The 71360-nt window shown below is 33.0% G+C and overlaps 7 protein-coding genes and 1 long non-coding RNA gene across 16 annotated transcripts; 2 read left to right on the forward strand and 6 right to left on the reverse strand.

Moving 5' to 3' along the window:
* Window positions 1-10181: 10181 nt before the first annotated feature.
* Window positions 10182-14310, reverse strand: LOC108456905 (BTB/POZ domain-containing protein At3g50780). The gene is made up of 2 exons (XM_017755644.2): window positions 12758-14310; window positions 10182-11405 (listed from the first exon to the last, which is right to left on the reverse strand). Exons 1-2 carry the CDS (start codon window positions 13391-13393, stop codon window positions 10431-10433), a joined length of 1611 nt encoding a protein of 536 aa, XP_017611133.1. The 5' UTR covers window positions 13394-14310; the 3' UTR covers window positions 10182-10430.
* A 4541-nt stretch (window positions 14311-18851) lies between these two features.
* Window positions 18852-20276, forward strand: LOC108485072 (uncharacterized). 2 transcript variants are annotated; one of them, XM_017788939.2, is made up of 3 exons: window positions 18852-19138; window positions 19223-19552; window positions 19976-20276. In XM_017788939.2, the coding sequence occupies exons 1-3, from the start codon at window positions 19048-19050 to the stop codon at window positions 19987-19989; spliced, it is 435 nt and encodes a 144-aa protein (XP_017644428.1). In that variant the 5' UTR covers window positions 18852-19047; the 3' UTR covers window positions 19990-20276. The 2 variants fall into 2 exon arrangements, with proteins under 2 accessions (XP_017644428.1, XP_017644423.1); XM_017788934.2 differs by having other exon boundaries at window positions 18873-19138; window positions 20001-20276.
* Window positions 20277-20823: 547 nt separating this feature from the next.
* On the reverse strand, window positions 20824-22300 carry LOC128289408 (histone-lysine N-methyltransferase SUVR5-like). Its single transcript, XM_053025254.1, has 5 exons — window positions 22290-22300; window positions 21743-22042; window positions 21523-21660; window positions 21127-21214; window positions 20824-20931 (listed from the first exon to the last, which is right to left on the reverse strand). The coding sequence occupies exons 1-5, from the start codon at window positions 22298-22300 to the stop codon at window positions 20824-20826; spliced, it is 645 nt and encodes a 214-aa protein (XP_052881214.1).
* A 6092-nt stretch (window positions 22301-28392) lies between these two features.
* Window positions 28393-38582, reverse strand: LOC108452162 (histone-lysine N-methyltransferase SUVR5-like). 6 transcript variants are annotated; one of them, XM_017749941.2, is made up of 12 exons: window positions 38253-38582; window positions 35999-36592; window positions 35351-35653; window positions 35140-35250; window positions 34450-34560; window positions 31162-34050; window positions 30659-30820; window positions 30200-30316; window positions 30027-30130; window positions 29796-29933; window positions 29399-29486; window positions 28393-29185 (listed from the first exon to the last, which is right to left on the reverse strand). In XM_017749941.2, exons 2-12 carry the CDS (start codon window positions 36482-36484, stop codon window positions 29078-29080), a joined length of 4617 nt encoding a protein of 1538 aa, XP_017605430.1. In that variant the 5' UTR covers window positions 36485-36592; window positions 38253-38582; the 3' UTR covers window positions 28393-29077. The 6 variants fall into 6 exon arrangements, with proteins under 6 accessions (XP_017605430.1, XP_052879517.1, XP_052879508.1 ...); XM_053023557.1 differs by lacking the exon at window positions 38253-38582 and adding an exon at window positions 37972-38236 and having other exon boundaries at window positions 35999-36554; XM_053023548.1 differs by lacking the exon at window positions 38253-38582 and adding an exon at window positions 37913-38236.
* A 2370-nt stretch (window positions 38583-40952) lies between these two features.
* LOC108466589 (histone-lysine N-methyltransferase SUVR5-like) lies at window positions 40953-50913 on the reverse strand. 2 transcript variants are annotated; one of them, XM_017766976.2, is made up of 12 exons: window positions 50361-50913; window positions 48562-49079; window positions 47905-48207; window positions 47698-47808; window positions 46896-47006; window positions 43606-46488; window positions 43115-43276; window positions 42655-42771; window positions 42486-42586; window positions 42269-42406; window positions 41857-41944; window positions 40953-41626 (listed from the first exon to the last, which is right to left on the reverse strand). In XM_017766976.2, exons 2-12 carry the CDS (start codon window positions 49045-49047, stop codon window positions 41519-41521), a joined length of 4608 nt encoding a protein of 1535 aa, XP_017622465.1. In that variant the 5' UTR covers window positions 49048-49079; window positions 50361-50913; the 3' UTR covers window positions 40953-41518. The 2 variants fall into 2 exon arrangements, with proteins under 2 accessions (XP_017622465.1, XP_017622473.1); XM_017766984.2 differs by lacking the exon at window positions 50361-50913 and adding an exon at window positions 50037-50338.
* A 13518-nt stretch (window positions 50914-64431) lies between these two features.
* Window positions 64432-68515, forward strand: LOC108471230 (uncharacterized). Of its 2 annotated transcripts, XM_053023565.1 has the most exons (13): window positions 64434-64724; window positions 64852-65006; window positions 65123-65201; window positions 65587-65659; window positions 65914-66006; window positions 66117-66239; window positions 66324-66710; window positions 66851-67251; window positions 67334-67433; window positions 67515-67574; window positions 67667-67753; window positions 67821-67949; window positions 68021-68515. In XM_053023565.1, the coding sequence occupies exons 3-13, from the start codon at window positions 65125-65127 to the stop codon at window positions 68321-68323; spliced, it is 1833 nt and encodes a 610-aa protein (XP_052879525.1). In that variant the 5' UTR covers window positions 64434-64724; window positions 64852-65006; window positions 65123-65124; the 3' UTR covers window positions 68324-68515. The 2 variants fall into 2 exon arrangements, with proteins under 2 accessions (XP_017628351.1, XP_052879525.1); XM_017772862.2 differs by lacking the exon at window positions 64852-65006 and having other exon boundaries at window positions 64432-64724.
* A 636-nt stretch (window positions 68516-69151) lies between these two features.
* LOC108480989 (STS14 protein-like) lies at window positions 69152-70121 on the reverse strand. The gene has a single exon (XM_017784149.2). It carries the CDS (start codon window positions 69846-69848, stop codon window positions 69321-69323), a length of 528 nt encoding a protein of 175 aa, XP_017639638.1. The 5' UTR covers window positions 69849-70121; the 3' UTR covers window positions 69152-69320.
* A 493-nt stretch (window positions 70122-70614) lies between these two features.
* LOC128285480 (uncharacterized) lies at window positions 70615-71210 on the reverse strand. The gene is made up of 2 exons (XR_008275938.1): window positions 71079-71210; window positions 70615-70709 (listed from the first exon to the last, which is right to left on the reverse strand). It is a non-coding gene; the product is annotated as an uncharacterized LOC128285480 (long non-coding RNA).
* Between the last annotated feature and the right edge of the window lie 150 nt (window positions 71211-71360).

Raw genomic sequence — 71360 nt, forward strand, 5'->3', positions numbered from 1 at the left:
AAAATAAAGTAATTAGAAAATAATACTATGTACAAAATATATACATACACATAAAAATATACACTATTAATAATAATAATAATAAATATAGTAATAATATTATTAACAAAAAAATTAACAAATATAACATAATAAAAATATTGAAATAAAGTAATTGAAAATAGTACCATGTATAAATATATATATATACATATATAATAAAACGTACACTAATATTATATATAATAATAATACTAGAAATAGTAATAACTAGTAATAATAATACATTAAAAAATAATAATATGTTAATAACCAGAATATTAGTAATAACAATAATAATAATAGAAATCATAGTATTAATAATATTAGGAAAGATACTAACAATATTAAAAAAAACGAAAATAAAATAAGTAAACAAACAAAATGAAAAAGGACTAAAATTGAATTAAAATCAAAGTTTTGGGCGAATTTAAAATAAGAGATAAACAAGAGGATCCATTTGGAGGCGCGTGCAACTGCAGAGGGTCAAATAAGCAATTTACCCGAATACTTAAAATGACGTCGTTGAAGAGAGGACCAAATCGCAAAGCATAATAAATTACAAGGCCAATTTAGAATAAATAATAACCTGATTGCAAGGTATTGAAAAAGCGGAAGGACCGCGCGCGCAATTAACCCCTAAGAGAAAAAACGCACGGATGCTGAACGGGTAGGGTCGGGTCGACCCGACCCAGGGCAAAACGACGTCGTTTTGTGCCCTGGGTTTTAAGGCCAAAACGGTGCCGTTTTCGATTCCTATAAATACCCTAAAAATAAAAAAAATTCATTTGAAGCCCAAATCAGAAAAAAAGAGGGAGAGAGAGAGAGCTGAGCTATTTTCGGTGGGGAGCCCGCCACGTCAGGTCACATCGACCGTCGCCTTGCCGCCGGGCCGGCCATCAGAGACTGGTGGTAAAAAATCGAAAGGTACGATTTTTCTTCCCTTTTTTGTTATTATTTTTTTTAGAAAATATATATCTGTTAAATATATGTTTATAGATTTAAAGAATAGGTTCAAAAATAGGAAGGCAATAAAATAAATCACCTAGGCTTTCGGTTTAGGTCTTTGTTTTTTAGTTCTCCGATTTATGACTGTTCCTCTACTTTGACACCACTATCGTCCCTTATTCTTGCTTCTGTTTTTCTTATCTTAGATTTGCTCTGGTATTCTGGAAAATTGCTAGCTCCTCTCCTTTCTTTTTTATTGAAAAACCTCCCCGTTTTTACAAAAATTACTTGGCTCTTATAGCCTATATTTTTTACAAATTGTTTCCTTTTTCTGCTATTTCTGTCTCTTCTCTTTACCGTCTTGCAGGTGTAGAGGGTGGTTGATGTGATGGGGCAGTGCTGCAGTAGGCAGGTGGTTGGTGGCCAGTGGAGTGGTTGGGGCAGAAACAAGTGGGGGAGGCAAGTGGCTAGGGTTTCGAGATTGGGCTAGCTTAGGTGGGCTTGGGTAGGTTTAGTTTGGGTTAGTTTTGGGTATTTGGGCTTTGGGTCTGGTTGTAAAAGGGTTAAAGGGGTAATTGGGTTTAGGTTGTAAATAGGCCAACTGGGTTTAAGTTATAAATGGGTTTTGTGGGTAATGTATGTGGGTTTAGGGGGTTAGTGGGTTTAGTAATTGGGCTTGCAAATTGGGCTTGTATTCGGGCCCAGGCAATTTGGGCTTCTACATTTATGGTAGAACGGTATTTGAGCCTAGTTTCAAAAACATCAAGCGGATTTTAATTTGAAATTCTGTAGCTCAAGATATAAATAATTTAGTGACAATGAATCAAGTAGACAGCTTTGAATGAACATATAAGTAAATAGTGAAAACATATATAAATGTTTAGCTAGCATAGGTTACATTAAAAATGGTTCACACGGCCAAGGCCAATTTGGGCCGAGTGGGCCACTCGGGCAGATCACATGGGCGTGTGAGCCCATTTTCATCGAAATGTTTCTAAGGTTGCACGAGTCGCCCAAGTCAACTGTGAACCTACTGTAAGGTCGGTAAGTGCTACTTAGATCCCTAAATGTGTGAAATTGATTGAATGATATATGTACTGAGCATGTTAATATCTGAACTAAATATATGTACTGAAATTGCATAATAGCATATCATCTATTGTATGTTGTATTGCATTGGGTTGGGGGTTGTTATTCGAAGGAAGTGTACTGAAAGGCTTTAAGCCTAATTTACTGGCAGCTCAGTTGCAAACTACTATTTTGTGCCACATTCGGTACTACTTTGAGTGTAAGGATGGGTGGGTTAATTATATCCCCACATGGAGAGTAGGGTTGGATGGAGATGGTGTGTAGAGGTTGGACGGGTAGGATTTTACTATTGCATAACTGTTACTGCTATTGATACTGTGATGGGCTAAGGCCCTACTGCATTTTTTACATTGTACTGAGATGGGCTAAGGCCCAAACTGTTATTGATACTGAAAAGGGCTTAGGCCCAAGACTGTCAACTGTGCACTGTAAATACTGATTGTTTGTTTGTTTCTGCGGGATTACACACTGAGTTTACGTAAACTCACCATTTTTGTTTAATGTGCACAGATAATCCCCAGACTTAGACGGATTGGTGCGACGGAGGACTCAGCGGTGACCACAGTAATTTTTGGACTTCATGGTTTTCAATTTACAATTTATAATTTGATTATTATTGATTATTTGGGTTGTAATTTAAGGACCCTCTAGGACTTTGGTTTTAAATTTGGGTTTTTATTTATTTTACTTTATGGATTTATACATGCTGGTTGTAGGAAATTTGGTTTCCAAATAGTTGTAGCGATGTAAAAATTTTGCTTCCGGTCGCTAATGGTGGCGATTTAATGAAAACTTGAAAATTAAAGTTTAATTTTGAAATAAAGTAGGAGTCGCCACCGATCCTTTTTCCTAAGTGTGATCGGACACCTATTAGATTTCTTTTTTTTTTAAAACAAAAAGAAGGCCGAGTTTATGTCTACGTCAAAAGCCAGAGAAAAATTAAGGTTCGGGAGTCGGTTACGCGCGAGGAAGGTATTAGCACCCTCGCGACGCCCAAAATTGGTATCTTGTTAAACATGTGTTGTCTTGATTTTCAAAAATACGAGTTCAATGTAAGATTTAGTCGTGATCCGGTTAAAACACGAGAATTTTTAATAACTTTTTTGGATTTTTTAGAAGGAAATACCGTTTTAACACGAGTCAATTGATGTTCACCCAACATAGCGATGAAATCGATGACTTAATGTTAAACCGATACGTTGCCTTGCTTATTGAAATTAATTAGAAAAAGATTTTCGTTTAAACGTAAAGCAAATTGATATGAAATAAAAATAAATAAAAGACAGATCTAGAAGTGCATTGAAACAAATATAAGTGTGACAATAATATTATAAACAATAAAGATGTAATGTAATACTAAAATTAAATATGAAATGGAAACAATGAATGTATATACGTAATAATGACGTTAAGAAAATGTACGTAAAACAGGATGAAAAAGGTTTACATAATAATACTAATATGCATACATAATACATATATATATATAACATATTAAAATGATCATATACAATATACATATATAATGATATATACTAATAATACTAGTACAAATAGTAACAATAAAAGATATATGTACACTAAATAACATATAATAATATTAAGACCGTAAGTGACAATATGGAAAATAATAAGTATAGTAATAACTATAAGGATATATGAAAATAATACTATGTAGAAAGTATGTATATACCGTATAATAAACCAATATTAATAATGAATAAAATAGGGTAAAATAGATATAATAATAACATGTACATAATACAATAAAAGTGTATATACGTATGTGGTAAAGTGTTAGAAAATGTACATGACATATATAAAATAAGGTGTTTAAAATACATGCATAATATAGATATTAAAAATATATACATAAGATAGTACAAGAACATTAAAACGTATATATACATGACATACATAATATGGTAAAAAAATCTATGTAATATAGTATTGAAAATATATACATGACATGTATAAAGATATAATATTAAAAGATGCGATATCGTATATATATATATATATATATATATATATAATAAAAAACATGCATATGTATTATAGTACTAAAATATTTACATAGTATATGCCTATTAGAAATAATAATGTATATAAAAAAACTATTCATACGCTATATAGATACATACATATATACAAATAATGATTAGTTTATAAATATATAATGGTAATAGAATTATACATAAAATAGTATAAAAGATAAATAACTAATAATATTAAAATATAAACATAACAATACATGTACATTGTACTCATAATATAGTTATAAAAGTATATATGTATATGCACAATATAAAAATTTTAAAATATGCCTAATATATCAAAAGAATATATACAAGTATATAATATAGTCTTAGGAAGAATGCATATAAAAGAAAAAAACTATTAATAACGACATATAATATATATACATATTAAAAATAATTATAATGAAATACTAATAAATACAAACAATAATAATAATAACAATAATAATAGATAAATAATATTAAAATTAAAGTAGAATAATGAGAAAAGACGAAAAGGGACGAAATTGAATTTAAAAACTAAATTTCGGGGCCAATTTACAAGAAAATAATGAGGAAGGGATTTATTAGAGAGCGCATGAAAATGAGGGGGGCCAAAAGGGCAATTGGCCCAGAGTATTTAAAACGATGCGCATGGCCAGGGACTAAATTGAAAAGCTCAACAGAATCCAGGGCCAAATTAAAAGCATGAAGGACTTAATTGCAAAACGTTTAAAAAGTGGAGGGGTCACCTAGCCTCCCGGTTATACTCGATCACATCACGACCGCCAACTGAGATCACCTAAACTTCGACCCCGGATCGTATCAAGCATTATTAGCCTGAAATTTTATTTTTCCACGATGGGTTTCCAAAGTGATGGTCCTATCCTGCCATGACATATAAAATGTATGTGTGTTGAGGCGTGTTATTACATCCCAACCCCTCAAAACTACTTAAAAACTTCTGTGGTTTCAGTCGAAAACCCTAAACACTTTCAAAATACCTTAAATCCTAAAATAACTCTAATCCTACAAAAATAAAAAGCCCTAACATTGGAGAGAGAAAAGGAAAGTGCCTAGCAAGACGTGCTTTCACTTTCTCTTTCTTAAAAATGGTCTATTTCTCTAATTAAACTTTAAAATAATCTTAAAAGTCTAATTTTTTTAAAAATAGCTTAATTTAACCTTTTTAAATATGTATATTTTTGGTTTTGAGGTCAACATTTTGATGTGACTATTTTCTATTTTCTTTAAAATATATAAATACACCTTGGGTTTCGTGTGTATAATTAAATTTTTTAACTTAAAAATTGATCTATTTAAATAAAAAAGAAAATTACTAATATGCATATGCTCAAATCGCCAAATGTTTAAAAAAAACTATGTGAAAATATTTGAAAATTTTAATGAAAAAGTTTGGCAAAATAAATATTTGGAAAAGTAGATGGATTGAATTAAAATTATCAAATTATAATAAAGAGATTAAAGTACTGATTTATACATTGAAAAGGACCAAATTTTTATTACTAAATTTTATAGATGTTGAATTTATATTGAAAATTTGTTTGGTAAAATAAAAATATAAGTACCAAATATAATATATTGTTTGATAAAAATAAATATTGATTTTAAAATTTTTTATTTTTTAAATTTTAATCTTATTAATATAATAATTTATATTATTTTAGATTGTTTTAGATGGAAGATAAAAATACTAATTTAAATATCTTAATTTTTTAAAAAACGATAATTTATTTTAATTTTTAATAAAATAAAATCAATTGGATATTTTCTACATTAGCTACCTACCTATTTATTTTATTCAACATTTTTAAAAAATTATATTAAACAAAAAATTAAAATGATTATCAAACACATTTAAAATATTAAATATTAAAATTTTCATTTTCAATAAAATGATTATGAAAATTTTCAATAATTTATCAAACACACTCTTCCCTTACAATTTAAAGCTGAGAAAAAATTATTTATATTCTTAGTTATCTTTGTTAACCTACACTTGTGCTTGAATTTCAGTCCCTACACTACAAAAAAATAATATAATTTTAGTCCCTACACTACAAAAAATTATATATATATAAAGTATATAGTTTTGTCTCATCATGTATTTTTGTATAATCATGGTATCATTTATATTTTATTTTACAGTTTTGTCATTTTCAAAGTTGATAAAATCTTATGTTAGAAGTTAAATTACATTTTGCCCTCTTTTATTAAAAAAATAGACTAATCGATCCTTATACATTAAATCAAAGGACAAATTAATCATTTTTGTTAAAATTATCTATTTGAATTGTTAAAATTTATCGTGGCTAACGGAATAGTCAGATAATAACACGTAGCATGCTACGTGTATCTACGGTGATATACATAACTAATTTTTAATAAAAAAATTAATTTATTCTTTAATTTAATGTAAATAAAAATAGATAGGACAAAACACAATTTTTCCTCTAAATTTCCAGCTAATGTATTTGAATTATATGTACTGGAAGAGTATTTCATTTTCAACCAGCAAATACTGTCAGCAAACATTTTCATTACATGATGATTCTTTGATTGGTCGGTTGATTGGTGGAAATGACACAAGACAAAAGCCATTGTTTTACCTACAATGAAATTTACTGGCATCTGTCATTCTTAATGCTATTGCAGACTGTGCAATACTTATCTATCCAACACATATTTGGATTTGAATTAAGTGTTACATCAACACCAACTATATGAAAAAAGAAAAAGAAAACAAACAAAGGGTTGGGTTCTTTGGTTACTTGAAATCTAATGCAAAGCAACAAGTACACTTTACCTAATATGTTGCTTTTCCTTCGAATGAAAAAACAGATCTTTTACCAATGGCTTTCTGCTGCAACCATCACTTCCATTTTATTTGAAATAATGAATAAAAAATGGACTTTTTGATATGATATTTCAGCTGCTAAATTATTATTTAAAAGCTGCAGAGATTCAAAAAACGTTATTACTGTCACACAAACAAGACAAAAGTGTAGCAAAGTAGTGTCACTTTCAGCTTATGTTCTTTTTAATTTTTTTGGATGCTTTTATTATGGAGTTTTTTTAGTCAATATTTGTTTCGATTTATTGAATGTTTTTGAAGCAAAACCAGAAAAAAAGAACACACAAAAGTGAGTCACTGACTATGTTTTCTTTGTTGATGTAAGGGCATTTAGCTGAGGCTTTGTACATGAAAGAAAGTGTTTAAAATCGACCCTTCACGGAAAATGGGACCAATGTGATTGAAAGTGAAAATACTAATAGAATCTATCATAATTCTTAAATGACTGCTAATCATTTTGTTTTGGTTTTTACCTTACATTCAATGTCTGATAGGTGGTCAGCAGACTCTTTGAATGCCACCTTATGACTTGGGATATTTGATAAAGGCTCAAACCTTTTACCAGACAATTCAATGGGTCTTGATTAGGGTTTGTATATATATCTAATGGAGCTCCTTATATTATGGGTCAATTTATATTCTGTCCTCCTTATTAAAAGATGAATAAATTAGTTATTGTATATTAGATTAAAAATAAATTAGTATTTCTTATTAAAAATTTCATTTATTTTTATTATTAAAAACTGAAATAACGTATGACGTATGCCTTATTCTGATATATATGGACTAATTTTTAATGGTAAAAATAGATAGGCTTTTAACAAAACCAGTTTACTTTTTAATCTAATATATAAGAATTAATTTACTCATATTTTGAGTAGAGAATACAAAATACAGTCTAACTTAAAATATAAAAATCTTCATGATACTTTGGGGCAATACTTTTTTTTTTGTCAGAATTTATGACTATCTCTCTTAACAATATCGTCTTTAAAATTAGTTAACATGTCCACTTGACAGTATAATATTTTCTGTCATTAAACTTTGTGCCAATGCTTTTAATTTCATTTATGATTTAGAAAAAAACAATAAATAAATAAGGTCCCTCCACAAAAGGGGTGCATTAAACTTTTAGTACAAAACGGTCAATGCAAATTGCAGAAAAGCTAGGCATTCGATGCTAAACAAAAGGACCTGTGTCCACTGGCCCCCCATTGTTTTTTGGGCTTGGGGCACATTTTTGACAGAGTTTTGAAATTGGGGTCATAACTTTGTATAGGCTTAGGCTGCAACAGTAGTACTTTTGCTAGACTAAATCCAGCCCGTGTGAGTGGTGCCCTACCCTTTGCTTGCCAGCTATATGTGTAGTTAAGGAGATGTATTTTATTATTTTTACTAAAAATAATAAATTTATCCTTGTACTTTACATCAATGAGCAAAATGATTCTCCTTTTAAAATTCCACCCATTTTCATAGTTAAAAATTGATTCATATGTAATTATTATTACATTAGTTACATCAATTTTAATGATAAAATAGATAAATTTTAAAAAAATATTACTTAATAATTTAATTTATAAAAATTAATTTATCAATTTTTAAAAAGAAAATAAAAATATAATAAGATAGCAATCATACTTTTACCAAACATTGACACAATTTTACTATTTCAATACAGTGTAAGTAGTAAATATGAAAGAAAGTAGGCTTGAAGTACAATATATAATCTTAAATGGAAAGAGTTAAAAGACCTGTTTTTCTTTTCTAAAAAGGAAATTTGCTTTTCTCCTTTCTTATCATGAAAGAGTTCAGAACTTATTAAATTGCAACTTTCCATATTCATGTTCATGTTATTAAGTTTATATGTAGATGGTTATATTAAGAGTTGTTTTTTGTTCCGTTTAATTATAAATAGGAGAATAATATATTTTAGTGTATTCGAACTCACGTCGCATTGATAACAATACCTATAACAGTCAATATAAAACTCAATCGACACATTATTAAATGTGAGTATATATATATTTTTATATATATATATTTTAAATATTATATTCGAATATGTGTAAAATATAATATTAAAAAATAAGAGTAAGAATCACATGACGAATGAGTAGATTCAAAGATTAGGCTATTAAAAGAAACAGTTGTATTAATTGCATGCATGACTTATGCTAGACTTGCTAGCTTCAGTAAAATGATTGGCAACCAAGAAAATGACAGAAAGTTTGGGAATTAAATTGTCATTTGAAGTTTCAACTTAACAATAATATTTATGGGTTTGAATTTTTTTATACAAATTAGTCTCTAATTATTTTCATATTGAATCTGAACTAGACAATTATTTCTATATTATTGTATGCATAACTTATGATGGACTGGACTTCTAGCTTCAGTAAAATGATTGGCAACCAAGAAAAAGTTCTAAGGGTTAGATTACTGTTTAGATCTTGAATTTGGCAATAACTCTCGTATTAAAGCTTAATTTTTATTTAAGTTAGTCCCTAAATTGACAATTATTCTCATATTGAGTTTTGAATTTGACAATTGTTGCCACATTAAGACCTAAACTTTAAGGTTTTCAAGAAAATATCAAAAACTAAGTTGTACTAAAAAAATTCAAACCCCAATATGAAAACAATTATTAAGTTCAAGAATTAATTTAGACAAAAAATAAAAAAATTCAACCCCAATGTGGGAATAATTGTCAAGTTCAGACCCCAAAATGTGATTTAACCCAAAGTTCAAAGATAATACATATCATACACATTTGATTGCTTACCTATATATATTACAGCTAGCAGCAAAAATATGATGGGGTATGTTGAAAGTTGAAACCAAGTTACTGCTGCCTAGTGATATTTAGTTTGGCAAGCAGGAAGCATGGAAGCATAAAAGCATGTGGTGTGGGACAGTAAAAGAGGAATGATTTAGGGCATTCAATGATACACATTCACTACCATATGAACTGCACCGACAAATTAATGATATGCAAAGTCGAACAGTATATATATGTATATATATAAATATATGTATATCACTGTTGGACTATAGTATGTTCAACACTTTGCAGGCTCACAATGAACACTGTGATCACATGATGTTCAATCACAATAAACACTTGCAATGAAGACTTGGATTCTACATAGAGATGTAAATAAACTAAATAAAGCGATTCATTCGCAGCTACACAAACCATATATGAAACCAGATGGAGCGAAACTCTAATATTAATTTTAATTTCTTTATGAAAATTGCCATATCAAAACAATCAAAGCACATGTTTCATACATTCCATATATGAATTCTAGCACAAACATCAAACATGAAACAGTTATATCACACCATATTGAAGGAGACTTGCCACTGTCAACTCTTGGTACTTACCGGAGCGTGTCTTTGGTTCAGTATATCATTATTTTTCAGTTGAAGCAAGCTCCCCTAAACAGAAAAGGTTATTGCTATTAATTTACGTAGGGTTAGTCTTGCTGCTTTGATGCCATTGAGCTATCAGAGTGGGGTACGTTGCCTTGGGCGTCTGAGTAAGGTCTAATGAAAGTTCTTCGCCACCATACCTCGAAAGCCCTTTGAAGATTGGGGCAGTTGTCGCCAGCCTTGAGAAAACTGCCTAACCAAGTAAGCAGAATACTTTGCTGATCCTCTAGAGGCAAAGTGAGAATCGTCCTACCGATGCCTTCCTCCACAACTTTCCTATCAAATGACCTGCAACCATGTTGCAACCAGTTGTAGTCATTGATCAATGGTTGCAACCAGGTTTGTAACAATAACTGACGAGTGTCCTTCGCTGGTAGCAACTCCCCTTTTCCGATTCCAACAAATAACCGAGCTGTAATGCAACTAACATGGTGTCGAGACACAATGGGAAGCTTCGAATGTAATGTTGCTAATTCTTGCTGGCTGGCCCACATTAGTGCAAATTCATCTGCCGATTGCCTGTCAGCCAAAATCTCAAGCAACCATGAGAGATTATCTGCCTCCAAAGCTATTTGTTTCACCACAGGTTCTCTGCTGTCCACAGATTTATCACTTCGTTCTAGTTCAACTGCTTGCTTGAACAGAGATAAAAGTGAATCCAAGCAACTTCTGGACAATGTATAAACTGTTTCATTGCAGACGTCGGCTGGACCAGCATAGCTCGGGAGGCTATTATTCTCTCTAAGAAGCTTCAATACTACAGATTTCATTTCACGTCGTCCTCTCTCCTCATTGCTTTTAAGAACAAGTTCCATTATGTGTGAAATAGTGTCATTAGGGGGATTAGAGACATTAGAGGAGATGCGTTTTAATACTGGTGTGACCCCGATACCTTCACCCTGGAGTCGCAAAACTGAAGAGACCACCTTGTCTTCTTCCTCTTCGCCAACCCAAGGAACTGCTTCTAAATATTCCAAGCATGACTGTATGCATGAGTTAAAGCCAAGTAGTTCAGCAACCTGCAAAGAAGTTCATAACACGCGTAAGGGAAGTTTTGTCAAAGGACAAATTTTAATATGCACTATCTGGTTTCACAAAAAGAGACATTTAACAATAAATTCTACAAATTGTTGGATGTCAATCAACATCACAGTGAACTTTGAATAAACAAAGATCGCATGGCATAAACTAGTGAATATCATTCATGGATCGAAATATAATAGACCATGAATCTTAAGCGAGCTTGAAATACAACATGCAGGTCACATGATATTCTTAATTTTAGCAAGGATAAACTAGGTAAAAGTACCATGGAAGCCCCCATACTAGGACTCGGATTGTATTTTGCCCCATTCACTTAAAAAATGCGCAAATTAGTCCATATACATTAGATCAAAGAGCAAACTGGTCCTTTCTATTAAAAATTTCATCAATTTCTACGGTTAAAAACTAGTGTAGCTAACGAAATAACCAAACAATTACATGTGATGTGCCACATGTACCTCATGCAGACATACAAGGACTAATTTTTAATAGTAGAAATGGATGGAATTTCTTAACAGGACCAATTTGCTCTCTAATCTAACGTATAAGGACTAATTTGCCCATTTTTTGAGTAAAAAAGGCAAAATGCAATCCGTATCCTAGCACAAAGGCCTCCATGATACTTTTACCGAATAAGCTACATCAAGCAAGCAGAGAAACAGAATGGTATAGGCAGTTGTTAATGAGGTCAATTCATAATCCTACATAACCCCTATCTCCAAGTTCTCCAAGTCGAAACCATCGCTTCACAAGGAATGGTAACATCCATATCAGCCAATAGACATACTAAAGTATGCTTGGAGATTATGAAGAATATAAGTAAATCCTACACATATTTATAACATTCTCAATGGTTAAGTACTTATATTCTGCTTTTCAAGCATAAGAAATAATTTATGATCTGCCAATATACAGTATGGCACAGCATAAACATAATTATCAGTTGTAATGCTAATTGCTCTACAAGTCCGTGTATGTTAAAGAAAATAATAGCATATTGACTTCGAACATGGCAAGCATGAATACTAAGTACATAGATTATATTGGTAAAAGTTCAAAAGTAATATATGGTCTCAAAATAACAAACGGGGCTTTCAGTGTGCAGATATGCCGTCAATTTGAGCTTGCGATCAACACCGTCTTTTCACTAGAATTTAAGAAGTTCAAAGAGATATGACACAGTTGAGTACCAACTATTATGATTATTATTATTTGTGAAGATAAGACCGGTATTAGAAATGGTGTTTTTAGCATGTATGTGTATGCGCAATATAAAAGGATTCAGCCCCTAAAAATAGAAGGGCCATAGCACGAATATGCAAATTACCTTGAGAATGCGAAGCACGCGTGAAACACTTTGTTTGATTAACCGCTGCTTCATTTCTTTGCAATACATCAACCCCACGGTTTCGACATAACTTTCAACATCCTCGCAGTCATCGATTTCAAGACAAGACAAACCAGGCTCTTGTCCAGAAAGTTTATCAGTAAAAAAACAGCTATGCTCCATTAGAACTATCTTGTGGACACTCAATTTCACACAAAACCCTTGCTTCCCAAGTAGAATCACCTTCATATCACTTGTTCCCGGTTCACCATACTCGATTGCCACATTCCTAGGCACATGTTCTACCTTAGGCCTCGGCACCCTCTCCGGAACTACTGGTGCACTAATACCATGATTAACTGGAGTAAAAGTTCTTTGATCACCATAAGTACCTGCTGGCTTTATTGGTGTAGTCATCGGCTTCTTCTCGGTTACCGGGACTTGCTTCTTATGAACAGTAACCTGAGGGGGCGGCGAGGAGGGTTTGGGCTTGTTTAAAGGCTTTTGTGATTTAAGAGTCTTTTGAAACCCAACAGGAGACGGACAACACCAAAAACCTTCAGGGGTCACTGCAATTGGAACATTTCTAATCTTGGTTTGACCCTGTTCTACCTTAGGAAGTCTAATTTCAGCCATTTCCAACACCAACTCAATGCATTATTTTAAGAAAAAACAAGGCATAAACTCCCTAAAGTTAAGTTCCTAAAGATTTCTATACAAAAAAGGCTATATGAACTTACCTAAAACATGCATTTAACAGTAATCTACAATAGTAAAGAACCTAAAAATTTCTTCATCAAACAACAACAAATCACAGGGTAAGAAAGATAGGAAAAAAAAAAAAAAGAAGCCAAAATCTTTAGAAATTCTCCTATTCCTAGCTGTAGAAAAAAAAAGGTACCTTTTTTATACCCAACAAAGAGAATATCGAAAACTTCAAAACACTAAAGCCAGAGCAAAAGAAAGACTGCTATTAATGTTTTAACCTGGTATTTGCTATCTCCTTTGAAAACCCATCTTCAATATCTTATTTTCTAAGCCCACAGGTGCCTAAAATGATTGATTGAGAGCTATGGTGTTAAGCATCAAGGGAACCATTCAACTCAAGACTTAGGCCAGGGCAGAATAATGAGTAAAGTGTCATATTTTATATTTTGTATATAAGAAATAGAAAGCAAACAAAACCCCACAACAGCTAAAGCAAAAAAAGAAAAAATCAAATATTGAAAAAGGGGAATTTTAAAAAATCAAATATTGAAAAAGGGGAATTTTACCACTGTTTCTGTCTCAACTAAGCTTTAGATAACTGTTGTTTTTTACCTTGCAAGTCTGAATATTCTTTCTTTTGTACTAAAAAAAAAAAAAACACCACTTGCTAAATCCTCTATTTAATCAAAAGAAGTTTTCATTTTTTAATGGTCTCTCATCATTTTAAAAAAAAAAAGATTTTCTACTCCCATTAAATTTTTTTTTAAAAAATGCCAAACCCCATAAATTTTTGGGTTCTTATCTGTCTTTGAGGTGTTGTTGCTTTTATGGGACGCTGCTGGATTTTCGATGCAGAAGAAGTGAGCATCGTTTTCATTAATACTGATGGGGTGTGAGTCAAATGACTAATTAAAAAGGTGATTTATTTAGGGATAAAGTCCCTGAACTTGTCAATTTTTTCAATTTAGTCTTTAATTTTTATTGTCCGCATGCATTTTTTTCTTAATTTTGTTCATGTATTACTTTGATATTGCATCACGTCATCACATAAAAATTATATAATCTTTTAAAAAAGTCGAGTGATAATGTGATACAATTTTAGAATATTACATCATCATAGAAATCAAAATTGAAAAAATTGTTTAATTAAGTAACTAATATGGACCAAAAAAGTTCAAAGACCAAATTTTAAAAAAAAAAATTGCTAAGATTAAGGATTAAATGTTGACTAATTTAAAGGTAGGGTTTGAATCAAATGACTAATTGAAACGTGTTTTATTTAGGGATAAAACGACATTTAGTCTCTAAATTTATCAGCTTTTTTTAACTTAGTCCTTGACTTTTTTTCTCCACATGTAACTTTTCCCAGTTTTGTTTATGTATAAGTATGTCATTCTGATATTATATTATGTTATCACATAAAAAATTATATATATTTTTTTAAATTTCAAGTGATAATAAGGCACAATCTCAAAATGTCACATTATCACAAGTACCAAAATTGAAAAAAAAATTACTAAGTTCAGGTACTAAATTAAAAATAATTCCAAGTTCAAAAGCTAAATTTTGACTTATCCCATTTGTTTATATGAATCTAGCTAAATTTTGGATGTGATTCAACAAATGTTGATATTAGTTAATAAATTGATATGCCTGTGATTTTAAGACATTACTTAAATCTCATCTTTTACCTTACTATGAGATTTTCTCGTGATAAAATTGATATTTCACAAAAGATTTTCAATATCAGGTACTCGTATATTGGATCGTGATTAAATTCGTAGTAAAATTTAATTAAACCCCTAAATAAAAGTAACACTTTTTTATTTACAAATTTTGAATTTCTAATTTTATTCGTTGAGGGACATTAAGCTCTATGCTTAACAAACTGGTCTGATTAACTTTAGTTGAGTAAATTGACCAAATTGAACCGATTTTGATTCGGTCGATTTTTTCAATTAACCAACTTTGGGTTATTATGTTGGATTTATATGGTTATGTATTTATTATACATCATAAAATATAAATATATTTAAAATAATTTAAAATAATATAAAATAAGTTAATGTTTTTGGTCAGTTTAGTTTGTGGATTGATTTTTTCAAATTTTCGGTTAAAATCGCAAATTGCTTTCCCCTATTAAGAGTTGGTGAAGGGCATTTTGAGGAGGCAAAAAAATCAAATTAAGGGATTGAGAGTGTTTTTCTATTTTTGGTGTCGGGCAGTTATATTGGATCATAATTAAATCTGGCAAGTTAGAAAAGACCACTAAATGAAAGAGGCATTTTTTTTTTTAAAAAAACCTGTCATAATTTTATTTAAAAGATATCGAGAGAAAATAAAATGAATAGTGAGAGCTAAATCTAGCAATTTTTTAATGAGGTAGGAAACATCAGAAATGTTTAAAATTATTATTTCTGGTAACTTTTATGACCACAACAGTAATTTGGACAAATTTATGACATTTTAAAACAAGGGAGCTAAAAACATAAGGGATAAGTTCAATATTTGGGCCTTGAGCTTAGTATTTTTTAATTTGATCCCTACATTTTCTTTGCCTATTTTAATCTCTGAATTGGGTACTTTTTTTAAAAAAATTAGTCTCTATAATGATGTGACACATTAATATTATACTACATCGTCGTTTAATTTTTTTAAAAAAAAAGAATATTTTTATGTAATGATGTAACATAATATTAAAATATCACGTCATTACATAAATCAAAATTAAGAAAAATTACAAAATATCAAGATTATAAAACTAAAAATTGATAAAAAAGTCAACTTTAGAGACTAAAGATGGGTTTAGATGAACAGTGCGTTTATTTACTGTTAATGTAAAAACAACAGTGACGGTGAGATTAAATACTTTAACAATATTATAGCGTAAGACAAAAAGTAAGCTAAATATATCCCACTGCCCGTCCAAATTCGTCCTGAATATTATTTTATTCAAACATTAATAAAAGATGTTATGAACTTGAAATATTCAAATTAAATTGTATATAAAAAAATCATATTGAGAAATTATGTTAGATTCTAATCAAACAACTCAAATATATTATTTAATTAAACCATTTATTCTTAATTCATTTATTTCCTCAAAGTTATTAGATATTCCATCATGTCATTGGTCCCTTCAAATTTACCCTTTTGTTTTCTAATTTGCCATAAATTCAGATCTTAATAAAAGCTTCTCAATGGACCCATCTGTAAATAATAATAATAAAGAAGGAAACATCTTGATTTATGGGAACATGAAAATATACTTACTTTATCAAAAGGAGGAAGCTTTTGCATGTGGCCATTTTATATACAATATGATGAAATTAGTTAATGCTTTTCAAAGTCTTTTCTCTTTGGGTAAAACAATATTTAGTCCCTAAATCTAATTTTTTTCAATTTAGTCCTTAAATTTGTCTACATTAGTCTTAGAATTTCACAAAATTTTCTCAATTTTTAGTCCATGTGATGACGTGACACTTTGATATTGCGTCATGTCATCACTCAAAAAACTATATATTTTTAAAAAGATTAAAATATGCCAAAGTTATTGTACTTTTCAAAATTTTAGAATTTAATCCCTGTACTTTTTGTTTCAGGAACTTAGTCCATCTATTTTTTATAATTCAAAGTTGTTAAATTTTTTTATTAACTTGTTGGTGTGACATTTTAAAATTTTTAAAAAATACTCACTTCATAGCCATGTTATTAAAAAAATGAGGTTGTAATGAACTTGAATAACAAAAAAATTAATAATGCTAACAATTGAACCTATATTTTGAAATCTGAAAAGCAGAAAGATTAAATTCTTGAAAATAAAAGTGCAAGGACTGAATTCTAATTTTTCAAAAAATATAGAGACTTAAAAATATTTTAACTTCTTTTAAAAATGTAGGTATCTTAAAATGCCACATCATTACGAGGACTAAAATTAAGAAAAAATCGTCAAGTTTAGGAACTAAAATGAAAAAAGACAATCAGAGATCAAATTGAAAAATTTGATAAATTCAGGGACTAAATATTATTTTTATTTTTACTTTGGTTCTAAGTTCAAACATTGGTCTGTATTTTACTCTTTAAGAAAAGGTTCTGCTGGAATGCAATAATGGAGTGTTTCAGCAATGATGGAAAAGAAGAATAAAAGAATCATTTGCAAAGATGGGCATGGCTAGTTGTAAAATTTTGGCCCACCTTTACCGCTCATATGATCATGCCTTCTCATAAGGTGTGCCATCATCATTTGCTTCCCCATAAATTTTATTAAATTCGAGTGGTAAAGAATTAAATGTCTTTAAAATAAAATTTCAGGTTTAAGTAGAAAATAATAATTTTAGGAGATCTTACTTCTAATTTAGAAGTTAAAATATTTTTAACTCCGAATTTAATTAAGATTCAATATAAATATAGAGTCATTTGAGACTCAAGAATAAGTCAAATTTCTAGTTTTTTATTTGGGTTACTAGAACTTTTATGACTTGAATTTGATAATTAAGTTTGTTTGAGTATTTCTATTTTTGTTGGTTTTGGTGTTTAATTTTTATAATCAAGTCTATTTTGGTCACTAAACTTAACAAATTTACAATAATTTTATTATACGATATTCTAATATTGTGTCTTATCATCACTTGAAATGATCAACATAAACCTAATTACCAAGTTCAAGGATTAAAAGTATATTACCCATTTTTTTCTTCTTCTTTTCTTTTATTTTTCCTGAATTTTTTTTGTCACTATAACTCCATAAATAAGTTTGTAACTCAAGTTTTTCTTTCCTTTTCTTTTCACTATATTCATACATATTTTGCAAAAGAAAAAACTGTTTTTTTTTTGTCCTTTATGTAATTTGGACATTGGAATCTTATCTATAACATGTTTTGGGCTCACTTGAAGTACTGTTGTTTTACCCTCATTACTTGTGGATAACGTATGAAGTAGACTCAACTAAGTTGGCTGCTATATGTCTTAGCTTTGTTTTTTCAACTTTTGTCACCCCCAAATCCAACCCCTTGCCTATGTGGTCAATGGTCACTTTCCTTGTTTCTTTATTTTAGACTCCATTTTAGCATTGTAATTTGAAATTTGTGAGATTTATTGGGTAGTTAATTCATCTTGTCAAGAATAAGAATATTGTAAATATTGTGAGTAACTAATCGGATTACATTTTATCTCTTTTATTATACTTTATGTCAAAGATTAAATTAATCTTTTTATCTCTACTATTAAAAATTAAAATATCGTCCGTCAAACAATTGATATTTAGTCTTCTAAATATATTTTCCCTTGATGAAAAATTCTGTATCTCGTATTGTAGCGAAAGCTAGCATGATTTTTTTCTCAAAAGCGCCCACCCATCAACAGAAACCAACAATTTTTAATTGTTAGAACCTTAAAAATTAAGATTATCAAACATATTTACATTTTGGTAGATGAAAGAAGATTTGCAATTTTATGAAAGTTAGTGCATTGATGATGGAAGAAATATATATGCCAGAAAGGGTTGACCTATATCATAGCTTTTATTAATAATATACCCATATATCATAATAATTAAATTAGTTTTCCATGTTCAACCTAAGAAAATGGCAAAACCCAGAAATCTTTTCACCTGCTGCTCTCTGCTAATGGCAATCATGTTTGGTTTTTCATCATCAGTTCAATTAAATGACCCTGGTATACTTCCTGTTTTATTGTTTTCGTTTTTATGTTTTAATAATATTGGGTTTTTGTTTTAATATCTGATAATTTCTCCCATAGTTTGGTACTTCTGGTTTTCCCTCTATGCTTGTGCTTGTATTGTCAATCTACTAAACTGGAGAACCTCAGCAAAAGGGTATATCAAACATGTTGCACAAGTGGCACTGTGTCTTGGAGTATTGTTGTTTATTAAGGTTGTGGTTGAAGGTTATGTAAGAAAGATAGCTGGATTGTGGTCATTAGATTTGGCTGAGAGAGTTGTTAGGGAGAAAACAGGGAGTTTGTTGGCTATAATCTCCATGGTTTTGCATTTGGTATGTTTATCAGAACCAGTGGATGTTAAGCAAAGAAAGAAGAGGAAAATTGTCGGAAGAGGTGTTGTTGCATATGGTGAGTGACACTAGAACCACTTTTGTTTTCTACTTGTTTAAATCACTTTTTGAGCTTCAACTAAATATTTTGGTGCCTAATTCTTTTCTTCCGAGTTAAACATGGTAATATTTTTAATATTGGAGTTTGAACTTTTTTTTATTTACGATTGAATTAGGTAATTGTTTTCACATTGAGGGCTTAGACTTCTTTTAATTTAAGGACAATTGTTTTCATATTGGAGACTAAACTTTAAGGTTTTCGGGAAATTTAAAGGATTAACTTGAAAAAAAAAGTTTAAGCATTAATGTAGGAATAATTGTCTAGTTCAAGGTCTAACTTAGATAAAAAAAAAATAGATCCAGATGTGAAAAAACCTGCGAAGTTGAGGTCCAAAAAGTGATTTAACCTTTTTCCATTTACTTTCATTTCATGTACTTTCAGCTTTCAAGGCTTAATTCTTGAACAGGAATGGCAGGCTTAGTGGCATTCAGTTATGGGCTTCCTTTTGTGTTCTTTGTGATTCAAAAAGGGGAAATGAGGTTCTAAACATCAGATTTGGTGGATTCTGTTTGTTTCTGGAGTTTAATGATATCCATGTTTCAGTTTGTTGTTTCTCAAGAAAATTTGCTTATGACTCACTTGAGGGAACTACATATGACAGTTTTGTTTGTTTTACTATATGTATGGATGTCATGATTGAGTATTTAAGTAACTTAATGAAGATAAAGCACTGTAGGAAGAATTGTTCAAAATTTATACAACAGAGAGCAAACTACAGAGATTAGAGAATGTCACAAAAGGCAAACTACCAGAAAGAGGCAATTCATGCATTAAAAAGAAGACAAAAAACTGCTTTCTAACATACCTAGACCAAGCTATCAACCTAAGAACTGCGATGGACCATAAAAAGGAAAAAAATTCGACAGCTAACTCGAGATAGAAGAAAAGGAAATAGGGGAGAGGGGAGAGGGGAGAGGGGAGAGTTTAGAAAGAGATCCAGTAAATACATTGCATGCTTTCATCCCATTTCGAAAGAACTACCATAGAACCAATCTGGTTCAGTTGAAAATTCTGTACAGCAAGTTGCATGTTCTGTATGGAGCCTGTTGAACTCCAACTGATAGTGATTTGGCAGTTTATAGTCGCCCTAGTGCAAGAACCACCGGATAAAATGAAGAGCTGTTAGAATGCCAGATTTGATGGAGGTAAAACTCCTATTATGTTAGAGCTTGGTATCCGTAAAGAAAAATCTTAGATGTCATTGAGATCCCATAGTGCTCACTGAGGGTTTAGTAAAGGCGGCCCCTACATGTAGAAGCTCCATATTGACATGGATATCCTTGTCCAGGCAGCAGTTCATATCGATAGTCAAAAGTCAGCTCTTCACCTACAGATATCTGCAAAATAGTGAAATAGGAGGGGAAAGAAATGTCAAAGACATGCCTATTTAAAACCTTCTTTACCCAATTAAACTTTTCTTTTATAACCATCTAAACCACACATCTTATTCCACAAACCATTTTCAACAATAGATCATCCAAGGTTCCATATATGCAACAGATTTGTACTCAATATTTTTGAGAAGTACTTACATCTTGACTGGCATAGAGACCAATGTGAGCTCGGTGACAATCCATGCTGTCCACAAGAACTTGATGATTCACAAGATTTGGCGAGCAGCTAAGAAGAATTCAAGGACAGAACACGAAGCATGAGCGCATCAATAGAAACTTGGGATTTCAAAAGTAGAGATATAGTATCATTCTCTGAACACATCAAGTTGAACTGAGCCACTTAGCTAAACTAATTCCTTCAGAAATGTCATAAATGCTAAAGTCATTATTACACATAAATAGAAAATGGTGAACATAATTAAAATCTCTGGATCTTCAGTCACACAATTTTTATGGCGAAGTTACAACTTGGAAATGCCAGAATGGGAAAACATTTCAGTATGCGATAGCGGATGCATACAAGTGTATCCTCACCTATGATTGATGAACCGGGAAATATTTCCGTATTTGGATGCATCAATAAAATATCGTGCTTGTCCTTCAATTAACAGGCTCATATCATTTATTTGAGAACCAACGTTAAACATATAGTTGCAACCATCTCTACCATACCTGATATTAGATCAGACAGCCTATTCAGCATGAAGCATATAAGCACAAGGTAAAAGCAGATCTCTGTAAATGAAATTGAAACCTGGTAAGCCTCTTGTTTGCCTCTTGCTCGCCTAAGATCTCCCCAAAATATTCACTCACAAATGTGCCACTCAGAATTGGTTCACCAGCCCTGAAGATCAACATGAGCAATGTCAGAGGACACCACTCTAGAATGCAACAAAAAGTTGAAATAATTACCTTATTCCCGGTTTTGAAGACTTCCAGTTTTACACGTACACCTTTTTGCAAAACCCTATTCGGGCATGCTATATTGCAGCTACACTTACGGTTGCATTCATAGACAAGGTAGCCCTCCTCCGCAGTTTCACAAAGGTTTAATCTCAAGACATAAACCAGAATCGAGGAGCACAGGAAGACACCAACAAGGTTACGTATCAGTATATATCTACTTGTGGAAAGCGCATGTATTTCTATAATGTTCCATTTTTTTTTAATTATTGATATTTAATTTGTATGACCATGAGAAAATTTTATTATTTAATTAAGTTTTAATTTAAAGGAGATTATGTAAGTAATTTATTTGTTAATTTTCATAATTAATAGTAGAGTTTTGACAAAATACTTACTTGGTAGCCATATAATTAACCTAATCCTACTATTATTCTAACTAGAAGTTACTTCACCTGCAAGAAATAAATTCATCCAATTGCTATATATATATAAACTTCTTCACTGTAATTAACTACATATTCTTTTTGCTTATTTATTTGTTTTTTTTTCTTTTTTTGATGGCCTCTTATGATTTTAGCAGAGATATTTTATTTGAAATCTTCTCGAGGGCTGAATTGAAAACAATGAAAAAGTGTAGGGTTCTTTCGAAAGAATGCAAGGATCTCACTTACGAATCTAGTTTTATGCGGCTACATTCTGAAAGGACATCAACAATGGTAGGATATTTACTTCAGTCTTCGAGAGTACCGACTCAGTACTTGGTGTCAATAGCCGATTCAGTAAAACCAACTGCGTATTCTCCGTATGTGAGTTATTTTTTACACCACCGTTTTAGGGTTGTAGCAGCGGCCAATGAAGGTTTGGTTTTATGTAGCCTAAGCAAATTTGGAGGTGACTCGTTTTATGTTTATAAACCAACTAGTAATGAAGGAGGGGAAATCCTTCCGCCTCCAAATCCTCGATTTCGGAGGACAAAGATAAGCATGTTGGTGCTGCGATCGAACCCTTTACGGTTCAAAATTGTCCGACTCTCCGACAGCAAGGACGACGCTGTAGATCTCGATTCGAAATATTCCGACGAAGAAGATAATTTCAGTGCATTATCCAATGAAAAATCATGGCATTGCGAGATATTTGATTCCAAGAGTTGGGAATGGAAACAATCAGACGATTTAAAATTAACCTGCCACTACTCGTTCATGAACACTCAAGATGTTTCTGTGTGCGGTTGCCTCCATTGGCTTATGTTCAACGACCAACAAGACAAGTACACCATATTATCTTTCGACGGAGACAAAGAGGAATGGACAATGACTTCACTGCCGGACTCACTTGGTCGAAAAACTCATCGGGATGATCAAATCGCCCATGTGTCATGCGAAGGGAAACTCGGGTTGATCAACCATAGTTATGAAACTAAGATGCTAGATGTTTGGATTTTAAACCATGAAAAGATTTGGATTAAAAAACACACCATAAATTTGAAAAGCTTTCACGAAAAGGTCCTTCCTTCTCCTTCTCCATTTCTTTCCTTTTCCTTTTACAATGCTGACACTCTGTTTATGATGGATTTGGGGTGCAAGTATTCCGTGTGGGTGTATTATTATAATTTCAAGACTGGTGAGTTGAAGGAGATATATGCTGGTAAATTCATTGATTCGGCATATTTTATTCAAGCAGATTCTGAACCTGTTCAGCTAAAGCCCCAGCAATACATATATTAATCTCTTACTGTTTAGTTCTAAAAGTTTAAAGATGTATGTATATCTTATTATATTGTTATTTATATATGAATGTAGTAATAAATTTTTTGAAGTATGCCTCCATTAATACTCTAAGAAAGCCACACAACGATTTGCACACTATTTTGGGGTTTCTTCATAATATAAAAATACTGAAGCCTCTATCTATCTATCCACCTGACAAATACTGAAAAATCAAACACCTCAATGGCACTGCTCTAGGAGGAAAAAGAAGTCAAAATATAAACAAGATAGCAATCCTGCATGCAAGCACAGAAAAAATTAAATGGAAGCAACAATGTAGACATCTTTCATGCTTCATCCATTTATAGACTAACAGAAAAAAACTACAAAAAAAATAAATTCCTTATTCAACCACAAAGCATGCAGAACGATACTAACACTATTTCCGGGCCTAGCTTATATGATTACCTATGTTTGCTCAAACTGGGGTCTGGTGCTAATATTAATATTTAACATGTCAGTTTCCAGGAACTGAAGAGAGCTGAATACAGCTATCAAGAGTCCAAAAGGATGTGAAATCTAGTTGTTCAAGCTATGGCACTAAGATGTAAAAGTTTTAAGATATGACAACTTAAGCACACAAATCACGGGTCCTTTTGCTGCACCAAAACTAGTCGACAAGGTTCCAGAAAGTTTTCTTGTGAATACGTGATTTTGAGATTTATCCCGCTCCTTTATATGTAATTTAAGAGATATTGTAAGCAACATTAAGATATGATAACTAAAAATTAAGTTAAAATTATTATTATTTTTTTGGTGAAAAGGAATGATACTCAAACTTATTACAAAAATTAACTTGTTCCCCTTAACAGGGAGACCTTATACAAGTACACATCATATGAACTAATGTGAGTAAGTTTAACCAATCTATCCGCATCCTAATTTTTCTCTCTAAAAATGTGACAAATATGCCGGTAATTAAAGCACTCCAACAAATTGATGAATTCTTTGGAATACTAATGCAGAATTATAACCTTTTGGCGTCTTCCTGAATAGCTTGTACCCCACAAGATTATCAAATAGGATTAAAACTCTATCATAACCTTGATCAACTAAGAGAGCCAATTCGCTCAAAATGTCTCATAGCTCAGCATCGAAAATAGAGCAATTACCCAAATATCTATTGTAGCCCAGAATCCACTCCCTATCATGAGAATTTTTCATATTAGTTCTTTCAGATTCCACAAATCTTCCCTAAGTTTCTTGTATGCACTCTTCAAAAAAAAAAACAACCATTCTCCTTAAATAAATTCAACATTGAATCATGCATTATTGGTCTAAATTAATCTTTATAAATCATCATAAATATATTAAAAGGTATCAAATTATAATTTATGATGTATCATAAGTCAAAGATTTACAACTTAAAGTTTTAGTTTTATGTAATTATAAAAGAAAAAGTAAATCAAATCATATTAATTATTATTAATGTTGATTTAGAAAGATTTGGCTTTATTTAAGTTCTTTAATAAATGCATATAATTTATTTTGGCTCTTATCAACCAACTAAAAAATTGAGCTAAATTGATTTAAAAAAATAAATTTATATAAAAATGAAATATATTACACATGATTTTTTAATTATTGATATTTAATTTGTATTATCATGAGAAAATTTTATTATATAAGTTTTAAAGTAGATTATGTAAGTAATTTATTTGTTAATTTTCATAAATAATGGTAAAATTTTGATAAAATACTTACTTAGTAGTCAAGTAATTAAAGATGAAGATTTTATAATTAACCTCGTCCTACTATTATTCGAACTAGAAGTTACTTTCCGCGCAAGAAATAAATTCATCCAATTACTATAGATATATATAAACATCTTAACTGTAATTAACTACATATTCTTTTTGCTTTTTTCTTTATCCCAATAGATTGATGGCGTCTTATGATTTTAGCGACGAGATTTTATTTGAAATCTTCTCGAGGGCTGAATTGAAAACAATGAAAAAGTGTAGGGTTCTTTCGAAAGAATGGAAGGATCTCACTTACCAATCTAGTTTTATGCGGCTACATTCTGAAAGGACATCAACAATGGTGGGATATTTAGTTCAACGTTCGAGAATATTTGATCCATTACCACCGGAGTTGGTGTCAATAGTGAGACCCAACCTACTTGGATTGTAGCAGCGGTCAATGGAGGTTTGGTTTTATGTAGCCTAAGCAAATTTGGAGGTAACTCGTTTTATATTTGTAAACCAACTACTCAACAATGGGAAGTCATCCCGTCTCCAAAACCTCAATTTTGGAAGACAAATATAAGCATGTTGGTGCTCGGATAGAACCCTTTACGGTTCAAAATTGTCCGACTCTCCGACAGCAGGTACGACGATATAGGCCGCGTATCAGACCACTCCGAATCGGAATATTCTGACGAAGAAGATGTATCGTGGCACTGCGAGATATTTGATTCCAAGAGTTGGGAATGGAAGCAATCAGACGATTTAAAATTGACATGCCACGACTCTTTCAAGAACACTCAAGTTGTTTCTGCGTGTGGCGGCCTCCATTGGCTTATGTTCAACCACGAACAAGACAAGCACACCATATTATCTTTCGACGGAGACAAAGAGGAATGGGGAATGACTTCACTGCCGGACTCACTTGGTGGAAAAGATCGTCGGTGTCAGATCGCCCATGTGTCATACCAAGGGAAACTCGGGTTGATCACCATAGTTATCAAACTAAGATGCTAGATGTTTGGATTTTAAACTATGAAAAGATTTGGATTAAAAAACACACCATCAATTTGGCAAGCTTTAACGAGAAGGTTCCTCATTCTCGATTTCATTCCTTTTACGGTGCTGACACTGTGTTCATGGTGGATATCGGGTGGGTGTCTTTTTATAATTTCAAGACTCATAAGTTGAATAGGATAATGGTTGGTGGATCGATTGACTCGGCACATTTTATTCAAACAGATTCTGAATCTGTTAAGCTAAAGCCCGAGTAATATATATATATATATATATAATATATATGTACTAATAGTCTTGGCAATTAATTTGTTTAAATTAGCATTCTGAAAGCATGCAGAACGATACTAGCATTATTTGACAAGTCTGCCAAATATTTCCAGGCCTAGCTTATATGATTACCTATGTTTGCTCAAACTGGGGTCTGGTGCTAATATTAATATTTAACATGTCAGTTTCCAGAAACTGAAGAGAGCTGAATACAGCTATCAAGAGTCCAAAAGGATGTGAAACCTAGTTGTTCAAGCTATGGCACTAAGATGTAAAAGTTTTAAGATATGGCAACTTAATCACACAAATCATGGGTCCTTTTGCTGCACCATAACTAGTCTACAAGGTTCCAGAAAGTTTTCTTGCACACCACCCTGGGGTGACTCAACGAAATTTATGACTTAGTATAACATGGACCAAAAAGTTCACTCAATCTTTTTCGGTAAGTTTTAGATCTCTCTCAAAGATAGAATTTCAGTACAAAACAATAATGAAAATCATCAGAAGTTTGATAAATGCTAAGAAGAATCAGCAACCTTGTATTTCGTAGGTATAAACCGGTATTGCTGATTTATTGTGTCCACAGTAGAAAATTTTTAGGCAGCTTCAATCTATAAAAAGGAAAAAGAACCCAAAGCCTTTAGGACATTAAAATTAGAGAGGGAGATCGCAGAAAAGTTTTGCTTAAATAGCATCATCAACTTCCACAGGATTTCTCAGACATACCCTTCGCAGCTTCTATAACGTAAACATCAGATCAAATTGTGAAAATACAGTTCCCCAATGGCAGACTAAATAAGGCAACATGACTGTATGCATGAGTTAAAGCCAAGTAGTTCGGCAACCTGAAAAGAAGTTCATAAGTAAAAGGACAATTTTTAATATGCACTATCTGGTTTCACAAAAAGAGACATTTAACAATACATTCTACATGTATTGAAGTTTATGACTAAACAAATTGTTGGATGTCAAATAACGTCGCGGTGAACTATCAATAAACAAAGATCACATGGCATAAACTAGTGAATATCATTCATGGATCGAAATATGATAGACCATGCATCTTAAGCGAGCTTGAAATAGAACATACAGGTCACATGATATTCTTAGTTTTAGCAAGAATAAGCTAAGTAAAAGTATCATGGAAGCTCCCGTATTAAGACCCAAATTGCATTTTGCCCCATTCACACAAAAAAATGGGCAAATTCGTCCCTATATATGTAAAATAGTTCTTTCTATTAAAAAAATTCATCAATTTCTACTGTTAAAAACTAGCGTAACTAACGAAATAACCAGATAATTATATGTGGTACCACGTGCACCTCATGCAGACATATAAAGACCAATTTTTAACAATAAAAACAAATAAAATTTTCTTAACAAGACAAATAATTTAGGATATGAACTAAAAAATTGTTCTTATATTAAGGCTTGATCTTTTTTTTTTGTCCAAGTTAACTCTTGAAGTTGACAATTGTTCCCATATTAAGGTCAAAAAGTGATTTAACCTTTTTCCATTTGCTTTCATTTCATGAACTTTCAGCTTTCTGGGTGCCATTCTTAAACAGGAATGGCAGGCTTAGTGGCATTCAGTTATGGGCTTCCTTTTGTGTTCTTTGTGATTCAGAGAGGGGAAATGAAGTTCTAAACATCAGATTTGGTGGATTCTATTTGTTTCCGGGTTATAATGATATCCATGTTTCTGTTTGTTTCCCGAGAAAATTTGCTCATGACTCACTTAAGGGAACTACATATGACAGTTTTGTTGACTTTACAAAATGTATGGATGTCATGATTGAGTATTTAAGTAAACTAATGACGATAAGGTACAGTAGGAAGAATTGTTCAAACTTTATACAACAGAGAGCAAACTACAGAGATTAGAGAATGTCACGAAAAAGGAAAACTACCCGAAAGAGGCAATTCATGCATTAAAAAGAAAGAAAAAAAAAACTGCTTTCTAACATTCCAAGGCTAAGCTATCAACCTAAGAACTGCGATGGACCATAAAACGGGAAAAAATTTGACAGCTAATCTGCCTGAAAGCGGACTTCGCTACTCGAGATAGAAGAAAAAGAAATAGGGGAGAGGGCAGAGGGGAGAGGGCAGAGTTTGGAAAGTGATCCAGTAAATACATTGCATGCTTTCAACCCATTTCGAAAGAACTACCATAGAACCAATCTGGTTCGGTTGAAAATTCTGTACAGCAAGTTGCATGTTCCGTATGGAGCCTGTTAAACTCCAACTGATAGTGATTTGGCAGTTTATAGTCGCCCTAGTGCAAGAACCACCGGATAAAATGAACTGTTAGAATGCCAGATTTAGTCCCATGAATGGTTTGATGGAGGTAAAGCTCCCATTATATTAGAGCTTGGTATCCGCATTTGTGAACTCAAAAAGCAAAACCTTAGATGCCATAGAGATCCCGTAGTGCTCACTGAGGGTTTAGTAAAGGCGGCCCCGACATGTAGAAGCTCCACATTGACATGGATATCCTTGACCAGGCAGGAGTTCATATCGATAGTCAAAAGTCAGCTCTTCACCTACAGATATCTGCAAAATAGTGAAATAGGAGGGTAAAGAAACGTCAAAGACATGCCTATTTAAAACCTTCTTGACCCAATTAAACTTTTTTTGATAACTAGCCACCCGATTAAACTCAGCCATCTAAACCACATCTTATTTCACAAACCATTTTCAACAATAGATCATCTAAGGTTCCATATATGCAACAGATTTGTACTCAATATTTTGAGAAGCACTTACATCTTGACTGGCATAGAGACCAATGTGAGCTCGGTGACAATCCATGCTGTCCACAAGAACTTGATGATTCACAAGATTTGGCAAGCAGCTGAGAAGAATTCAAGGACAGAACACGAAGTTTTCATGAGTGCATCAATAGAAACTTGGGATTTCAAAAGTAGAGATATAGTATCATTTTCTGAATACAGCAAGTTGAACTGAGCCACTTAGCTAAACTAATTCCTTCACAAATGTCATAAATGCTAGTCATTATTACACATAATTAGAAAATGATGAACATATTAAAATCTCTGGATCTTCAGTCACACAATTTTTATGGCCAAGTTACAACTTGGAAATGCCAGAATGGGAAAACATTTCAGTATGCGATAGCGGATGCATACAAGTGTATCCTCACCTATGATTGATGAACCGGGAAACATTTCCGTATTTGGATGCATCAATAAAATATCGTGCTTGTCCTTCAATCAACCGGCTCATATCATTTATTTGAGAACCAATGTTGAACATATAGTTGCAACCATCTCTACCATACCTGATATTAGATCATACAGCTGATTCAGCATAAAGCATATAAGCATAAAAGCAAGCACAAAGTAAAGCAGATCTCTGTAAATGAGATTGAAACCTGGTAAGCCTATTGTTTGCCTCTTGCTCGCCAAAGATCTCCCCAACATATTCACACACGAATGTGCCACTCAGAATTGGTTCACCAGCCCTGACCCCCCAGCCCTGAAGATCAACATGAAGCAATGTTAGAGGACAGAACTTTAGAATACAACAAAAAGTTGATATAATTACCTTATTCTCGGTTTTGAAGACTTCCAGTTTTACACGTACACCTTTTTGCAAAACCCTATTCGGGCATGCTATATTGCAGCTACACTTACGGTTGCATTCATAGACAAGGTAGCCCTCCTGTGCAGTTTCACAAAGGTTATCTCAAGACATAAAACAAAATCGAGGAGCACAGGAAGACACCAACGAGTACATATCAGTATCTACTTGTGAAAAGGGCATGTATTTCTATAGTGTTCTGAATGGTGAAGGTGAAACATTGCAAGTCTAAAAAGGAAAAAATAATCATATTGGACTTTTATGGGTATCATATCAAGTCAATAGTGCACTCCCTTGACAAGATAAAAGCACATGCTCTTTTATACGTGATTTGAGAAACACCATAAGCAACCAAGCAACATCAGCATATGACACTTCAGTGAAAATTAACAATTACACTTGACAGAAAAAGAATTACAGTACCTCCAAGATAATTCGCCCTTTGTCATCATAAGGAAATCTACCCCGCATAGGTTTCCCAAATATGTCTCTCGCATCTTCATAATCATTATCAAAGAGATATACATGATCACATGTCTCAGGAAAGCATGTTGAATTGGAACAGGTGCACCCAAGTTGCACACTCTGGAAAGATATGTAAGTAGTTAGAAGGAAAATGAAAAAAAATGTAAGAGTTAAGCCAATCCAAACAAGGTAAAAATTATCGCATCGCGTGACAGGTGAGACACAATCCATAAGAAACAAGGATGATGGTGCCCTTGTTTTAAGAAATTGCATTTCATCGTATTATCAAACAAAACCCAGAAATCTCCAGGTAAGAAATTATCAAGAATCCTAAGAACAGCTTATGGTTGAAAGGTCATTGTGACTTGCAACCAAACTAGACTCCATTGAGGGATAATCATAAGGCATCTATATGTAGTAGGAATCCAGAAAACGATAAAACAATCCAAATACGAAGGTACCTCAACATCAAGATCAAGAGATTGATCAAGCGAAGAATTTGTAACATAAATGAAGTTCTCCCAAGGCATCGAGGATCTAGCATTTTGCTCATTAGAACTAAGACCAGAGATGTAAACGGAATCAAAAAGCCCTTCATCCACTACACAAGCTACAGGAACTGATTCTTTCCCAAAGCTTAAATCATCACACAAGATACTGGCCTTCTGCATGGGCCTTTTTTTGAAATGTTGTGAATCAATGATATAGTGACATTCATCCAGTTCCAACTCCTCATCTGCATCATCCAAGGAATCTGCTGATTGGCAACCCTCAAAGCCATTAGGGAGAGGAATCAATGGGGACAGGAAATCTGGATCCTTGGCAGGCTTACATCCATTTATGCACACAAATTTCTCTTGATGCCACTCGACTTGAACATTATGCTCACTGCAAAGCTTGGCTGCCTTAAGGTACAAACATTCAGGTAACATGCTATACTTCTCTTCCAATGAGGCTTTGAGGCTCACTTTGCAACAAGAAGAGCGAGCAATAGACAGAATGTCCAGGTTATTAGGCCGTGGTTTTGTTTTATGAGTTCTGGAAAACAATATTTTTGCAAGGGCAGAGCACTGCGGTTCTGCTAATCTACCAAGATTTGAATTCTCCATAACATGAGGCTCTGCACTAATGATTTCAGCATCAATCAACTTTGATGCCTGGAGGCGTTTTTTCATAGTAGCAGTTGCCCGATTCCTAATCCTATATGACACTGCCCCCAGACCTTTCTTAAATCTAGGATGGCTAAGTCTCCCAGATTTTAGTTTATAAGCATAATAACGAACCCCTTTCTTTGGAGGACGAGAGCTAGCTAAACTTGGTCCCATGTGAGCAGCCTGGTGGTGGCGGCCAAGATCAGGCAGCAAATCAAATTTCAAGCCACAAAACCTGCAAATAAATTTTTGAACACTGCCTACATTCTCTGAATTATTCTCCAAAGAAGCTGAATTTCCGAGCTCAAGTTTCGGTGGAGGTTCCTCACTCGCAGATGGATTATGCTGTTGAGCAATCTTTGACAGTCTAAAATCAACAGGATGAGTGGACAGCACATGCAACCATAATTCCTCAGTATTGCCAAAATGGCTGCCACAGGAAATGCATCGTAGAAGCATGCACTGTTCGACAAATTGCACATGGTGTCTCTCCTGAACATGGGATTCCAAAACCTTCTTGTTAATAAATGAATCCAGGCAGATTGCACAAGCATAACCTCTAAACAACCGTTGCGCTTCCTTTTTATGATTCTCCATCCAGTGTGTTCCAAGCTGCTGGTCATCAAGAAATTCCACTGAGCACATTTTGCACTTAATGGTCTTGTCATCATCAAAGCTATCATTGATGGCCAATGGCAATGGAACAGGTTCTTCCACGAAAGACGATGAAGGTGTACCTTTGTCACCAGTGAAGCCCCATAAACTTTGCAGTCTCTCCTTTTCACTGTATACCAACTTCATTAAAAATTCCCCAACTCTATAATCTTTTGATGCTTCAGAAAGGGCCCACTGAAGTTGGACATCCACAGGAACAGGGTTTCTTAGAGATAAAATACTTTTGAAGAGCTTGTAGAAAAGTTCGCATGCTTGATGTAAATGCAATTTCTGCTCAAGTGAATCACAATCTTTCAAAAGATCTACAAACACTTCTCTGGATACTATCCTACTCTTACCATTTCTTGCACGCTTGAGCCAGCTTGGAAGGTGTTTATCACAGTATAATGAATGCCTCTTAGGACTTTCTTGACAAGGATCAAAACCATTATTGGAGTATAAGCCTATGCAATGCATTAATTCTGTGCCATCATGATCTTTACCAGAATGTTCAGGTTTCTCAATTACGCTGTCTCCTCTGTGCAAGGCATCAGCCTCAATTACCGATACTGGTTCCACCTGCAAGGGACTGTCATTGTCTCCCACCAACACTATATCTCTGCATAATGTGGTTTCTGAACTCTGAATAATCTCCAGACGCTTCCTTTTTCGTGTGTTCTCTGGAGAATGGCAGCTATTATTTGCATCACTTTTAGGTCTGTGTTTCTTGCAGAATGAGGAGCCATATAGCGACCGATGCTTACATCTAGTACCAAGCACGGTCGTACCTTCACACATTGGTGTATCAGCAGAGGGTGTCGCCTCTATTTTGCTGAAGCTACCAGTAAAACGAGATGCCAAGTGCACACAACAATAAACATCCCCCTCATTTGCCCACCTCACACACTGCCTTCCTTTTGACTCTATGAACGCTATGCACTGTCGGTTTTTACTCCCAGCATCTATAGATTTCTTAGCAACTGCTTCATTCACAGGTGTTAATTCCACTTCTTTAGGCTGAATGTGCAGAGTTGAGGTACTCTTGACCTCTTCACTTGCTGTTGTTATTTCAACATTCTTGGTGTGAATGACTTCCGGATGCCTTGCTTCAACAACAATATTATTCCATCTATCAGTCAAACTATTTGACGTGTCCATTGGTGTTGTTTCCTCTCTCTCATCTTCCTTTTTACAGTGTTGTGGCGTTGGCAAATTGACATCTACAGCATCTCGGTTACTAAAAAAATCAGAGTCAATTTCAACAGCCATAGTTTGATCCGACCCATTGCTTTGAACCATGGAGGCATGTGTATCTGCACGACGAACTTCAAGCTTGGCCCTTTTCCTGCTAACTTGTATATTTGTGTTTGAGAGACCATCACTGCTCCGCTGATTGACATCTCCAGTAGAAGATACAGGATGAGACGTCGAGAACCATTTCATAACTTCATGCTTCCAAGTTTTCCACTCAGAACCAAGTGTGGGCTGTACTGATGCATCTCCAAGAGACTTAACCTCATTCCATAGTATAGCATCATACAACTCCTGAAACAACAAATTACTTGTCAACATGCACCATGCAACTGATGCATTATTGAACAGTCCGTGACCTAAAGGATCAAATTGATTATGCAATCCTAAGAACAGTCTGCCCGGCAAAAAAAAAGAAAAAAAGTTCAGCAACTGATGCAAAGGGCCACTTGTTTGCATAGACGGAATGTTCGGGTTAGTAGTAAAACCTTTACTTCTAAACCTAAAGGTCAAGGGAAGAAGGTTCCTTTCCTTTCCTTTTCTTCTTTTAGGTGATAAGGGAGTGGTGGCAGTGAGTTTTAGGTAACAGAAATTCTACAATGATGAGAAGATCACTTGTGAATTTCAATCAACATAACTATTTCACTATGCACTGATAATAACATAAATGGGCACGAATAGAGTGAGACATACTTCCTTTAGCAATTCAACGGATTCAGCACTATGTGCATTCTGACATTGTTGCACCCACGAATGAAGAGACTCTTGAAGCCACTCAGCATTTATATAGCACGGCAATATCATCTGTAGAGAATAGAAATATTACCATTTACATTTTAATGCATGTAAAAGAAGAGAACGGTGGAGATAGAGATGGATTAGATGAAAGGTTACAGTGGAGATAACACAGTGGTTATGATATATAATATAGAGATAGATATCATTACAGGAAATAACAAGGCAAGACAACTGAAAACAAATGAATCTATTATACAGAAATAGAGATCTAGTAGAAATAATGCTATCAGAATTATCTCCTGTAATGATATCAATTCATATAGACTTGATTCCTATATATATTTATATATAAATTTTATTTTGAGAGATAATGATATATTATATCAAAAAAGTGAATAAGCGTGTGGAATGTTTTTATTTTATTTTTGGTTCTTTTGGCTATTAAGAGTGGATAGATTTAGAGGAGGGATATTTATAAATAAATAAAAAAGATTTTTCATAAAATTCTTATCTGACATAATTATCCTTTCATTCTTTTTATTTTAATTTAATAACTTGGGTTTTTCGTGGTTTCACCAACTAAGTATATGTCATGAACCAATGAGGAACTCTATATATGGTATAGATGTCAAGTAAAGGATTTACAGTTTGAAGTTTCAAAAGCATTTTTCCAAGATCAGAGTAACCATTGCAGCGTGAAGCCTCCATAGCAAAATCCTTCCAGACAACCACATTACGTGCTGCTTCAATCAAAGCCTACACAAATAGGAATAGAACTCCGGTAAGAATAAAGCTGAGGAATTGAGGAATTATATTAAATACACAAGAATTATAAAGATGAAAAAGAAAACAATACCTCAACATGGAACTGATCAATTATATTCAGCATGCCAACAGCTAGCTTTTGCTGTATGTACCGCCTAGCAACGGTCAAATCTCTAACCATTTTTAGTCCAACTTTATGACTCCGATATGCAATAGGCTGAGGGAACTCACTAATGGATCGGACAAGTAACATGTCTGCCCAAGAATAATTCCTCGTGTGAGGGAAAAATATCACAAAATACTGCTTTCGATCATGGGTCGGTTTTGCTTTTAAAGTTGATAATGGCCAGTCAGCCCTTGCACATCTGATTCCAGCCTGCCATTTTCCTCTCCACTATACTTGGAGAAACAGAAGAGTATCATATGAAAATAAATTTAGCATGCATCCTTATCTTCTAGAAAATTGGAAATAATAAAATGGTAGCAAACTATTTCTAGAAAATGAGAGAAAAAAAAAACAATATACATATATTTAATAGGAGACCACATATAGGAATTATCAAGGGAATTTAAATGGATAATCCATAAAGCACACAAATAAATCATTTCCAAGACAATAAATGTAGGGCATGTCATGAGAGAACATGCTAGAAACTGTTGCTGTAACGCAAGTCAAAACCATAACATTATACGAAATCTGGCATTTCAAGGAAGTGAAAGCTAAAAGAAGAAATGCTACCTTGACCCATAATGCAACAGATTCATCATGCTCTAACCACTTAGGCTCTGAAAGAGACAACTCTCCCTCCCTGTTGTTGATTGGTGATTCACTCTCGATGGTGTTAACGAGGACATGAGAGTTTTCAGAGGTCAAATAAGGTCCAGTGCAACAATTCTGAGCATTCAAATCATCATATTCATCATCATGTGATCCGCAAGATAATCTTTGGCCTTCTGCCTGACAATCATAATATGAAGATCCACTATGATGGTCCTCTGAAATTGGTAATTCAACCCTTGTACCTTGACCTTCATCCTGTCTTCCTTCTTGATTCCCTTCATTAGTCAGTAATAAGTCATCCATCCTACTATCTGCCACTTGAACTTGTTTCTTCTGTTCCAAGCAATTAGATTCTCGGTCATAAGTAAAAGTTGCTTCTGGACTCGGTTGAGCACAATCAGAATCCGCAACATACTGAACACCAGAGCAGGGCAGCACTTCCATGATACAACCTGGAATCTCTAAAGCAGTATAATGTGCATATAAACATTGATTATCCCCCAAAACCACTTTACTGCCCAAACAAAGGTCAATCCAGGAAAGAGTAAGATGCTGCAAAAGAAATCTTGTCAAAATATATACCAAAAATTGAATATACATATGTATATATGTATGTATGTATGACATAGTATATGTAGGACTGAAAGAAAGACAGAACAAACATACCAATTACACTTGAGCATGAACATGTAAAAAGCACATATATGCATGCATGAATGTGCTTCATGCAATGTAAAATGGACATAGGGCTTGATGTTTCATTTATGCAATCATATAAATTGGGGTCAAATGACCAGCTTAACAAGGTCATAATCACTGTACTATTTACGACTTTAAATAACATAACTTCTTCCATGTTGCTTAACCTAAAGGTCTTTTGTCAGCATTGGATTCATTAGCTATAAATCCTTTTTCCAGAAACTTATAAATTTCTAAAACACCCTGGATCAAGAACAAAATTCAATTTTTAATTAATCCGTCCATAATTTTAATCGCATTTCTTGAACAAAGTTGCACTCTTTTTATCATTATCAGTCATTTCATTCTGTTTCTAAAGAAATAAATTTAACAAAGTGCTAATCTTTTCTATAGATTTTTTTTTTTTAAAAAGGATAAACCCTTTTATTGGGTAAAGAAAAATCAACCAATTGCTTCAATATGAGAATCAAATTGAAAGCCATCAAAAAGGAAAAAGCTTTCAAGGAACTTCAAAGATACCTTGGTTTAATAATGTATAATTAGTAATATAAAACCCATTTAGTTAATTTATCAAAGCGTAAGGTTCCTGGAAAAATCTATGCTATTTCTCCATAGAAAAACTTCACTAAGGCTAGCTAGACCCCAGATCTTAAAATGCATCTCAAAAACCAAAATTTCCAAGAGAAAAGGTCCAAACCAACAAAACCCAGAAACAAAAACGCCACAAAACCCTAACATAATCAGCAAATTTCATCCTTCATTAATTTGGTAGTAACAATAATAATAACCCCCCAAAAGAAAATATTTTCCTTTCATTAGATTCACATTATGTAAGAACCCACCATGGCTAGACATATCATCAAAATGTTGACTAACATTCTAGGTGTGTCCAAATTCCAGATGATACAAGTAAACACATACACATATACACGATCCCCAAATCATAAAACACGTATCTAAGAACGTAAGAACAATTAATATCCTGAAATTTTGGCTAAAATTACAAGAAAAAAATAAAAGGGTTCATTACTTTTAAGATAATGGGTTAGTTCCCCTAAGGGAGATGGGGGAGTTTAGGTAAGTAAACAATACGCATAACAAAGAGCAGCTGCTAGGTCACAGAAGAGGGGTAAAGAATTAGAAATTGACTGCAAAAATGTTACATAAACATACCAATATCCATAACATAGGAGATAAAGAAAAAAAAGGAGGGGTGGCTAATGTATTTTTACCTTCTACATAAAAAAGTGTTAAATGGATGATCACCTAATGTTTATTTTCCATGGTTGTTGGTTTTTTGGTTAGGCAAATGAGATTCGAGAAAAGGGTTTCATTCTTTTTAGAAAGGGGACTTGGGTGTTGATGAGGTTATACATATAATTATATATATATGTGGTTCATGAGTCGTAATATAGAGGGGAATTGGCCATTGTCCCCGTGGCCAAAATCAAAACTAACATGAAAACAACAACAAAGGGAAACACATGTAAACAGATAACAATAAGACCCTTACCTAATCTCAAACAGGTTTTTGGTCTGTATACGGCCCTTTGCTTGTGTTCTGGTTCAGTAATTTTATCATTCAATGAGGGGTCAAAATCCAAAAAAACTAGACTTCGGGGTTTTTTCTTTCTTGGACTTGACTTTGGGTGTTGTTTTAAACCTTTAAAAAAGTATATAACTTTGGTTTAATGGTGGAAGGGCATAGAGATTTGTGATAAATTGGTAAAGATAGAGAAAATTTTGATGAGATTTGAGAAAGCAAAAGAGAGAGAGAGAGAGAGAGAGATCAGATTGGTTTTCAATTTATTAATTGATGTGCGAAATTGTGGTGCGTCTCTTATGTTTTTGGTTACCGTGAGAAGTATATTTATGGTCGAATTTTGTAAAAGGTCCTTGTACTATGTAGTTTTGATTTATTTAATTCTTATTATCTTTTTACTTTTCGGCCAATTTTTTATTATTTCTGTCAAATCTTATCTTTTAGGGTAAATTATATCCAAAGTCATTAAATTATTAGAAATTTTACGTTTTAGTCACTCAACTTTAAAAAATTACAAAATAATCATTAAACTATTTGAAACTTTACATTTAAGTCACCGAACCATTCAAAAATTTTGTAAATTAATTAAATCATTTCGAAACTTTGTTTTTTAATTTGTAGCACTAGAAAATAACTTTAAATGTGATCAAGGTAATCTTTTTGCAAATTTTGGTTAAGGGAATTTTGGAATTTTATTTTGTTGTATCAAAACATTTTAAAATCAAAGCTAACACATTTCAAGTGAAAAAGTCATTTTTTTTTAAAAACTTATTTTTCCTTTATCAGTAAATCATTTTTCATTAATCAAGCTATTTTTCATAAAATAAAAATAAAAAAATGTTGAAAATGCAAATATATATGTATATTATAAGTCATTTTCCATAAAGAGACACAAGTGCCCATTTATCTTGTTTTTATGAGGACACATTAATGAAAATTGGGCTTAAATCGTGAGTTGTATATTCTATGATACTAGTAATGAACCCAATGGGCCGCTAGGTCATTTAATATGTAATTTTACGGGTCAACACTTAACACTTTTTTAACTTTTTGATTTTGTGAACTTTATTTATTAATTGTGATTTTAATTTTTAAAGACTTTATTTTATTAGGTCTAAATTAAAAATACCATTAATGTTTGTCGTTAAAATGTTGATGTGAACTTTTTTTAAAAGTAACATTAAGCAAGCGCTTGGTTGATATATAATCTAAAGAAGATTAATTTATAGGTTATCGAAGGTAATTTTTTCAAAATTTATATGATAAATTCAACTTAAAATTAATAACTGGTATAATTATTTTCTTTCATAGAGTAAAGAAATTCTTATCAAATATGATGTACTGTCAATTCCTACTTATGCCATATCTTGGTTTCCCCTTCCTAAAGCTCTGTGTGATCAGTTCAGCTCTATTATGAGTAAGTATTGGCAGCAAAAAGGGCCTCCTAAATGAGGTAATCACTGGGTGAAATGGTCTAAGCTTATGTTCCTAAATTGTTTGGTAGGCTTGGATTTGGTGTCATGGCTCGGTGTAAAATTCCTGTACTTGTTAAACAATGTTGAAGAATTATGATTAATCCGGATTTTTTATTGTCTCGAGTTTTTAAAGTTAATTATTTTTTTGATTCTATTTTTTTAAGTTCTTCATTAAATAATAAATTGTGCATTGCCTTTTGTCTCATGTTCATATTGTAGGGACATCATAGTTCGGTTACTTTGAAAAATTATCTTTAAACCCGACCAATCAATAAAGAAACATCATTAATTGTTGTCTACAGAAAACTAAACTAGAAGTTATGGCTCAATCGATTGAGACTATTCCACTATGTCATTTACAACATTGTTCCAACCAAAGTAATCAAATTTGCACCGGTTTTGACGGTATAAGGTGATGTTCATCATTCTAGTAGTAAACTAAAACATCCAACCCTTGTTTGCACGGTAACACCTCATCCAAAATAATAGCCAGCGAAAAATGATCTACACCTTGGTTGCTGTTCTAGTTCTAGCCATTTGCCACCATACAACCTGGGGGCTGAACCAGCAATGTGCCCCGGCACCATGGCTGCACCAGCAGTGCTGCCACGTGCAGCCAGAGAAAACCTGGAAGCCCACAACCAAGCAAGAGCTGCGGTAGGGGTCGGACCTCTCAAGTGGAGCAAGCAACCGCAAGGTACCAAAGTAACAAAATGGGTTATTGGTTTGCAAACATGACAAATCATAAGTACGGAGCAAAACAGCTATGGGGTAGCAGAGCCACTACGGCACATGGTGGTTGAGACATGGGTGAAAGAGAAGGGTTACTATGATTATGCCACTAGCACTAGAACCAATTTTGTTTCCATTTGATTTCAATTCATGTACTTAAAACTTTCGGGGTTTTATGGTTGATGTGAAAATCAGAATCTGAGACTGAGAGTTTTAATTGTTGTGCTTTCTGCTTAAATTGTCAAAAACAGGAATGTCAGGCTTAGTGGCTTGTAGTAATGGGCTTCCATTGTGTTCTTTGTGATTCAGAAAGGGAACAACAGATGTGGATTCTGTTTGTTTCTGGGGCTTAATGATCCATGTTTCTGTTTGTTTCTCGAGAAAATTTGCTTACAAATTTCTCAAGGAAACTGCAAGTTCTGACATGTCAGTAAGGATATAACCTTGTCTTACACATCTCACGTTTAATCAACAAGTATCAGAGATTAAACAATAGGAAGAATTGTTCAAACTTTATACAACAGAGAGCAAAAACTACAGAGATTAGAGAATGTCACAAGTAAGGCTGAGACACTATTACCAAAAAAAGGCAATCCATGCATTAAAAAAAAAAACTGCTAAATAACATTCCTAGGCTAAGTTATCAACCTGTGAACTAAGATGGGAACATCAAAGGGGGAAAAATCCGATGGCAAGCTCTGCCCAAAAGCAGACTTAGCTACTCGAGATAGAAGAAAAAGAATTGGGAGATTGAAGAGAGGTTAAAAAGAGATGAGTAAATACGTTGCATGCTTTCATCCCATTTCGAAAGAACTACAATAGGTACAATCTGGCTTGGTTGAAATTTCTGTTGAACTCCAATTGATAGTGGTTCGGTAGTTTACAGTGGCCCTAGTGCAAGAACCAGAGTGCCAGATTTAGTCGTTTGGAAGTAAATCTCCTATTATGTTAGAGCTTGGTATCCGCATTTGTGAACTCGAAAAGAAAAATCTTAGATGCCATAGAGATCCCATTATGCTCACTGAGGGTTTAGTAAAGGCGGCCCCGACATGTAGAAGCTCCACATTGACATGGATATCCTTGTCCAGGAAGCAGTTCATATCGATAGTCAAGAGTCAGCTCTTCACCTACAGATATCTGCAAAATTGTGAAATGAAAGGGTGGCTAGGTTCAATACGTTTATAACACTGGAGCAATAAATACTTAATGGTTTTATATATACATATATATATATTTTGAGATTAGCCACTCAATTAAACTCAGCCATCTAAACCACATCTTATTCCACAAACCATTTTCAACAATAGATCATCCAAGATTCCATATATGCAACAGATTTGCACTCTATATTTTTTAGATGCGCTTACATCTTGACTGGCATAGAGACCAATGTGAGCTCGGTGACAATCCATGCTGTCCACAAGAACTTGACGATTCACAAGATTTGGCGAGCAGCTGAGAAGAATTCAAGGAAAGAAAGCGAAGAAATAATCATGAGTGCATCAATAGGAATTTGGGATTTCAAAAGTAGAGATTTGGTATCACTTTTTAAAAACAGCAAGTTGAGCTGAACCACTTGGCTAAACTAATTACTCCAGAAATGTCATAAGTGCTAAAGACCCTATTACATATGATTAGAAAAGGGTGAACGTATTTAAAATCTCAGGATCTTCCGTTACACAATTTTTATGGCCAAGTTATAATTTGGAAATGTCAGAATCAAGAGAATGGGAAAACATTTCAGTATAAGATAGCGGATGCATACAAGTGTATCCTCACCTATGATTGATGAACCGAGAAACATTTCCATATTTGGATGCATCAATAAAATATCGCGCTTGTCCTTCAATCAATCGGCTCATATCATTTATATGAGAATCAACATTAAACATATAGTTGCAACCATCTCCACCATACCTGATATTAGATCATACAGCCAATTCAGCATAAAGGCAAGCACAAGGTAACAGCAGATCTCTGAAAATCAAATTGAAACCTGGTAAGCCTATCGTTTGCCTCCTGCTTGCCTAAGATCCCAACATACTCACACACAAATGTGCCACTCAGAATTGGTTCACCAGCCCTGATTCCCCAGCCCTGAAGATCAACATGGAGCGAAGTCAAAGGACAGACTCTAGAATACAAGGAAAAGATGAAATAATTACCTTATTCTCGGTTTTGAAGACTTCCAGTTTTACTCGTACACCTTTTTGCAAAACCCTATTTGGGCATGCTTTATTGCAGCTACACATATGATTGCATTCATAGACAAGGTAGCCCTCCTGCACAGTTTCCCAAAGGTTTAATCTCAAGTCATAAACCAGAATCAAGGTGCACAGGAAGATACCAACAAGGCTATGTATCAGTATCTACTTGTGAAAAAGGGCATATATTTCTATAATGTTCTGAATGGCGAAGGTGAAACGTTGCAAGTCTAAAAGGGAAAAAAAATCATATTGGACTCTTATGGGTATCATATCAAGTCAATATTGCACTCCCTTGACAAGATAATAGCACATGCTCTTTTATATGTGATTTGAGAATCACCATAAGCAACCAAGCAACATATGACACTTTAGTGAAAAGTAATAATGGTTCACACTTGACTGAAAAGAATTACAGTACCTCCAAGATAATTCGCCCTTTGTCATCATAAGGAAATCTACCACGCATGGGTTTACCATATATGTCTCTTGCATCTTCATAATCGTTATCAAAGAGATATACATGATCACATGTCTCAGGACAGCATGTTGAATTGGAACAGGTGCACCCAAGTTGCATACTCTGAAAAGATATGTAAGTAATTAGAAGGAAAAACAAAACAAAACATATGAGTTAAGCCAATCCAAGCAATGTACAATAAATCCCATCATGTGACAGGTGAGATACAATCCATATGAAACAAGGATGCTGCTGCAAGGCACTTCATGGTAGTATCAAACAAAACCCAGAAATCTCAAGGAAAGAGAATTATCAAGAATCCTAAGAATAGCTTATGGTTGCAAGGTCACTTTGACATGCAATCAAAGTAAACTCCACTGAGGCATAATTGTAAGGCACCTATATGTTGTAGCAATGAAGAAAATAATAAAATAATCAAAATACGAAGGTACCTCAACATCAAGATCAAGGGATTGATCAAGCAAAGAACTTGTAACATAAGTGAAGTTCTCCCAAGGCATGGAGGGTCCAGCATTTTGCTCGTTGAAACTAAGACCAGAGATGTTAAGAGAATCAAAAAGACCTTCATCCACAACACAAGCTACTGGAACTGATTCTTTCCCAGAGCTTAAATCATCACACAGGACACTGGCCTTCCGCGTGGGCCCTTTTTTAAAATGTAGTGAATTGATGATATAGTGACATTCATCCAGTTCCAACTCCTCATCTACATCTTTCAAGGAATCTGCTGATTGGTGACCCTCAAAACCATTAGGGAGAGGATTCAATGGGGGCAGAAAATCTGAATCCTTGGCAGGCTTACATCCATTTATGCACACAAATTTCTCTTGATGCCACTCAACTTGAATGTTATGCTCACTGCAAAGCTTGGCTGCCTTAAGGTACAAACATTCAGGTAACATGCCATACTTCCCTTCCAATGAGGCTTTGAGGCTCACTTTGCAACAAGAAGAGCGAGCAATAGACAGAATGTCCAAGTTATTAGGCTGTGGTTTTGTTTTATGAGTTCTGGAAAACAATATTTTTGCAAGGGCAGAGCACTGCGGTTCTGCTAATCTACCAAGATTTGAAGTCTCCATAACATGAGGCTCTGCACTAATGATTTCAGCATCAATCAACTTTGATGCCTGGAGGCGTTTTTTCATAGTAGCAGTTGCCCGATTCCTGATCCTATATGACACTGCCCCCAGACCTTTCTTAAATCTAGGATGGCTAAGTCTCCCAGATTTTAGTTTATAAGCATAATAACGAACCCCTTTCTTCGGAGGACGAGAGCTAGCTAAACTTGGTCCCATGTGAGCAGCCTGGTGGTGGCGGCCAAGATCAGGCAGCAAATCAAATTTCAAGCCACAATACTTGCAAGTAAACTTTTGAAAATTGTCTACATTCTCTGAATTATTCTCCACAGAATTGCCGAACTGAAGCTTCAGTGGAGGTTCCTCACCTGCAGATAGATTATGCTGTTGAGCAATCTTTGATAGCCTAAACTCAACAGGATGAGCTGACAGCACATCCAACCATAATTCCTCAGTATTGCCAAAATGGCTGCCACAGGAAATGCACTGGATGAGCATGCACTGTTCGACAAATTGCACATGGTGTCTCTCCTGGACATGGGATTCTAAAACCTTCTTGTTAGTAAATGAATCCAAGCAGATTGCACAAGCATAACCTTCAAACAACCGTTGTGCTTCCTTTTTATGATTCTCCATCCAGTGTGTTCCAAGCTGCTGGTCATCAAGAAATTCCACTGAGCACATTCTGCACTTAATGGTCTTGTCATCATCAAAGCTATCATTGATGGCCAATGGCAATGGAACAGGTTCTTCCACGAAAGACGACGAAGGTGTACCTTTGTCACCAGTGAAGCCCCATAAACTTTGCAATCTCTCCTTTTCGCTGTAAACCAACTTCATTAAAAATTCCCCAACTCTATAATCTTTTGATGCTTCAGAAAGGGCCCACTGAAGTTGGACATCCACAGGAACTGGATTTCTAAGAGAGAAAATACTTTTGAAGAGCTTGTAGAAAAGTTCACATGCTTGATGTAAATGCAATTTCTGCACAAGTGAATCACACTCTTTCAAAAGATCTACAAACACTTCTCTGGATACTATCCTACTCTTACCATTTCTTGCACGCTTGAGCCAGCTTGGAAGGTGTTTATCACAGTATAATGAATGCCTCTTAGGACTTTCTTGACAAGGATCAAAACCATTATTGGAGTATAAGCCTATGCAATGCAGTAATTCTGTGCTATCATGATCTTTACCAGAATGTTCAGGCTTCTCAATTAAGCTGTTTCCTCTGTGCAAGGCATCGGCCTCAATTACCGATACTGGCTCCACCTGCAAGGGACTTTCATTGTCTCCCACCAACACTATATCTCTGCAGAATGTGGTTTCTGAACTCTGAATAATCTCCAGATGCTTCCTTTTTCGTTTGTACTCTGGAGAATGGCAGCTATTATTTGCATCACTTTTAGGTCTGTGTTTTTTGCAGAATGAGGAGCCATATAGCGACCGATGCTTACATCTAGTACCGAGCACGGTGGTACCTTCACACATTGGTGTATCAACGGGGGTTGTCACCTCTATTTTGCTGAAGGTACCGGTAAAACGAGATGCCAAGTGCACACAGCAATAAACATCCCCCTCATTTGCCCACCTCACACACTGCCTTCCTTTCGACTCTATGAATGCTACGCACTGTCGGTTTTTACTCCCAGCATCCATGGATTTCTTAGCAACTGCTTCATTCACAGGCGTTAATTCCACTTCTTTAGACTGAATGTGCAGAGTTGAGGTACTATTGACCTCTTCACTTGCTGTTGTTATTTCAACATTCTTGGTGTGAATGACTTCTGAATGCCTTGCTTCAACAACAATATTATCCCATCTGTCAGTCAAATTATTTGATCTGTCCATTGGTGTGGTTTCCTCTCTCTCGTCTTCCTTTCTACAAAGTCGTGGTATTGGCAGATTGACATCTACAGCATCTCGGTTACTGAAAAAATCAGAGTCAATTTCAGCAGCCATTGTTTGATCAGATCCATTGCTTTGCACTTGGGAGGCATGTGTATCTGCACGACGAACTTCAAGCTTGGGCCTCTTCCTGCTAACTTGTATATTTGTGTTTGAGGGACTACCACTGTTCCGTTGATTGACATCTCCAGCAGTAGATACAGGATGAGACGTTGAGAACCATTTCATAATTTCATGCTTCCAGGTTTTCCACTCAGAACCAATTGTGGACTGTACCGGTGAATCCCCAAGAGACTTAACCTCATTCCATAGTATAGCATTATACAATTCCTGAATCAATGGCAAAGAGAAATATTACTTTTCAACATGCACTATGCAACTGATGCATTAATGAATAGTCCCTGACTCAAAAGTATGAAGTTGACTATGCAATCCTAAGAATGGTATGCCCAGCAAGAAAAGAAAGTTATGCAACTGATGCACAGGGCCCTTTGTTTGCCTTGATGGAATGTTCAGGTTAATTATAAAACCTTTACTTCCATGCCCAAAGGTCAAGGGAAGAAGGTTTCATTCCCTTTCTTTTCTTCTTCTTTTAGGTGATAAGGGAGAGGTGGCAGTGAATGTTAGGAAACTGAAATTCTACAAATATGGGAAGACCATTTGTTAATTACAATCCACATACTATGACAGTATGCACCAATAATAACATAAACAGGCAACAATAGAGTGAGACATACTTCCTTTAGCAATTCAATGGATTCAGCAGTATGTGCATTCTGACATTGTTGCACCCACGAGTGAAAAGACTCTTGAAACCAGTCAGCATTTATGTAGCTCGGCAATATCATCTGCAGAGAAGAGAAATATTACTGCTTACATTTTTAATGCATGTACAAGAAGAAAATAGTGGACAAGATAGAGATAAATTAGATGAAAGGTTACAGTGGAGATAACACAGTGATTATGATATTGATAGCAGTATTGCCCAACTAACGTCAACAGGTAAGGATTTGTGTTCATTCAGATCCCTCGGGAAATATCTCGTATAATACAAACATTCAATGCATATTTTTTTTTACTTTGAGAAATAATGCATATATTATATGGTTGGTCCATCATCTAATGTTGAGAATTTTCAGACATTTTATGAAGTACTAGAATTTGTTCCACCACAATGTGGGAGAAAAGAGAATATAAATATATATAATTTTACTTTGAGAAATAATGATATATTTTTTGACAAAATAATTTGAGAAGTTATGTGAATAACAGTGTGTAGGGGTTTTTTTTTTGGCTATTAAGAGGGCATAAATTTAGAGGAGTGGATAATTTTAAAAAAAAGAAGATTTTTTATTAAAAAAATTAAATGACATAATTATACTTGCATTCTTTTTCTTTTAATTTAATAACTTGGCTTTTTCATATTTTCACCAACTGACTTGGTGTCACGAACCAACTCAGTTAGGAAATTTATATTTATATATATATAGAGAGAGAGAGAGAGAAAGAATCTAGATGTCAAGTAAGTGAAGGATTTACACTTTGAAGCTTCAAAAGCATCTTTCCAAGATCAGAATAACCATTGCAGCGTGAAGCCTCCATAGCGAACTCCTTCCAGACAACCACATTACGTGCTGTCTCAATCAAAGCCTACACAAATAGGAATAGAACTCTGGTAAGAATAGAGATGAAGAATTGCGGAAATATATTAAATACACAAGCAATATAAAGATGAGAAATCATTACCTCACAATGGAACTGATCAATTATATTTAGCATGCCAACAGCTAGCTTTTGCTGTATGTACAGCCTTGCAACAGTCAAATCTCTAACCATTTTCAGTCCAACTTTATGACTACGATATGCAATAGGCTGAGGGAACTCATTAATGGGTCGGACAAATATCATGTCTGCCCAAGAATAATTCCTGGTGTGAGGAAAAAATACTACAAAATACTGCTTTCGATCATGAGTCGGTTTTGCTTTTAAAGTTGATAATGGCCAGTCAGCCCTTGCACATCTGATTCCAGCTTGCCATATTCCTCTCCACTGTACTTGGAGAAACAGAAGCGTATCATATGAAAATAAATTTAGCATGTATCCTCATCTTCCAGAAAATCAGAAATAAAAAAATGATAAGAAACTATATCTAAAAAATGAGAAAAAAAAAAGCAAAATATATATTTAAATGGGGACCAGATACAGGAATTATCAAGGGAACCTAAGTGGTCAAATGGATGATCCATAAAGCACACAAATAAACCATTTCCAAGAAAATAAACATAGGGCATATTGTGAGAAAACGTCCTAGAAACTGTTGCCGTAATGCAAATCCAAACCATAATATTTAGATAAGAGATATGATATTTCAAGGAAACCAAAGCTAAAAGAAAAATATGCTACCTTGACCCACAATGCAACAGATTCATCATGCTCCAACCACTTGGGCTCTGAAAGAGACAACTCTCCCTCCCTATTGTTGCTCAGTGATTCACTCTTGATGGTGTTAACGAGTAAATGAGAACTTTCAGAGGTCAAATAAGGTCCAGTGCAACAACTCTGAGCATTCAAATTATCATATTCATCATCATGTGATCCACAGTATAATCTTTGGCCTTCTGCCTGACAATCATAATATGAAGATCCACTATGATGTTCCTCTGAAATTGGTAATTCACCCCTTGTGCCTTGACCTTCATCCTGTCTTCCAGTTTGATTCCCTTCATTAGTCACCAATAAGTCATTCATCCTACTATCTGCCACTTGAACTTGTTTCATTTGTTCCAAGCAATTAGATTCTGGGTCATAAGTAAAAGTTGTTTCTGGAGTCGGTTGAGCACAATCAGAATCCGCAACATACTGAACACCAGAGCAGGGCAGCACTTCCATGATTCAAACCGGAATCTCTAAAGCAGTATAATCTGCATATAAACATTGATTATGAACCAAAGTCATTACTGTCCAAACAAAGCTCAATCCATGCAATCGTAAGATGCTGCAAAAGAAGCCTTGTCCAATATATATACTGAAAATTTAATATATACATACATGCATATATGACATAGTATATGTAGGACTGAAAGGAAGACAGAACGAAGATACCAATTACACTTGAACATGAACATGTAAAACGCACATAGGTTTGCTGTCTCATTTATACAAACACCAAGATAGGGGTCAAATGACCAACTTAATATGGTCTCTACCACAGCATTATTTACGATTTTAAAGAACATAACATCTTCCATGTTGCTAAAGCTAAAGCTCTTTTGTCAGCATTAAATTCCTTAGTTCCTCACCATTTACAGCAACTTATAAATTTCTTAAACACCCTGGATCAAGTACAAAATCCATGGTCAAGTTTTACTTAATCCATGCATAATTTTAATCCAATTTCTTGAACAAAATTGCAGTCTTTATTATTATTATCAACCATTTCATTTGGATTCTCAAGCAGTAAATTTATCAAAGTGTCTTTTATTAGGTAAAGAAAATCAACCAACAAACCAGCAAAAGGAAAAAGCTTTCCAGGAACTTGAAAGATACCTTCGTTTAATAATGTATTAATTAGAAATATAAAACCCATTTAGTTAATTTATCAAAGCGTAGGGTTCCTGTTAAAATCTATGCTATTTCTCCATATAAAAACTTCAAGATGGCTAGCTAGACCCCAGATCTTAAAATGCATCTCAAAAACCAAAATTTCCAAGAGAAAAAGCCCAAACCAACAAAACCCAGAAACAGAATTGCCACAAAACCCTAACATAATCAGCAAATTTCATCCTTCATTATCTTGCTAGTAACAATAATAATAACCCCCCAAAAGAAAATAAAAAAAAACTTTCCTTTCATTAGATTCACATTATGTAAGAACCCACCATGGCCTAGACATATCATCAAAATGTTGACTAACATTCTAGGTGTGTCCAAATTCCAGATGATACAAGTAAACAAATAAACATATACACGATCCCCAAATCATAAAACATGTATCTAAGAACATAAGAACAATTAAGATAATGGGTTAGTTCCCCTAGGGTGGGGGGGGGGGGGGGGGAAGGCTAGGTAAGCAGCTGCTAGATCACAGACGAGGGTAAAGAATTAGAAATTGACTGCAGAATGTGACACACATAAAACATAATAACATGCATCACATAGGAGAGACAAAGAAAAAAGAAGGGGAGGTGGCTAATGTATTTTACCTTTCTATATATATAAAAAATTGTTATGGATGATCACCCAATGTTTATTTTCCACGGTTGTTGATTTTTTGGTTAGGCAAATGAGATTCAAGAAAGGGTTTCATTCTTTTTGAGGGGATTTGGGTGTTGATGAGGTTATACATATTATAACACTACATATGTGGTTCATGAGTCGTGATATAGTGGGGAATCGGGCATTGTCCCCGTGGCCAAAATCAAAACTAAATATAAAAGGAACAAAGGGAAACACACTTGCAAAAAGATACCCTTGCCTAAACTCGAAACCGGCTTTTGGTCTGTATATACGGCCTTTTGCTTGTGTTGTTCTGGTTCAGTAATTTTGTCATTCAATGAGGGGTCAAAATCTAAAAAACTAGACTTTGGGTGTTATTTTAAAAGTAAATAAAATTGACTAAACAGAGGGAGGAGAGAAACTAGGGAAATTGGTTTAATGGTGAAAAGGGCATAGAGATTTGAGATTAATTTGGTAAAGATAAAGAGAGAATTTTGACGAGAGATAGAGAGAGAGATCAGATTTGGTTTTTAATTATCAATCAATGTGCGACATTGTGGTGCGCCTTATATTTTTGGGTACCGTGTGAAGTCTATAAATGGTCGAATTTCAAAAAAAGTCCTTATACTATGTATTTTTATTGATTTAATCCTTATAGTCCTTTTACTTTTCGAAGTATAAATTTTTAGTTTTCAATCATGTATATCTTGGTATTTTTTTACAATCAAACTAATTCTATATTTTTCATTTTTGTCTTTTTTAAATTTGCCACAAAATCAAGTGAAAAAAAAAGTGTATAAATCACTTAATTCCTCATAATTTGATCTTTTAATTCCACCATCTTCTTCTAATGCTTAAATTCTAAATTTGGTCAATTTGTTATTTCAATCTTTATATTTTAATTTGTCAGAATTTAATATCTATTTTCCGATGCGATTATTTAATCCAAATTGTTAACGCCTTTAATTATTTCGACTAAAATAATAACATCGATTTAAAAAAAAATTTCGACTCATCATGTTGACATAATTTTTTCTGTTAAAATGAAAGTTTTTAAAAAATCTATATCAATATTTTACCGGAATAATTAAAGTTATTAACTATTTTGACTAACTAATCATATATTAACAAGTAAAAGAATCAAATTATATAAAATTAAAGTATAAAATTAAATCTCAAATATGAAAATAATTGGACCAAAATCAAAATTTAACCTTTTTCTAATTACTACTTATTAGTCTATATGTGAAATTTTCTAAGTGTCAAAGCCATGTGATCACAATTTTGTCTTGTTGTCCAATTCTAATAGTTGACTAAAATCTTATAATATTTGAAAAAAAATGTACTTTATTTAGAACTAATGGCTAAATCTTACATTGGGTAAAATTAATAAATTCAATGAAACAAATCCTTTTCTAATAATAAACACTAAATTCAGTAATTTTAAGATTACATGTTGATCATATTTATGATTAACATGCATCAAATATGAATATTTTAAAATTAATATAACGTGGAGTAAAATTAAGAGACATCTATAATAATCTATAATTAATAGTGGACACGTAAATTATACATGACTTACACGTGTTAGTTATATTCTTTGTCAACATTTCACATTGCCAAGTGTTAAATAGTTATAGACATGTGGATTATATAGTTAAATATATCATGGAGGCCCATGTATTAGGAGTTGGTTATATTTTCCTTCTTTCACTCAAAAAGTGTGTAAATTAGTACTTGTATGTTAGATTAACGAGCAAATTGGTCATTTCTATTAAAATTTTCATCTATTTTATTATTAAAAACTGACATGACTGATAAGATAACTAGATTTTTACACATGGCGTGTCATCTGAACCTCCTGTTGACATACAGAAACCAATTTTTAATAATAAAACTGAATGGATTTTTTAACAAAAAGTATCAACTTACTTTTTAATCTAATGTATCGAGACTAATTTTCTTATTTTACAACTAAAGAAGACAGAATGCAATTTAACTTTTAGTAAAAGTTTTTTTATGATACTTTTACGCGCTATACATAATCTATATATAGCTCTTACACACCAATGACTTAATTGAGGACAATTACTCCCGACATAAAAAGAAAGGTAAGAGAATAAAAAAACCTCTCGCTCACTTCGGAAACACCTCCAACTCTTTTCATCTATACGGCTCTCAGCTTCCGAACGGCCGCCGCAAACCACCAAACTAAGGCTTCCTTTGGTCCACCGTTTAAAGCCAGTGAGGTGCAGTTGGACTCCCAACCTCACTGGGAAGCTGTTTGGTTGAGTGTTTCAGTGCAACCAAAATCAATTCTCACCACACTGCTATCCCAAAAATCAACTGGAGCTTTCAGCAGCAGTAAGCTCACTGGTTGAACTTCCATTTATTATTTTACTATTTTATCCTTAAAGTTTCTTTATCAATCTATTATTTTTTTCAGATTTGGCGCCCAAATTCGCTATCTATGTTGGAGTTTCAACACACTTTAACCGTAAAGTAAGAATTTCAAACAGAGCACCAAAGAAGAACGTATTATATCCGGGTAAAATATGAAGGAAAAATGCTTGAAGTTCAAGCTTTTAGCTATGTCAAGAATGGAGAATGAACTTAGAATTTTTAGAAGGCAAAGGAAGAATGGAGCATATGGAAGAAAATCTGATGATTTCATTCGTTTTAAACATTGGTTATATAATAAAGAATTAAAAATTAAAAATTATTATCATTTTATCTAATAAATAATTTAAATTGATTATATAATTCATTAAAATATTTATAATAAAATATTAAAAGATACATTTTAATATTTTATTAAATAAATTTATAAATTCACATATTTTAATAATTTTATATAAGTAAAATAATTTAAAAACTTTTATTATATATCAATTCTAATATGATGTCCTTCATAGTCATTTTTCATCTTCACCTCACCGCTACAGCTGCGTTTGAATCCAAACACACACTCCACCGTTGTTTCTAATCTCACCGCTACACTATCCAATCTCACCGCTACAGTAACTAATCTCACCGCCACCGCTGTTTTTAACCTCACCGGAGATAAACACACCGTCCATCCAAACTAAGCCTAATATTTGAACATCAATAGAAAGAAACCGGATTTGAAGACCATTTCTAGCTTAATACAGTCTTTCAAATCATGGCGAATACATAATATGACATGACAATTAACATCATACTTTCATTATAATTTGATTACTGTTTTTTTCAGACAATCTTTCATGGAGATGCTTAATCAGAACATATATATATATGTATAACATGATCCAAAATGCAGATAATCAAGGGAAAAAGTATTAAAGGAGAATATTACAAGTAAAAAATTAATGGTAGGAATCAATTTCCATGCTAGGATCATTGCAATATTCTGGCCATTTATTCAAGTTTTGCCAATCAAACTGTATGTAACATTTTATAAGCCTGAATGGCAGAATAAAAGCCATGAAACTACAAAAGCAAGGAATGGGTTATTGTAATTTTATTCCTCCCTAATATTAGTCATTATAAAAGCAGAACGATGTCGGATTTTCAAGCTTTCAGCTCCCGTACAAGCCCCTCAATTGTTGAATAGGCCCCATTCTCCGTCTACTACTAAATTCCAGGGCCTGTTTAAGAATTTTCTTGGGCCTTAAAATTTCAGCCTAATGGAAAAACAAAAAATAATTTAGACCCAAAAGAGGAAATCCAAAGTTTCCAGTAAATATATGTATAGAGATATTTTGGGTTTCTTTTATTTAGATAATACAAAAAAATTATTTAAATACCAAAATAGTATTCCAATACTATTATTTATCAAAATGGTATGTTATGAACAGTATTGAGGGTGGAGAGTGAGAAGGTTGCAGCACCACCATTATTTTTCTACCCCATTATTAACCTATGATTTTTGTTGAAAAAAATATATATTTAAATGGTGAAAGGCATATGGATGGCGGCACTAGTATACGGACTGAAAAAAATCCGATCAGAATACAGGCCATATACAACCTTTAAAAAAAATAAAATACAAGCCATACATCTGGGTGTCGCTTGACACATGCCCTCCATCTCTTCAATCTGTATTTTAACTCAATTCTCACTCGTGTATTGATAAAAAATACAGGTGTCGCCATTCGTATGCCCTCCACCATTTCAATATATATATATTCAACACTAATCATAGGCTAATGATGGGGTTATTATTGGGTGGAAAAACAATCGTGGTGTCGCCATCTTCTCACCCTCTACCCTTCAATACTGTTCATAACATACCATTTTGATAAATAATGGTATTGGAATACTATTTTGGTATTTAAATAAATTTTTTTGTATTATCTAAATAAAATTCATATTTTGGTCACAACTAGAGGTGCTCATGATCGAGTCGAGTTCGGTCTAAGCATGATATTAACATACTTTATGATTGTCTAAGCCCTGCCCAACCTGAAATATGAGCCTAAAATTTTGCTCAATTCCGCTCATATTTGCAAAAAGACTAAATCAAAACTATTTTAAGCTCAACCATATTATTTTTAATTTTTTTAATGTTTATATATTTTAATTTAATATTTAATAAATTTATATTTTTTATTTATTAATTTTTTATATAATCATCTTAATACTATTTTAATATTTATATTATAGTAGTATTTTATATTTAGTATAAGTTTTTTTAATGTGTTATAAATTACATAATATATAAAAATAATATAATATAAAATATTATAAACTTTAAAACGGGTCGGGCCGAGCTAAGCTCGTCTTGAATGTTCAAGTCCAAGTTCATCTCATTTTTTAAATGGGCTTAATTTCTTTGTCTAAATCCTCCCAAATTTCGGGCGAACCTTCAGATTTAGACGAGTAATTCGATCCATGAACTGGTCTCATCAAAACTTAGAAGTTATCACAAATCTTAAAACTTAGTTATCATAGTAGTCAAAGTAATTAGCTTTTAGATATTGATTTAGTTGAAAGATCATATGGCATCTTAACTACTAAGATTTGCTACAATTTGGTACAACCAAAGCACATTCATTAAGGACAAAAATCAAGACCTAAAAGCCTTGTCCCTATTGAAACTAGGGAGCAAGCAAAGCTATCTTGGCTATGGTTTTGTTTTTGTTTCCCTAAGCTAATTTACACCATTGAAATGAACCATGAAAATGTCAAATTTGAGATAAAATCTGGGATTCTTCCACCTTGGTGTATTTTTACATGTTCTTTGGCCTTTTTGCTCAATACCCTTTATTCTATTTTCTTCCTTTGAGAATAGATTAAAAAAAAATCTGCTTAAAAAGAGTTGAAAAGTCACATTAGATTTTATTCTTCTTCTTCTTCTTTTAACCATTTTTATGAAAATTAGTGAAGCAAACATGGTTTTTTTTTTTTTACTGGGTTTCTTTCCACTGTTATATAACTAGTAATAACAAAGCAAACTTCAATGAATTCTTAAAGTTCTCAACTTTTTCAAGCAGTTTACTTTCACATTGAAATTACCATAAAAGTTAAAAAAGAAAAACCCTTTTTTTTCACCTTTGGATGTTTCATTCATTTATAGGGAAAATGGAGTTTTTAGTAAATCAAATGTACCAGCTTTTCTCATTCTTCAGTTTCCATACATAGATGGTATTGGTAATGGCTGCTAATTTTCCCCATATCCCTTTATAATATATTAATTGGAAAAGTATCATAATAATCCCTATAAGTCAGATTGCATTTAGTTTTTTTATTTAAAAAAAAAGGGTAAATTAGTTCGTTTACATTAGATCAAAAAACAAACTGGTATTTCTATTAAAAATTTTATGAATTTTTACTATTAAAAATGGGTCATTGCACATTAACATAAGATATACGTGACATACCATGTGTCACTATTTGGTTATTTTGTTACTCATTTTAGCTTTTTAGCAATATGAATGAATGAATCTTTTAATAGAATAACCAATTTAACTTTTAATCTAAAGTACGATGACTGATTTATCTATATTTTTAGCGTCGACATGATTTTTACCTAGATTAATATTTATTTTTTGGTGAAACATGATTTTTAGTATTTCACAATCTATGAGACATGTTTCATCACATGACAAGTACCACACAGGCTGAGAAAGGAGCCTTTGTTTTGTGGACCTTGATAGTACATAGCTCCTTTTGTGTTTTTGTTCAAATTTTGAAGGAGTTGATTGAGAAAATTGAATAAAGATAACCAACAAATGGGGGATTTCATTGCCTCAATGTTCTTGATTTACACTTGCATTGTATACCTTAATGGGGAGAATTTAGACCATGACAACACAAGACCTTTGACAATGATTTATTTGATTTTTATCTGCAAATGAAATTAGATATATTGCAAGTTTGTCGATTAATAATATCTCTTATTGTTGATATTCATCATCAATATTTATTGAAATCGATCAAGATAACATATATTACATCAATAATTATGATGAAATGTAAAATAATTAAAAAAAAATTGAAACCACAACTTAGATCCCTTACTTTGGCCTTTATGAGGATAAAAGTATCACGAAGACTCTCATATTAAGAGTTAGATTGTATTTTACTCCATTTATCTAAAAATAGGTGAAGTAATTCACGTAAGTTAAATAAAAAAGTAAATTGATTCTTTTATTAAAAATTACATAAATTACTATTAAAAGCGAGATGGTTAATAGCTTTTCAACAAGAGAAATTGATAGATTTTTAATATAAATGATTAGTTTGTTATTTTATCTAATGTACAAAACTAATTTGCTCATTCTTTAAGTAAATATGATAAAATGCAATTTGACTTATTGTACAAGGGCTTCGATAAAAGTATTATGGAAACCTTTATACTAGGAGTCGAATTCAATTTTGCTCCCTCTATTAAAAAATTTGAGCAAATTAGTTTATGTACGTCAGATAAAAAAATAAATTAGTTCTTTTATTAAAAAAATTATTTATTTTTTCTATTAAAAACTAGTCCATATACATCAACATAAAGGTACATGTGGCATGTCACGTGTCATTTTTTAGTTATTCCGTTAGCCACACCAATTTCTAACAATACATATTGTTATAGCCCAATTTTGCCCACTCTTAAACCTCAACCCTTCAGCCCAATAACCCCAACAGCCCAAAACCCAATAAATAAATAAACCATTACAAATTAACCCAACAACCTAGCCCAATTCAAAATACTAGCCCCCCCAAAAAAAAACTAAAACATTTTTCAGCAGCAAACCCCTTCCCATGTGCGCGACCACTCAGCCCCCACGCGAGCTGCCAAACCACTTCCTCCTCTGCCCGAGACCAGGCACTTCCCAGGCATCACACACTCCCACCAACTCCTCCATGCCCTGCAAAATGAAACGAACACCAAGACAGAGCAGACGACAAGGAGCAATGGCAAGAAATTAAAAAAAATGTTGTATAGAAATGGCTATAAAGGCCAGATCCAAATGTAATAGAGGGGGCTTCTTTTTTTTTTTCCCCTTTCATTTTGGCAGTAAGAAATAAACACAAAAACAAGAAAGTGAAACATTCAATTTCAGATTCAATATAGTGATTCAATCAGCGTTTAAATACAGATCTAACATTCAGGCATACAAAAACACCAAGATCAAAGGATTAAAAACTTAAAAAACCCTAAGGTGATTTCTTTTTTTCTTTCTATTTTAAATTCGGTTTTAAGTTTTTTTTTAACCTATACATATATTAAAACATAAAATAAAATAATAAAAAATAAAAAATATATAAATATATAAATTTTTACCTTTTTCGCGTGTTTTGTTTGAATGGGTTATTTATGTGCGCGGTCCTTCCGTTTTTTTAGGGTTTTGCAATTAAGTCATTTTTCTTGTTTTCAATTTGGCTCCATAATTTCTCGCGCTTTTCGATTTAGTCCCCGCTAATGTGCTGCATTTTAATGGAAAGGAATAATTGCTGTTTCGGTCCCCCTATGTTTTGTGCGCGCTCAAATAAGCCCTTTTTCTTTATTTCCTTTCACATTTGCCCCAAAACTTTGTTATTAGTTCAATTTTAGTCCTTTTTATTTGTTTTGTTTCTTTATTAAATATTATATTTTTGTATTTCAATATTATTATTATTATTATTATTATTATTATTATTATTATTATTGTACTTTAGTGTATATCTTCATGTATGTATATATATATGTAGTAATGTTTTATTACTTTATTTTAATATTTTTATTATAATAGCTTTTGTATTTCAATATTATTATTATTATTATTATCATTAACGTTACTATATATTCTTATTAGATGTATATATACATATATTACATTTTTAATGACTTTATTTTAATATCATTTTATTATATTTACTTTTTGTATTGTATTACATGGTTATTATTATTATATTTATTAGTGTATGCCTCTTACCCCGTATATATTTTTAGTACGTATTAATAGTCAATTTTTTTTCTAAATATATATTATATGGATAGTTTATATGTAATATCATGTATATATTTTAATATTATCGTTATATATCTTTATACTATATGATTTCTAATACTATTATATATATATATATATATGTATAAGTATGTGTGTAGTGTACAAAATAGTTTTCTTATTATTATTATCATTTCTAAGGTATGTACGTATTGTATATGTTCTATATATGTTCTATATATTTTAATATTACTAGTTATATATAGTTCTTATACATTTTCATGTACATATTTTTATACCATCTTATGTATATATTTTAAATACTATACTGTATATATATATATATATATATTTTCTTAGTACCACATTACATTATATATCATGTATATATTTATTTTTACCCATATTGTATTTATTATTAATTTTAATACATTTATTTTATCATACGTAGATATATACCTTTCTTATTTGCATTATTTGTGTATGTCGAATTATTGATTTTGGTATTTATTATTTTCCCTATTGCTACTTATTATATTATTCTTTGGTGTACATACATTTTTTACCATTATTAGTATAAATGTATTTTCCTTGTCCATAATATTCCTAATATTATTGTATATGTTCAATTATACTATGTGCACTTGTATCTAGTACGTATATATATTTAGTAATATTGCACATATATGTCTATTAGACATTATATTTTCATACATCATGTATATATGTCATATATTATATTTTTGCATATTATCTTATGTATATATTACATTATATTATTATTACTAAATGTACTTTATACTTGTTCATGTTTGGTTTTTATTTCTCTTTAAATATTATTATTATTGTTTTGCTACTGCTCTAGTATTATGTTAACATTTTCATTGATAATGTCATTGTTTGCATCTTTGATTTATTTTAAATTCTTATTTCATGAATTTTTTTTATGTTTTAATTACTAATCGGGGCAATATATCGATTTAACATTAAGTCGTAAATTTCATCGCTATATGTTGGATGGAATTTGTCGGCTCGTGTTAAAACGGTATATCCTTCTCAAAAATCAAAAATTGAAAGTTCTCGTCTTTTAAATCGGATCACGATTGGAATTTAAATTGAACTAGCATTTTTGAAATTTAAAACAACACATGTTTAAAATATACCAATTTTGGGCGTCGCGAGGGTGCTAATACCTTCCTCGCGCGTAACTAACTCCCGAGCCCTACTTTATCTCTGATTTTAACGTAGACCTAAACTCGGCTTTCTTTTGTTTTTAAAAATAAATTTATTAGGTGTCCGATCACACCTATAAAAAGGATCGGTGGCGACTCCCCTCTTTATTTCTGTTTTTCAGTTTATGTTTCAAAAAATCAAATTTCAATTTTCAAGTTTTCAATAAATTGCCACAATTAGCGATCAAGCTGAAATTTTTTAGTAAAATAATTAATTAATTTTTTCTTTTAAACAAAAAAGTAATGTAATAATTTCGATCATTCTTTTACTCATATGGGATGCACGGAATGTTGATAATGGACCAACCCATATGAGGGAGAGAGGAGGGGAGGGAGTGGGGACAGAAATGGGGAAGGGAGAGAGATACCTTTTTGCTGGTTATGATTGGCAGTGACTCTCTTGTCCAAATGTCTTTGGAAAGTTCCACTTTTTCAGTCACAATTGTGGAATCTTCACTTTACTATTCCCTCCCTGTCTCAAACTGCTACACCAGCCACCACCTTGTAACTACAACCCCCATATGGCTGGCCATAAGGTCCATAGCCACTAACCCCCCCTTCCCATTTCCCCACCACTTCACACATACAAACACTGCCAAATTGCTAAGTGCTACTTTATGCTTAACCCTCCCTCTCTCTGTCTTCATCAGTCAAATTAATGGTTGCATTTTTCTCTTTTTTATGGTTTTGCTTTGGCCAACTCAAGGCACTGTTTTGCTTCAGTCCCCCCCCCCTCCCCCCCAACCCCACTCATTGCCTTTTGAATTCTGAATCATGTTCTTGTTAGTGATTTGGTCACTTCTTTTATTGTATATTCTGTATTGTCCTTTTCTTTTCTTATGTTCAAAGCTGGTTTTGTGTGCAGAATGATGGTAACAATGCAACCAGTAAAATTTATCATTTCTGCCTATACATGCTTGACTCAAGAGTACAAGGCTGATAAATCATCATTATCAAATGATTTTACGTTCAACTTTTTTTCCAGTGGATACTTAAAAAGAGTAATGATGTTCTGTATATGATGGTACAACAATTTATATCTATTTTGAGTTATAGCTATAAATATATCATAAAAATTTATCCATTTTAATGTCTATTAAAAGTTTTATTCACTTTACTTAAATTAATCCCTCTTTGTCAATATGAGGTACATATGACACGCTAAGTGCCACTATCTGATTACACCATTAACCATATCAACGCTTAAAACAGTAAAAATTAGATAGAATTTCTAATAGAAAAATCGATTTGCTCTTTAATATAATGTATAAAAACAAATATATCTATTTTTTATAATAAAATGACGAATACAAATTAACTTCTTATATACCAATTATGAACTTATTTTCTACATGAAACGAACAACAATGGTAGCAGAAACAAAAGAACAAGCACCTAAATAGCACGGTCCGTATAATCTGGTTCCTGAATTGTTTCCAGGCTTCCTTAAAAGTTCATACACGTTTTTGTTTTCCGTGTCTATTTTGTCTTCTTTTAAGTTGATTGTCACCATTTAAAAAAAATTTATTTTATTAAAAATTTCGATCAATTTTTATTATTAAAAAATAGTTATTGTACAACGAGATGAGATACATGTGACATATTATATGTAGCTATCTAGTTATTTTGTTAATCATATTAATTTTAACCGTAAAAATAAATGATTTATTTTTAAATTTAATTTATAAGAATTAATTTACCCATCTTTTAAGTAAAAATAACAATACAATATATTTTTAATACAAATACCTTCATAATAATTAACTTTTCACTTTCTATAAGTCTAATAAAATAAATAAATACTAATTACAAATTTTAAAATTATTTTATACTTAAAATAAGGATTCAAACTTAATCAATAACCCTATAATAGAAACACAGGTAATGTAGCCCTCATCTTGTGCTTATAATCATAGTATTGCATCAAGCATGGAACTTTGTGAATCTATACGAAGTATGTCTGTCAATTTGATTTGAAAATTTGATTCTTTCTCCACTTCCCCAAAATAAAAATAATATAAATTATCATGTTTTCTTGGTACTGTCGTATCTTTGTCATTGAGAAGCTACTCCATCATATTTGACTTATATATAGATAATAAGATAAAATAGAAGTTTCATTTGTTTATTATTTACAAAGACTGCAATTGTTTTTAAACCCTGTGCTATATGTAGCTCCATAAAGAAACCCCATCCCAGTGGAAAGAATTAACTTTGCAAAGCTTAATTTATGAACAAGGAAAATGATTATGTTAATCATATACATTAATACGGTAAAAATATTATAAAGATCTTTATATTAAAAGTCGGATTATATTTTATTCTTTTTTAATAATAAACAAATTAGTTAATGTATACTAGATTAAAGAGTAAATTAGTTATTTTATTAAAAATTTCATCGTTTCTATCGTTAAAAACTAGTCTATGTATGTCGACTTGAGGTACAAATGACACACTATGTGTAACAATTTGATTATTTTGTTAATCATACCAATTTTTAACAATAGAATTGAATGGATATTTTAATTGAAATGACTAGTTTGCTATTTGGTTTAAGGAATAATGACTAATTTGCTCATTTTTTTAGTAAAAGAAGCAAAATGTAATCTGACTTTTAGTATAATAACCTTTATAATACTTTTATAACATTAACGCTTCTCAATGAGTATTATTAGGTAAAAGTATGCCCCTACTAGAAATTGGATGAATTTTTCTCCCTCTGCTAAAAATGAGATAAATTAATCTTTATATATGAGATCAAAGAATAAACTAGTCATTCTATTATCTATTTTTTACTGTTAAAAACAAGTCTATATACGTTAACATGAGATGCACATGACACACCACGTGTAATTGTCTGATTATTTCATTAATAACACTAGTTTTTACAGATAAAAATGAATAAAATTTTAAATAAAAATAAATAATTTAATCAGAACTAAGTAACCCATTTTCAGATGTTATTATCATTATAGATATTAGGAAGCAACCGATTGATTAGCCAAAAATTTTCAGTTAATCAAAGCCATTTACTTTTTTTTCTCTCTCTAAGCTAGATTTGTTTATCGAGTAGCCTTTTGGATTTTTCTGCAATCTCAATTCAATTAAACAATTATTAATGGAAAAGAGAAACCAGGCCACCTTACAATGACACACACAACCCTATATATATTTTCAATATTTTCTGTATTGAACCTGTAAAAAGGTCAAGCCCCATAAGCATATTATCTTTTATAATTATTTTATTCCAAGTGTGTGTGGATTCTATGACAAACATTAGTCTCTTTGATACTGAAAGACAATTTGGGTATCTGGCTATTTGCCTATTTTCATCCCAAAAAGAAGATTTAGACAAAGGAGAAACCACAAAATCTCATTTCCTTTTGAGGTGAGAGGTTTTTGGTATTGTTTTTTTAAACATTATTATTGTTTAACAACTTACATTTGGACATGAAAACATGTTCTTGGTTAATGTTCATAATCCTTTATATTTGGAAGGACTTGCTTCAGTCTTTTTCTAGAGTTATATCAAACCAATACAAAAGAAATTTGTCATTGTTTTTAAGGATAATTGAATGTTAAATGGGTTGCATGTTTGATGCTATATAAATTATTGGCACATTAGTTGAAAAAAATCAACTAAGTACCAGCTTTTTTCTAAGTGGATTAGACTGTTTGTGACACTTTAGTTGAAACATTTTAACAATTAAATTAACCTAACCCCATTACTCCACCTATGTTAAGTTAGCCTAAACATCAAATGACCAGCAAATTATTAGTATTGGTGTTCTAAATACAAAATCTTTATCTAACTGCAACAAAAATAGGTAATGCATCAAGTAACAAACTATGATTGAAATTGATAGTGTTGAGGGATTTATTTTTTAAGAAGAAGTTTTTGAAGTGTTGTTTGTTAAGCAGTTAATTAAATCTTTAACAGTGTTAATGTATTATCTTCTGATAGAGGATTTTGTCTGTCATATTTTGTCGAAAATCAATTTACTTTAAAATATTTAGTTTACAAGATTGATGAAGATATGACCTGTAAATGTTCAATAGAGAGGAATCAATATAATGTATAAAATTAATTATGAAAATCACTTTATTAGACCCGATTGAGAGACTTAAACCATCAACCTAAGGCACTTAAGCAATTCTTACAAATATGTTGGTAATATCCTTTAGGTTGGAGCTATTACAATTTTTTTTTTCCAAAAAGGAGTCAGCCCTCCTAGTTACAAAGTATGGTACCAGTATGAGACAGGGCAGCAGGGAAGGTCACCAACTCCCACTTGCTTTTTCAACCAAAGAGAAAAAAAAGAATGTTGAAACTAAGGTATTAATTAATAAATGCATGATTTAGACTAAAAATTTCTTCATCTAATACTGAACTCTTTTCAATAGTCATAGCCACTATTCATGTTCCTCTCATTTGACAATTGAGTGTTGAGACCAATGAGCGGTACAATATCAAAAGCAAAATAATGTTTATGCCAACTTTTCTTCTTCCGTTAAGGCCCACAAGCTGGTTTTACATCTTTTTACAGTAAAAAAAGAAAAAGAAAAAAGGGTGGAGGGAGAGAAAGAGAATGTCCTCATTGCAAAAGCTAAAGGATATGTCCTCATTGCAAAAGCTAAAGGATTTATAAAGTGGAGTGAAGCAAGTACCTTAGGAAAAAGAGAAGAAGCAGCACTGCTCAAAAGAAAGGTCTCATCTTTACCGAGCCAAATTTGTGGGTTTTTAATGCAAAAGCAATATCAGTCCTCTCTGCTAAATTTCAGGATTGTTTTTTAAGCTGTAAAAATGATCAATTTTGCTGCTTTGTGATTTGAAGTACTCTTGAAAAATGCAAACAAACAAGTTGGTTTTAGGAGTGTGATCACATATTCACGGGTCTCTGTGAACACACATGGTCCTTCTCTGTCATTTCACAGTTCTTTATCTTCCTCAGAACCATTTTTGGGTATTCCTTGTTTTTCTTTTAGAGTGGTAAAGTCCTGTTCTTTATTCCATTATCAGCTGTTCTTGTTTCAAAGAAACGTTTTTTTTACTTTTTTTTTTCTGTTCAGTTATGAACAAAGTTTTCTCTGATATTATTTTCTCAGTGATGGGATTTCAGAGCAGTGTAGAAAGTAAAATGTTGGGATTGAAATTGACATCATCAAAGCACAAGCGATCAAAGAGGTGAGTTCTGATATGGGGTTTTCCTTAAGAAAAAACTTAGAACTTGAAGGACCAAATTTGCTAATTCCCCTTTATCAGTTTAGCTCTCCATGTTTTTGCTGTGGTTCTGGTTCATATGGAGTAACAAAGGGAAGTTTCATAAACCATGAAACAACTTAAATATTGACTCTTTGATTAATATTGTTGATTTATAGCGATTTGCAATTAATAAGCCGTAGGTGAATTACTTTAAGAAACTGAAATATTGGTCTTCTTGCTTGTAGAAGAAAAAAAAAGTTAATCTTCTTTATGCTTTAGTTTCAGAATTGCAATGATAGCTCTCAAAAATCTTGCCTTTTGCAAATATTATCCATTGATTCTTGGATTTTTTTTATTCACATAACAGCTTTCCAGAAAAGAGAAGAGTTGAAGAAGATAGCTTGGATGGTTCTCTTGAAGCATCAAATCGTATAAAGCTGGTATTTCTTTTTCCTTGTTAACTCTAAAAGTGATTTATAAATCACGGTAAAAGTACCATGGAGGCCCCTGTACTAGGAGTTGAATTGCATTTTGCCCCTCTACTCGGGGGACTCCATGATACTTTTACCATATGCTCCTCAATAAAAACTGGGGTATAAGGCTTTGTTTAGCTGAGTTTAATGTCTCTTGATATATAGATTAATTATTTGAGATCAAGGGTATGGTTATATATATGTATGTATATGCTAAGTAGGATATGAGGAACTTGAAGGACTCTGTCAAAACTCGGAATAAACAATCTCCTAGTCCCGGCACTGAGGTCCAACAAAACTCTTTGAAGCAAGAGGTGTGGAACTGAACCTGTTTTTATATCATTTTACTTATCTTTGGTCATTTGAGGGCTTTAATTTGATTCAAGGATTGCTCGGTCAGGTCTTTATATCGTTTTTCATGCAGATTTTACAGCTTGAGAAACGGTTACAAGATCAATTTGAGGTTCGTCGTGCATTGGAAACAGCATTGGGTTATAGGACTTCCTCTCATGATAATAGCAATGAAACATCAGTGTCCATAACTAAGGTAGTTCCTCTGAACTCTCGAACTATCATTTTAGCCCTTTTGTTATATGTTTACGTCATGATGGTTTGCACTACTTTTCTGCAGCCAGCTACCGAGTTAATCAAGGAAATTGCCGTGTTAGAACTGGAAGTTGTTTATTTAGAACAATACCTTCTCTTGTTGTATAGGAAAGCTTTTGATCAACAAGTGTCTTCTATATCACTGTCTAAACGGGATGAAAGGATAAAAACACCACTAGATTCCCCTAGAGGGAGGTTTTCAAAAGTTTCGAGACCTGATGATGTATCAAAAGTTGAAAATTTAGCTGTATGGTCCAGTTACTGTGAGAACCCACGCGAGGAGCCTAGTGTTCATCGCTGTCATTCCTCACTATCTCAACATTCGGTACTTTCGAGTAGAACTTCACCTCTGGACAAGAATTTGGATAGAGCTATACGTGCCTGCCATTCACAACCTTTGTCCATGACTGAGGTAACTTACGTTTAGCATGTAACCATCCCGAAAGAATCGTTTTTTGTTGTACTTTACATTACATTTTTGGTTAGTTGCCGGTTATATACAGCATGATAAACCATCAGTCGGTTAACATGCTTTTGCTTGGTTCTCGACAGTACGCACAGAATGCATCAAATATAATTAGTCTGGCCGAACATCTTGGGACTCGTATTTCTGATCATGTTCCAGAGACACCAAACAAGCTTTCCGAGGATATGATAAAATGCATGGCTGCTATATATTGCAAGCTTGCAGACCCGCCTTTGATCCAAAACGGATTTTCATCTCCCAATTCATCCATGTCATCGGCCAGTGCATTTTCCCCACCACAACAACATGACATGTGGAGTCCTGGGTTCCGAAACAATTCATCTTTTGATGTACGGTTAGATAGCCCTTTTCACGTGGAAGGACTTAAAGAGTTTAGCGGACCGTATAGCACAATGGTCGAAGTGCCTTGGATTTTCAGAGATAGTCAAAAGCTGGGTGATGTTGAACACTTGCTACTAAATTTCAGGCACGTCTTTTGTACTTACAAACATCACAATAAGAACCTGTCACGGTTTTTCATATGTTCATCAATTTCTTTTGTTATATAGGTCACTTATATGTCGACTCGAAGAAATCGATCCTATGAACTTGAAACACGAAGAGAAGCTGGCATTTTGGATAAACATACACAATTCATTAGTGATGCATGTAAGTGTCCTCATCAATGAAAAGAATCTGCTATAATAATGTTGGCTCAGTTTTATCAGTCTTTAGTTTCCTCCATGATAGGCTTTTCTAGCTTACGGTATCCCGCAAAATAATGTGAAGAGACTCTTTCTACTACTAAGGGTAAGAATAACTCGTCCCATTGTCCCGTTGTTGCATATCTAGAACGATGCAACTGCATTGGTTCGTTTTATCTTATACCATTTACCGTGCAGGCTGCATATAACATAGGGGGTCACACCATCAGTGCAGATACAATACAGAGTTCTATCCTTGGATGCCGTATATCTCGTCCCGGACAGGTAAATCACACGCCTCATCTTTCATTTCCTCGATTTTATGGTGCTGATAAAGTTTTCCTACTTGTAGTGGCTTCGGTTATTACTCTCTTCAAAGACAAAGTTTAAAACCGGAGACGAGAAGCAAGCATATGCAATCAAACAACCCGAACCTCTTTTGTACTTCGCCCTCTGCACAGGAAATCATTCTGATCCTGCGGTACTGTCTCATATCCTTCCATGTTTTCCCCTTATCAGCCTTGTTGTTATACTTAATCCTTTTTTCTTTAGATTCGTGCTTACACGCCGAAGAGAGTATTTCAAGAGCTAGAAACAGCAAAAGAAGAGTACATTCGTGCTACGTTCGGTGTCCGTAAAGACCAGAAAATTTTGTTACCGAAGATCATAGAGTCATTCGCGAAGGATTCAAGTTTGGACTCGGTCGGCATCATCGAAATGGTCGAATACGCATTGCCCCAATCACTTCGTAGGAGCATTAGAAAATGTCAGCTAGGAAAATCACGTAAGAACATAGCATGGATTCCTCGGAACTTTACCTTTAGGTATCTAATATCTAAAGAATTACTAAGATGATTTTTCGTTGTACAAAATGTAGAAATGAAAAAGGATATATAACAATGGAGCATATTTTGCAATGTTAATTGTTATCATATTTTGCAATGTTAATTGTTATTATCCTTTGTCATTCAATAGGAGGAACCAATGATTTATGTAATGTTGATTAAAGCGGTATATAACAAAGGGTTAAATTATTATTTGGGGCTTGGATTCAGCGGCAATTATTTTCTTGAATATTTTTTTAAGGTTAAGTTTTAAATGTTACAATTGTTCTTGCATTAGGGTTCGAATTTTGAATTTTTTTTTTTAAAGTTAGGTTTTGAATTTTACAATTATTTTCGTATTGAAACTTGATTTTTTTTTTTAAATTAGACTTTGAATCTAATATTTATTCTCATATTACAATTGTTCCCGTTACCGTTAGGGCTTAAATCTTACATGAAAATAGTTGTCAAATTCATGAAACTATGAAAAAACCGAAATGACCCCAAAATTTTAAAACCGAACATGATTCAGCCCGGATTAAGCCGACCCAAAATTATAAATTATAAAAACAATTTCAACTAAAAACATTTATAAATTAAAAATTATATCAATGTAGTTTGATTTTGATAAATTGTGTACTTTAATTTTCTTTTTAATTTTAATTTTAAAATCAAGTATGTATGATGGTGAAAATCTACAGAATTGTCTCAAATCATTCACCATCTGTCACTGTCCACAATGTGCCAGCCAAGTCCTGTTGGAAGGCACCCGTGCTCTTAGCCACACGGGTCCTGTTTTGTCGGTCGAGCTCACCATGGACACAACAATGGATGAAAAATGTAATGATCAGACAACATATTCAGAACTGGTTTTTATTTAGATCCGAAGTTATGGATATAAGATGATACAACATTGTTACCTACTTGCCTACATAATCAAGAAATTTCCCAGAATAACTCTCAGATCAGATCAGATCCTGCAACAAGCTATACATACATACACACATATATATATAGCTGGTTTTGTTCTAGTATGGTTTCTCACCTATATAATTACCAGGAGGATTATAAAAACAAATAGTTAAAGTAACTTGATCCTTGCATGTAGCTTGTGAGCAACCCAAATCCGAAGAATTCTTCCAAACAACTTGTGTATAAACACCACATTTATGATTCGGTGCACAAGTATTAGTCCCATAATCATAATAATCTTTCTCTTTTACCCAAGTTTCCACCGCCATGAGCGGCGTCACGGCGGCTCCGCTACCCCATAACTGGTTTGCTCCGTAATTGTGGTTTGTCAGGTTTGCGAACTGACAACCCATTTTGTTCCTTTGGTACCTTGCGATGAGACTTGAAGCATTGGCTAGTTGTTGGCTCCATTTGAGAGGTGCGACACCTACTGCAGCTCTTGCTTGGTTGTGGGCTTGGAGGAAGTCTCTGGCTGCTGGTGGCAGCATTGATGGTGGAGCTGTGGTTGCTGGTGGTGGTGCTGCACTTTGGGCCGTGTGGTGGTAAATGGCTAGGAGTAGAATTGTAATCAAGGCGTAGGCCATTTTGGGTGTTGGGTTGTGTTTTGAGATGAGGGTTAATGGTTTCTGTCGGTGGCAAGAATTTATAGAGTTGCAGAGGATTGGTCCCCCATTGAATTAAGAGACAATTTTGTGAATGTGATTCCGGTTTTCAGATCTGGATCATTCATAGAATCGGTTACAAACAAAAATTTTCAAAGATATATCAGGGTTTAATCAATTTTTTCCGACTTATCTTCGATTCTTAATTTAACTGAACCGATCTAATTCAGTTAACATTGAATCTATTTTTAATTATAATTATGTTTATATAAAAATTGATATATATCGATACCAATTTGTTTTGACATATCATTTCAAATTTTTTTATATTTGTGACAAATACTTAATAGAAAAATTCATCTCATAGCATGGTAGAGCCAAAGGATGACAAGCAAGGGGTGACTCCTAAAAATGAACAATTACTCCTTTAATCCCTTTAGAATGTATAAAGTTTTAAGATAATTTAATCATAATTGTATTTTAATCTCTCTTAAAATTTAAAATTTAATCTTGACCTCTTTAAAAATGAAAAGTTTATAGTTTAATCATTTGAAGAATTGTAAAATTTTATGTTAATACTGTAGAAGCCCAAATTGTCTTGGCCCGATTTCATCAAAACCCAACCAAACCTCTAAACCCACTAAAACCCTTAACTCATGACTCATTTACATCTACCCAAACCCATTACAAAACCCAAATATTAAACTCAATTCAAAAGCAAATTAAACCCCAAAAAAAAACCTAACCCCCCCCCAAAAAAACAAGAAACCCTAGCCACCTAGCCACTTTCCCACTTGTCCCATTTTCCTCCCATTTTTGATATCCATTGTCTACCACCATCACCTACAAAAGAGATAGAAAAAGAAATAATAGAAAATCATGTAAAAGATGACTATAAAAAGCCATTCAAAAATCATGTAAAGGGGGGGAATTTTGATCAATACAAAGAATTTATCTTCATTTTTGCATCAATATTAGCAGATTAAAACCAAGAAAGAAAGTGGATAGCGTCGAATACAAACCAAAAATCTCAGAAATTGAAAGCTAAAAAATATCTAAAGGTGATTTTATCTTTTTTATTATTTTACTCTTATTTTTATTTTTATTTTATTTTTTTCCCCTTTTTCGAATCTATTAATCTATATATATACATCATAATAAAAGAATATAATAAAAATATATATAAAAAACAAATATTTAAAAAAAAATTACCTTTTTCAACCACCGCACGCGGTGGCCGGCGCCGGCGACGGACGGCGGCCGACGGTCGGACGGTGACCGGCCTTGTGGCCGAAAATCACCTCACCTCTCTCCTTTTCTCTCTTTTTTTTGCTTTTCAAGTGCAAGAATGAATTTTTTTGAAGAAAAAAGGGCCTTTTATAGCCCCCAAAACGACGTCGTTTTGACTTGGACCGGTTCGACCAGACCCGACCCGCCTAGGATCCGCGTGTTTTTTTAAGGAAGGGCTAATTGCGCTTTTAGCCCTTCCGCTTT

Source organism: Gossypium arboreum, chromosome 2 (assembly GCF_025698485.1).
Source record: "Gossypium arboreum isolate Shixiya-1 chromosome 2, ASM2569848v2, whole genome shotgun sequence".
Lineage (NCBI taxonomy): Eukaryota > Viridiplantae > Streptophyta > Magnoliopsida > Malvales > Malvaceae > Gossypium > Gossypium arboreum.

Excerpts from the sequence above, each read along its gene's own strand:
- LOC108456905 (XM_017755644.2), bottom strand. The coding sequence starts at position 13,393 with ATGGCTGAAATTAGACTTCCTAAGGTAGAACAGGGTCAAACCAAGATT. Across the intron at positions 11,406-12,757 it reads GCGTGCTTCGCATTCTCAAG|GTTGCTGAACTACTTGGCTT; the intron begins GTAATTTGCATA and ends ACTTCTTTGCAG.
- LOC108485072 (XM_017788934.2), top strand. The coding sequence starts at position 19,048 with ATGGCAAAACCCAGAAATCTTTTCACCTGCTGCTCTCTGCTAATGGCA. Across the intron at positions 19,139-19,222 it reads AGTTCAATTAAATGACCCTG|TTTGGTACTTCTGGTTTTCC; the intron begins GTATACTTCCTG and ends TTTCTCCCATAG. Across the intron at positions 19,553-20,000 it reads AAGAGGTGTTGTTGCATATG|GAATGGCAGGCTTAGTGGCA; the intron begins GTGAGTGACACT and ends ATTCTTGAACAG.
- LOC128289408 (XM_053025254.1), bottom strand. Across the intron at positions 21,215-21,522 it reads TCCCGGTTCATCAATCATAG|CTGCTCGCCAAATCTTGTGA; the intron begins GTGAGGATACAC and ends AATTCTTCTTAG. Across the intron at positions 20,932-21,126 it reads GTCTCTATGCCAGTCAAGAT|ATATCTGTAGGTGAAGAGCT; the intron begins GTAAGTACTTCT and ends ACTATTTTGCAG.
- LOC108452162 (XM_053023548.1), bottom strand. Across the intron at positions 30,131-30,199 it reads TCTTCAAAACCGAGAATAAG|GGCTGGGGGGTCAGGGCTGG; the intron begins GTAATTATATCA and ends GTTGATCTTCAG. Across the intron at positions 29,186-29,398 it reads GTCTCTATGCCAGTCAAGAT|ATATCTGTAGGTGAAGAGCT; the intron begins GTAAGTGCTTCT and ends ACTATTTTGCAG.
- LOC108466589 (XM_017766976.2), bottom strand. The coding sequence starts at position 49,047 with ATGGAAGTGCTGCCCTGCTCTGGTGTTCAGTATGTTGCGGATTCTGAT. Across the intron at positions 48,208-48,561 it reads CTGTTGCATTGTGGGTCAAG|TGGAGAGGAATATGGCAAGC; the intron begins GTAGCATATTTT and ends CTCCAAGTACAG. Across the intron at positions 41,945-42,268 it reads TCTCGGTTCATCAATCATAG|CTGCTCGCCAAATCTTGTGA; the intron begins GTGAGGATACAC and ends AATTCTTCTCAG.
- LOC108471230 (XM_017772862.2), top strand. The coding sequence starts at position 65,125 with ATGGGATTTCAGAGCAGTGTAGAAAGTAAAATGTTGGGATTGAAATTG. Across the intron at positions 66,007-66,116 it reads AAAACTCTTTGAAGCAAGAG|ATTTTACAGCTTGAGAAACG; the intron begins GTGTGGAACTGA and ends TTTTTCATGCAG. Across the intron at positions 67,434-67,514 it reads ACAATTCATTAGTGATGCAT|GCTTTTCTAGCTTACGGTAT; the intron begins GTAAGTGTCCTC and ends CCTCCATGATAG.
- LOC108480989 (XM_017784149.2), bottom strand. The coding sequence starts at position 69,848 with ATGGCCTACGCCTTGATTACAATTCTACTCCTAGCCATTTACCACCAC.